Source organism: Dermacentor variabilis, chromosome 4 (genome assembly GCF_050947875.1).
Source record: "Dermacentor variabilis isolate Ectoservices chromosome 4, ASM5094787v1, whole genome shotgun sequence".
Lineage (NCBI taxonomy): Eukaryota > Metazoa > Arthropoda > Arachnida > Ixodida > Ixodidae > Dermacentor > Dermacentor variabilis.
This window is the reverse complement of record NC_134571.1, coordinates 135,757,956-135,830,044: the sequence shown is the minus strand read 5'-3', so window position 1 is coordinate 135,830,044 and position 72,089 is coordinate 135,757,956. Positions and strand designations below refer to the sequence as shown.

At 49.0% G+C, this 72,089-nt stretch overlaps 1 protein-coding gene and 1 pseudogene across 1 annotated transcript; both read right to left on the bottom strand.

Moving 5' to 3' along the window:
- Window positions 1–23,827: 23,827 nt before the first annotated feature.
- Window positions 23,828–36,850, bottom strand: LOC142578347 (uncharacterized; annotated as a pseudogene).
- Window positions 36,851–36,952: 102 nt separating this feature from the next.
- Window positions 36,953–38,146, bottom strand: LOC142578346 (zinc finger BED domain-containing protein 5-like). Its single transcript, XM_075687743.1, has one exon. The coding sequence runs from the start codon at window positions 38,144–38,146 to the stop codon at window positions 36,953–36,955; it is 1,194 nt and encodes a 397-aa protein (XP_075543858.1).
- Between the last annotated feature and the right edge of the window lie 33,943 nt (window positions 38,147–72,089).

The window sequence follows — 72,089 nt, the reverse complement described above, 5'->3', positions numbered from 1 at the left end:
GAACCACTTGGACTGTGTCAGTTCAATGGGGAGCGTGTTTGGCGGAAAGGAGCTGTTAGAGGCACAGCAGGAGGATCCGTTTTGTAAGAAAGTGTTTGAGGGGCTCCGGAAGCCCGGCGGCACGGCCGCGGCACACATGGACGCAGCTGGTATTGCTGCGGCTGCGCGGTGCTCCGAAACAGCTGGTATTGCTGTGAGTGCGTTGGATTCCTACCTGCTAGAGTCTGACAGCGTCCTGCTGAGATAAATTCCCGCGGAGAAGGATACACATGAGTCCTTAAAAGCAGTAATTCCACGCACACTGTGAGGAGCACTTTTACGCTACTTTCACGATACCTGCCTCACTGGGCATGCGAGTGGCCCTAAGACTTATTTGAAGCTGTGCCGCTTTGCTACCTGGCCTGGAATGAAGTGGGATGTGATGCGCTATGCCCGCTCTTGCAACGTGTGCCAACGCGTGAAGCCGCGTGGTGGACGACCACCCGGGCTCATGCAGCCGATCAATAGCCGAATACCGTGGCAAATTGCGGCATGTGACGTCATGGGACCTTACCCCAGGACACCGAGCGGGAACCGATTCCTTCTCGTAGTCACAGACCACTTCAGCAAGTGGGTGGAACTGTTCCCCCTGCGGAAGCTGACGGCACACGTAATCATGGGAAAGCTGATCGAGGTGTTTACACGATTCGGCTATCCTGAGCAGTTGATAACGGACAATGCGTCCTACTTCATTGCCAAACTCTTCGTGGACGCTTGTGCAGCTCTCAGCATTAAGCACAAGAGAACAACCACGTACCATGCTCAAGCGAATCCCACTGAGTGCGTGAACCGCAACATCAAGCACATGCTCGTTGCATTTGCGGGGACGCACAATGAGTGGGATGATTGTCTTCCTGAAATTGGATTTGCGATCAGGCTGACAGTGAATCGATCGACTGGGTATACACCCGCCACCCTCAACCTTAGGAGGGAGCTGTTGAATTCGGTAGAACTTACTCTACAGGAATGAAGCAGCACGGAACTGGTTGTTTCGTCTGCATGCGCCAATTATGCGACTGGGCTGCGCGCGAAGGTAACAGAGGCTTTACGAAAAGCGCGACGGAACCTGAGCACTGCATGTGCCGAGCAGAAAGCGCAGTGCGACCGCTCTCATCGGGAAGTTCACTACAAAGTGGGCGACCTGGTGTTGAGACGGAATCACGTCCTGAGCGACGCCAGTAAGAAATTATCATTTTCTCTGGCGCCGAAATGGACAGGACCGTACCGGGTGCGAGAGACCGTCTCTTCGCGCGTGTACAGGCTGACGGACTTGAAGTTAAGACTGATCAGCCAACCAGTGCATGTCTGCGATCTCAAACCCTACTACGACAGAGGGAACGAGTAGCCCGAGGAGAACGCTCTCCCGTGCTCGCAGGCAGCGGCATCGGTTGGCACTGCTCGATGTTTGAGCCCGGTGCGGCGTTATAACTTGCGATCTCGGCAGAACTAACTCTGTCCGGTTTGCGGAGCCTATATTATTGTGCGCGATACCGGACGGAACGCTCCTCCGATGTCTAGCATTCAGGCTTCCAGAGCGAGCACGCACTTTCTCTTTGGAAGAAGCGAGAGGGGCTAAAGAATTGTCGCAGCAGCAGACCGCCCGTCGGGAGCCGTGCAACAACGATCAAGCAAAAAGAAAGACGGTCTCCGCTACTGATGCGGACGAGCAGGTCGTAAGCAGCCAGCAACACATTCCACGCAACAGGTGACGAGAAAAGAAGATCCTCTGGCAGCCAACTGCGAGGTGAGAAGTGCAGCGAGCAACTTCCGGTCCGAAATGGTCGCAGCGGCGCAGAATTCGCCGAAGCGTGCCGCTCGACCCCGCGACCGAACTGCGGGCCCCGCAACCGAATGGCGGGTCTCACCATCGTGACGAGTGGCCTCCCGCTGTGCAACGGGTCGGAACCCTCCATTCGTAATGGCTCGGCGAGCCTTTGACTCTGCACCCTCCGAGGTCCTGTACACCAAAAAGGCGGGCCCGATGGGGGCGACTGGGCCTGACGATACCTAAACGAACCAGTGGCACATTCGCCGTCGTCTTGTCAAGACCCAAAAGATCTTCCGTGCTCGCCGAAAATGTCCCACCACGGTGATTCCCGCTGCAACAACGAGAAGAAGCACTGGTCGGACCCGCGTAACCGCTCCAGAGGGCCCGGCCGCTCCTGAGATATCCGTGCCCGGTGGCCGGGACAGCGAGGGGGTGATGAAAAACCACCACAATACCCCCTACCACGCTGTACCCAAAGGCCAACATCACTTGGCCGCACCAGGCGCTAAACGAGAAAATCGCTCGGTGGCTACGTGGACGTACCAGGCCGACACAAAGCCGCCCGTATCTTACTTTTCGGCGGGACGTGGAAGAAGCAGGAGCGGGCATACACATCGAAAAGGAATGACCAGCTCTTTGCGCCCTTCCAGGGCCGTACAATATCGGGATTGCATCGCCTGTCGAACGGCGCCTGCCTTCCCCCGGGTCCGGCCTCCGTGTTCTGCGAGTGTGGCGGGCTTGTCCACAAGAGCCACGAGAGATCTCCTCTACATCGACAGCAGATCGTGGCCATGGGAAACGGAGTGCCTTCAGGCAGCGCCCCCAAGCCACAGATAAACGCAACCACCGTGGACGTCATACGGCGGGCAAGGGCTGACCCGCAGTTTGCGCAGTGATTGCCGGAGGCAGCTGTGGTGACCATGCTGAAGGTCCCTGCGGCACCATCATCTACATCAAGCTCACCGCATCAAACACCATCGCCCGGCACCTCAACCTGGCCTGCAGAGGCCGGCACTCCCGCGACACTGGCGGCAGACGGCGGAGGCTGCTCGCTCATCAACATGGACTTCGCGACCTTGATGGCGGAGTAGCCGGCCCCTCTTAGAAAAGCCTCAGCTGACAGCGGCCTCTTTGCGGCTAAAGGGTTATCTTAAGGAGGGGGGATGTGGGATCGCACGCGCATCCCGATATCTCCGGAGCGGCCACGTTGTTATCACTCGATAATCATGTGCTCACTTGCGGGGCTAGCGGGGAGAGGGCACCTTAGCCGCTCCCGCTGCTCTTCGCGCCTGGCCGCGACGCTGCAGCCAAGGCACCCCGTTCCTTCCTTTCCCTTTCTTGGAACGGGGGAGACTCCCTCTCCGCCACTCGGGAAGAAGCGCTATTCCCCTGATGCATCTTTGTCTTTCGGCTGAGGAGCTTGCGACTGGTCGCATCTCAATTCAGCCGCTGAGACCACCGCACGCCGTCCCCCTGCTGCGCTCGGCCTTTGTGAGCGACTGACCGCCCCAGGGCCCGAGCGCGGATCCACTCTGGGTGAGCTGAACTCTTATCAGCCTCTTTTATGGTTCCAACATCGTGCAGCTTATTTCGCCCCAGACGTGCGGAACGCTGCGCCGCTGTGGTTTTGTTTTGTATTTGTATGTGTGGTTTGCTGTTGTTGTCCAGTTGGTATACTTGTACTCTAAGGTGAATAAACACCTTAGGTCGAGACTCACGCTGTCCCCCCTGGCCTGAACCCGCCGTGGTCGCAACTCACTGCAAACCGCCGGTTAGGGGTCACAGCTCTGACTGTTAGGGCTGCTGCGAAAGTGCTAGCGAGCGACTGCCCCTCCGCCGGTACTGTGCGATCCAGAGAAGGGTCAGGTGCGCACGCGCGAACTTGAGTAATACCCCTATAGTCTTCAGTATGTCTCCTTCGTGAAAATGAAAATCGAACACACGTGATTGCTTCGAGAGTTTTCTGTCAACAAAGGGAATGGCGTGATCCCATGCTGCACGGAGATCCGCGTCAAGAGTAGCTGCGAAAAAATGCCTTGCAGTCTTGTTGTTTCTGTAACCGCTCGTGCAGCCTGGCACACAGCACGTCGGCATGGCAGATACAGCACCTGAAACTCTGCATGCAAGCGCACATAGCACAAAGACAACAATCAGCAACCGCGTCGCGAAAGCACTCTACGACACGCACGCACAGTACGAGTGCAGCAACTGATCAGACCGGCTGAAGCCTGGTACGACTTCAGCGCCACTCAAAGCAGCCACTGGTGGCGGCGCCGCGAAACCGCTCTCAGTTTGGCAACTGAAGTTGGTTCCATTAACGTTGGTTTATATGTTGTGACGGTGAACGCGCAAAGGTGTTTCACTTCATGTTAGTTTCACTTAAATTTATGTTTGCTGTTTCAAGCTGTAACTTAGCACAACAACCATGCCAACTGTTGAGCAAGTAGAACTTTATCGCTTATGATATTGTACGTCTAGTAACTCACGCGAACAGATGTATCGTAAATAAATGTGCCATATTCCTTAAATATAAATGGACTTCTTGCACAGTCAAGAACACAAAAATAGCAGACAATTTATTGCAGCAAGATTGTAAGAGGCAGATACATGAAAACGGGAAGAAACAGCGAAATGCAAGTAATACGGGTGTCACACGGCGCACTTTTAAACGCAATCAACCCTTATCCAATTTTAGTTTCTTGGTCGCAATTGGTTCTTTTGCGCCAGCTGCGTGGTGGAGCCAATAGGAGTCGAGAATTTCAATCCGGATTGGAATTCATTGCGATCGAAAGTGGTTGTGTCGCACCGGTATAATGGAGAATAGTTGGAAATTAATTTCATGATAGCAATAACTTTGCACAAGGAAAACACATAGAAGACGTGTTGCAACTACTCAGATAATGAAAAAAAAGAAACTGCACATACACGCCAGCAATTATTTTCCTCAAAATAGGATTGTTTTAGAAGAAAAAAAAAAACATTTTTTTCTTTTACCTCTGGGAAGAGGGTGAATTAGGGTAACAAAATGATGTAAATGGTTGCGTGCCGAAATAAAATGGCTACGAAAATAATTGAGCATGCACCAACATCCTCATCTCAAATGTGTAAGCCAGGGTGTCTGCCATTAAACAGCTGCAATTAAGCACTTTGCATTAGGAGTCTTCACCTGCTTTCTTCGAAGCCTTGCAATGATCTTCGGCTACTTGTAATTTCACCCTTGAGTATGCATGATGTCCTTTGGCTGTACAGTGTATTTTGAGGAAATGGAGATTTCGGCAATATGTAGAATGACAGATAGAAGCTAAGCAACACTAGAGGCCTCAAAGCTATTGAATCTAGACGCTACGTTCCTTCATATAAGCAATACTGGAACCTGCAAAGCTTTATAATGGAGATGCTGCGTTCCTTGGTGTAATGCGTTTTTTTTCTGTTAAGGAAGCACTGTTATAAATGCAACGATCGCAGCAACGGTAGAAAACGGTTGCATCGCCTTGCTTTGCATAGGCAGTCTCTTGGAGCTTATGCTGCTCGCAATAAAGACTTTTCGGAAAGTGAGATGCATTGCATAATACTGGCAGCGCTTTATACCGCTGCGCGCTCTTGCTGCAATGGTAGGAAAGGGTTGCATCGCCTTGCTTTGCACAGGCAGTCTCCTGGGGTTTACGCTGCTCGCAATAAAGACTTTTCTGAAGCTGAGACGCGTTGCATAACACTCTGGGTGCTTTATATCGCCGCGCTCACGCTGCAACGGTAGAAGAGGTTTGCATCGCCTTGCTTTGCACAGACAGTCTCCTGCGGCTTACGCTGCTCGCAACAGACTTCTGGAACTGAGACGCGTTGCATAACACTTGGGGCGCTTTCTATCGGTACGCGCGATCGCTGCAACGGGGCAAAGTGTTTGCTGTGCCTTTATCTGCATAAAGAAATAAAGTGACGTTTCTGAGCCCTGCCGATTCACCATTGGAGTGGCTCTGAAAAGCGCCGTATGCGAAAAGAAAAACATTGAGACAAAGGAGGATTTGCGACATCAGGGGCATCCAAGCAGCTGCGCACGAGGTTGTCTTAGAAAGGGTAGCGGCGGGCAATTGCCTCCATCAGCCGAAGGAAGCAGTCTGTGATCACCGGTCGCCCATTCACCGACATCTACTGGATCCAAGCAAGGTGCGAGCGCAGTAGAGCCGGCGAGGCTTTGTTACCGTTTCGAATGAGTCGGCGCTTCGCCTTCTGCCACTCGCTCTCTGCGTGGCACGTTTGCCCCTGTTACAGGGTCCACAAAGTTGACGCTGTGATTGACGGTTTGTCAGTCCAGGTTCAATTGAGCTCCATTGGCGTCCGCAAGAGTGGGCATGCATTGATATGCAGCCCATTCGTCGCTGTGAACTGTGGCGCCTGGGAGGAAATTTTTGGCGATTAGGGGGCCGAGGGTAGCGGCGTCACTCTTGTCAACTTTGAAGTGCCTCAGCTCTTTTGTCTGAACGCACAGCATTCCAAAAATCCATGGACCCCGGTCCGCTATACCGCCGTAGTTGTTACGGCGCCTGGGAGGAACGTTGTCTCCAGCGAGGAGGCGACCTCGGTTCGATTTGCATTTGCCTCTCATTAGGCACTCGTCGATCTGAACAACCTAGCCCACACCTCTCATCGGCGGCTGTTCTAGAAGCTCAGCCAGCGGCACCTCCCTATCGTAATTTCTCCAGTCCACGTGGGTGGCATTGCTAATTTTAAATACATTCTCCACGAGCTTTTTAGTGCTCCTGAAGGAGAGCCCATTAGCTAAGGCATACGTCAACCAGATTATTTCTCTTCGTGAAAGTTTCACGTTGGGGCGTCCCAGTACGTCGGTAAGCAAAAAATGAGCCCTGCCCTTGCTGTGCATCCGAACCGCGTAGCTGTGAAAGCTGCTTCCTGTAGCAGTTGCATTTGAAGCTAGGTCTGGTACCTTTTCTACACCGGCAATGGTATGTGACGACTTCTCCCTCGCATCCCGGCTCGCTGGGATTGAACCCTAGATCCTTGCAGACGCCCCAGTACTCGGACATCGGCGGACAGCTTTGACGGGTTCCGGTTCTCTGAGGTCGAACTGTCAGCGTAGGTACCAGCCCGACTCCACGCAGAAAGGCCTCTTCCGCAGCAGGGTCCTTGAGGATGTCCGAAATCTCCAACACACTTGGGTCCATCCGTGGCGTCGTCATGGCGAAATCAAATGAGGAGACGAAATTGTTGCGGTATTTATAAGCCCCTACATGGATGCGGGGGAGGGCGACTCGGATGAAACAACACGTAAATAAGGAGATATCGAAGGCACCTGCTACGTTAACAAGAGTGAGGAGGGCTCGAGTACAGTGGTCATGGGTTGCATAGTCGTGATCATGAGGTAGGCAGTTCAAAACAATACCATATAAGGGAACGCCAATTAGATACCCTGGAGCGAGAAGTTAACCCAGGAGTTAACGAGAGTGAGGAGGGCTGGCATGAAGTGCTACCAAATAAGGATATCGAATGCAGCCGCTACGTGAAAGCGGCGCATGTCACATGGTGTGTCCGTCGATCCATGTGACCCGGGTTCTATTGGTGTTCCCTTACATATGAACAGTGATGTGAACGGTGTCCCTAGCAGTGTCCAAAACTTAATGTAAAATTCAACTGTCAAACCATGGGATCCTGGACTGCGATTATGCTTTATAGACTTCAATCGAAAATAGTGTGTCCTCATCTATGGCTGAGTCACATATTTGTGGCGGCTCAGCTGGTGAAGCAAAAGGAAAGACAGCTGGAAAGGCAACTGATTCGGCATACAAGGTCATGTAAAACTGCCTCGCCAGTGCAAGAACTCCATCTGGTGAATTGACTATGCTACCATCATTTGGATCTACTAGGGAAAAGAGAGTTGTGCTCCTCCTTGAAAGATGCCTACGTAAGACGTTTCTGCTGCACCATGCTTCCATTTCTGACAGCTCTGCTCGGGTTGTGGCCCTCAAGCCAACCCAGCATTGCTGCAGGAGAATCCGAAGTTTCTTTCGGAGTGAGGCAGCGCTGGAGCAACACCAGGCCCGCCGACAGCGGCCTTGAGAGCAGGAGGATCACGTCGGAGACAATTTTAATCTCACTCTCCTCGCGCGCTCGACGCTTGCCCCAAGACCTGAAGTACTCACGCAGTCTGACCTTCACATCATCCCATTCTGTGCCACATAGATTCTCTTTGTTCTGTAGCGATCGAAAGAGAATGGATTACACCTCTGCGTTTGCCTGCCTGCGTTTTAGGAAACGGGGATTTAGGCACCACGTTCTCTTCCCTTGCGAGACTATGTTAGAATCAGTAAACTGCAGAATTGGGAAGCTGTGGTTGCTAAGAGCAGAAGGAATCAACCAAGAAGAATGCATACTGGAAGCTAGTGACGACGAGATGTAAAAATGATCGATGCACCTCTGCAGGCTCCTTCCTGTTCAAGTCTTTCCTGACTGTCCAGGGCGAAGCACGCGCCAAGCATAGACCAATTCCAGCCCATCGAGCTCTCGCATTACAACATTTCCACGCATAACTGATGGAGTCCCTCTACAGGAGATGCGATCAACCTGTTCTAACACACAGCTAAAGTTGCCTACAAGAATTAGCTGAGAGGGACCTACCAAGTAAGGGTCTAAGTAGCGAAAAACTCTCTCTGATCTCTAAATTGGTTTGGAGCATAAACATTAACAATTCAAATGCCACAATCAAGATCCAGCAAGAAGATACAGCCCTCGGCGTCCCTGGCATGACGAAGAACAAGGCTGTCAAAATTCGGCGTCAAAGTGATGGCTGTACTCCGGCTGCCCGAGTCCCCCTAACTCCAGAAAGATCTGGTGCGAAAAATTCTGTCAAAGTCGCTGATCTAGCCTAACCTTTAAACATAAGTTTCTTGGAGTACGAGAATATCTACCTTTTTGGATTTAGCCAAGTTGACAACCTCTAACTGTTTGGAAGCTCCGGACAAACCATTACAATTGAAAGAAGCTATAGTAAGGGAAGTAGCCAGCATATTGGGGGAGAGAAAATTTAGCGGAAAGATAATTAAAGCGAAGGAAACAAGAAAAAGCTAGAGAAAATAAGAGCTGGCTAGTATTGAGCAATACTAGCCACTTAATATATATAAGCTAGAACTACTTATGAGAGTCTCCGAAATTGGAGACCCCTCATTAGTAGAATCATAGTATCTGTCTGACAGTTCAGAGCAGTTGCATCGAACCCCATTATAATGCACACAAGGAGTGAAATCCTCCATGTCCGAAGGTATGTCAGTGTCAGAGGCGGAATCTGTATGTTCCACGGCTGCACGCTTGGATTCGGGAGCGCCAGGCTCTGAGGTTTGGTGCATAATGCACGGGCTGAACTGTAAACGCTTGGCGTGTCTCGAAGGCATTTCGGCGAGATCCCATTCACTCTGCGAAAAAACAGAGCACTGCAGAATCGAGTGAATCTCTTCCGCTAGACTGTGTAACAAATTTGTGACATTGGACAACAGGGCTCCATCACTTTCTACAGCTTTGATAGCCTTTGCGATGGGTCCCAGCAAAGTATGGCATGATTTCAATGCGACTTTTCTCTTCTTCGTCCAGAAGGACCAGTCTAAGAGTCTTGTCAAACTTCAAGTTTTCCATTATAGCTATTTCCTTCAAGACCTTGTTTTTCAAAAGGCTTTCAAAGGAGAGACAGACACTGCAGCTCACACTTTTGCCGTACTTCGATTCCTGCCTGCCAAGTCATTTGTAACCAAGGAAAACGGTGATTTGGAAGCATATGTCGCCTTTGCCAACGTTTTATTGGTGGTCTTCTGCGCTTGAAGTGTCATTGTATCAATGAACTGAGTAACCCTTACAGTCACTGAGGCTGCGCTGCTTGCTGTGCTGCTTACTGCGCCATTATTTTCGCTTGAACTGAAACTGCTACATGAAGGGCTGCAAGAGCGGCTTCGTGGTGTCACTTCCTGTCTTGGGTATTTCGTGCACTGAGCAATGTGCTTGGAAAAGCGAGTCGCATTGGGAAAAGCATGGCTGCTGTTGCAGTACTTACAGACAGCAGGTCCCCGTTTCCTGTCAACGGTCTCCCGACCGTGAAGTGCATCCACACGTCGGGAATCGGCAGAATCTGCTTCCACACGGCTTTATATGTGGACTTACACCACAGGTTGCACAAGTGTACGAGGGAAAGTCGAAATTGAACCATAACGGGCACCAAAAATTGGAGGACGCTTAAGCTTCGCCTTCAAGAGTGGACCGTGATAGCATTATCGCACCCCATTCGCACCGCCCACTTATTCACTCGGCATGCTCTTGAGTCACACAAAGACATAGTTTTCATATACAGCACTTGTAAGTCCAGAACACAACTTTTTTATAATTATTTGTTCTAACAAGTGCTTCTCACAATCTACATTACTGCACTGTGTCGTGCGCACTATAACGTTTCTTGCTCCCCTGTTCCTTTAGCGTTCACACGCACTGAGTAGCTCGGTCACTCAGCACACACACACACGCACACCACACTAGCATCTTCACTCATCGTAGTGAAAGTCATTGTGGACTCCTTCAAATCGCTCTTCTGGCATTACACACCTAGATGAATGTCGTCCCCTGTCTTCATGAGCACTTTCATCACACTATGATTGCGATAGTGTCAACAGCATCCGTATCAGCATCATCTGCATTGGCATCCCCTCTGAATTCGTCAATTGGTACATCCTCTGGTCCGCATTTTATTTCTTGTTCTTGCTCCTCTTCGAATTTTTGCTTTTCTGCTGGCTTCTTCCGCCCGACCGCAAGAAGCAGTGCCTTATGGTCTGTGAAATGGCAACTGCAGTACTTGACCTCTTTAACACTGCCCTGGTTATGGAACGCGAGATCTATACACGTACTGCTGTTGGTCGAAATTGCGTTCATAGGAGTAGCCATCTGCAAACCAGCCCGCACGTGTAGCATACCTGGAAATGTCCTAGATATCCAAACGTTCCGATTGAAATCTCCAACAACCAACAACGTCTCCTTCCCAATCCAGGGCTGCAGCTCTCTCACGATAAGGTCTGCCGCTACCGTCTCACCGATTCCAGGTGTGATGTATATGCATGCAACTACCACACTGCCAGTTCGCACAGCACAAACTTCACTGTACTCGTAGGCCTGTTGGACCAGGAAAACGTCCTCCGCCTGCACCTCTCGTTTGACATAAATGGCCACACCGGCAGCGCGGTTGTTGGAGCGCTTTGCCGCGCTGATGCAGCGATACCCATCAATTTCGTAGGAAGACTTCCGCTCCATCCAGATCTTGGTGAAGCAGTACGGTAGTGTTTGCGAGAACAAAATCCTTGGCGACTTGCAGAGAGTGTGCACCCAGGGAGCGCACGTTGACACAGCCCACGGTGACAAAGTACTCTGCCAGCATCTTGTTGCACTCGGCAGTGATGGTCTGGAGATGATGGTTGCCGAGTCTCCTGAACTCGTGGGCAAGAGTGAGATCCGGGTTGTCCTTGAAATGATGGAACCTATGGTCGTTGTCCTTGTTCGTCAGGTACAACCCGTCGATGGTGGTAACCCTGCTGAGAGTGACGTACACGAGCTTCTCACTGTGCGACTTTGAGTAATCGACCACAACCTCATCGTAGGTGCCACCCTGAGATTTGTGAATGGTTATTGCGCTCGCCTGGACCACGGGGAATTGCTTGCACCTGACGGTTATGTGGCCCAGACCATTTCGTTTCAAGGGGCACCCGATGGTGATGAGCTCGATGGGAACCCAATTACTGCAAATTTCAGGATTGTTGGCTCGGTAGCGTCGTCCCTTCAGCAGGGCCGCTGCACCCACACCAGTGGGAAACTCTATCCATAAGCACAGGGGGTTGTTGTCTGTGTCCCTTTGCACATGCCTGAGGATCCCCACACTACCATTGACGAGGCTGCCCGATACGTCGATGTTCCGTGTGACCATGTAGGGCTTCTCAAGGCATAGCAGGATGTTAGGGGCCAAGTTGGCCCTCTCAACTTTGGACATGGTGGCGACTTTGGCGTGCGTGTACTCCTCGTCGGACCTGTGCCCACAAATGGTGTCTATAGCCGGGCAGTGTACTGCATATTCGGTACAGGCCTCGGCAGTCGCGATGTTAAGGGCATCAGCATCTTTGTGTAGAAGAGGCGCACTCCAGATGTGCACTTGTTGGCAGCTTCTTCACTGGTCACAAAGCAGCTTTCCAAGAGAGACACCTCGTCCACAGCGGGCCCTATCCTGTCCCCGATCTTGGTCAGTATGGTGGCAAACCTCTCGTCGCTCTGGCGCACGACATGTTTGAGTTGGAAGTAGGAGAGGTTGTGCCACGGCATACTTTCCATATCAAAGATACTTTCCATATCAAAGACACTCTGGTGCAATTTAGACCTCCTATACACCTCAGCTGCTCTGACCGGCGGAAGCTGCCTCAAGTCACCGCATAGAATGACATCGAATCCGCCAAAGGGTTCCATGTACTTGAGGGAGATTGTGCGAAGTCTCCGATCAATCAGCACGAGCGTGCCCGCCGACATCACACTGATTTCGTCGATTATGAACACTTCACGTCTTTGAAGATGCAACGGAAGGAATTAGCGTCAGTCGAGCTGAGACCCCTGTCCGGATTCTTCCCAGATACGACGAGTTTGAAGGCGGCATGCACTGTAACCCCACCGATTGCCACGGCTGTTTTGCCTGTGTCGCACAGGCAACGAAAGACTTGATGCTCACATCCCGGTTTCCACTTCTGAAATAGCGGTTGTAAACGTCCGTTATGGTGCGTAGCATGAACGTCTTGCCACAGCCGGCTGCTCCAGTAAAGAAGACTTGCAAGGGCTCTGAGTCAGGCGTGGTCAGGCGATGAATGACTTCGCGCACGATCTCAAATTGGCCCGCATTCATCATCCTCATTCGATGCAAGTAAACGTTGGTGGGCATGATGTCGATGAGCATCTGGATGGCTGGACATCTCGTAGCAGCCGCTTGAGCACTCTCGTGCTGAGCCTGTTGCACGGCTGTTCCTTCGCCGACCTCACTGAGGATGTCGGAGTCATCATTTACGTCCATGAGTAGATCGTTATCCTGCGCCCCACCTCTGTCTGTCTGTCTGTCGAAAGCCTCTTGCTGAGCAACTTCTTTGTTGATTATGTTTTTACAAAGCTCTTCCATTTCTGCAAGATCAATGTGAGGACTGCTGAAGTGAGCTTTGACAGCCAGGATTTCCGACACGCAGTTGTCGTAAATTTCGACGTACTTATTCTTGTCTAGGATAACCACCTCGCACCGAAACGGGTGGAAGAGAAGCACGTGCTTGCGCTTAATGTTGAGCACGCTGGACACTGAATAGGCGTGGTAGCGAAGAACCACAGGGTGTGCTCTCGGTCGGCTGTTGTTGTTGAACGACGTCAAGTGTTCGGGGTACATGAATGCAGCTTGATCTTCCAGGCGGTCCTCATACTTCTGTATGGTTGTCTTGCACCACACGTCCGTGCTGCTCTCATCCAACCCATCACGATCCATCAACTCCCGACTCTTGCGGATGCGAACTCGTTCCTCCGGCCACGAGGTGTTAGCTGTGACCACGACGCGACTCGCTTGCGACATGCCGAGGCCGAGCAGATACCAGGCCGCCTCCTGCGCCGATATCTCGACTGCTTTCAGCATTTTCACGCTGAGTTATTGGAGGGCGTGGGTGTAGGTGATGCGCGAGTGTGGAGATTCATCCACGACTGCATGGATGTCCTTGTGCAGGTTCGACATGCCTCGGTTTGCCTTGTTCACATATTCGACCACGTGCGTATGCCGCACACGCGTACACAGCTAGGACCATCTGTAGGTCCATATTAGAGTTCAGTACAGACGCTATCCACGGGTTGAAGAAATTGAAGTTAACTTGATCCCAATTCTGTTTCAACATTAGAGTCGGGCGGGAAATGCTGGCACGTACAATTCCAATGTACTCTTTGGCATCTGCGACATTATTGTGGCGGCGCATATCCTCGATTGATTCGTAGACTGTTGTTTCAAGAGCGTTGTGAATCTTGTTGTGAATCTTGTTGTACCTCTCCTTCAACTTTCTGTGGGACTTGTTTTCTTCTTCAGTAAGGGCAGGCGGGAGTGGGATGATCACTCGAGTTTCTTCCATCGGCCAGAAAGGCTAGTTAAACCGACATTTTGTTCTGCCCCTATTGGAAAACCCAGTGCCACTGGGACCCAGTGCACCGGATTATGGGCACAGTGCCGCGTGCTGGATGCTGGGGCGCTGGGCAGGCGCAGGATACTGGGAGGCGCTGGCTACTCGTGCGAAAAACAGCTCTAGCGCGTTAAATATGCGATGCCTGAACACTGTATATATTTTTTTGAATACAGAAAGCAACACAGAGCGTTTTAGTGCAATAAAAAAATTTTTAAAAGATGCTCCAACAAGGATTTGATCGTCGGACCTACAGATCTCAAGCCCGGCACTTTACCGCTACGCCACGCCAGCAGACGAATACAAGCGGATAATTTGCCATGTCAAAATCGAGAAGCAGTTTTAGTTTCGCAGAGCTACGTCTCGCACAGACATGGTAGATGCGCTATCGCCCAGCAACTAAAACTTACGCCTGTATTACAAAGAAAAATTTGCTGTCCGTATTCAGCAGCATGCTTGAAAGTGTCACAACATTGATTTTCACTTGCAATTGGTATTTTAACTTCGAAAGAATTACTAAATGAACCTGCGACCGGGGACGCTGTATGGGCTGCTACTGCCGATTTCAATAGCCGTTTCTTGCTCTTCACGCAATGGATATGCAACGTTTTCTCAGTTCAGTGATGCCTTTCAGTCAACACATCGGTCTAGTCATAAATCCAGGTCTCTGAATACCTCCTGTAAACATGCTGTGAATAGCATTTGGAGAGATATCTCTCTGCCTGACGCCTTTCATTATTAGGATTTTTTTGCTTTCTTTATGGAGGACTACGGTGGCTGTGGAGCCGCTATAGATATCTTTCAGTATTTTTACATATGGCTCGTCTACACCCTGATTCCGTAATGCCTCCATGACTGCTGAGGTTTCCACTGAATCAAACGCCTTCTCGTAATCAATGAAAGCTATATATAAGGGTTGGTTATATTCCGCACATTTCTCTATCACCTGATTAATAGTGTGAATATGGTCTATTGTTGAGTAGCCTTTACGGAATCCTGCCTGGTCCTTTAGTTGACGGAAGTGGAAGGCGTTCCTGATTTTATTTGCAATTACCTTAGTAAATACTTTGTAGGCACAAATACAGCCTAGCAAATTTGACACTTTTGAGCATGTATATCAACACCAACTGTTATCACGATTTCCAGATCCGTATAACATGCAACACAGACTGGTAATTCATGCTGATTTGCACGAAAAATATAAACGTATTTATTGCATGCTACAATACAGAGTACAAGATATACATAAATCACATGAAATCTAAACATGCACATTCACCAAATGCATTGGCAAGTACAAGAACATGAACATTTTCCACAAACGTAATTAAAAATATATGTATCGATCAAATCAGTTCTTAGTAGAGAAGAAACCATGTATAGGAGCACTGAAAGGCCTGAGTTGACCTCACAGTGTTTTGGGCCACAGGAAGTCATAAATTTTCACTATTAAGCTCCAATGAACAAAAATTCAAGTTTTGATGCCTTGAAAAAAAAAATGATATTGCAAAGGTCAATTAGGGAAGTAAATGAAATGCTGAGCAAACACACAAGAAACACACCTGTTATTTTGTACACCAATGTCATGGCAAACCATTATGAAAAGTTTGGAAAGTTGATGTAAGGAATAACTGGCCAACATTTTTGAGATTGAAACAATATTTTCTAAGCATAGGTGTGCTTTAAATAAGGTTTAAGCCAAAAGCATTATTGCGAATTTTATCTTTCCAACAAGATTACTTGAGTGCAAAAAATATGTAGAATTTTTAGTGCCTAAATAGTTTTTTCTTTTGTGAAACGAGAGTTCTCTGGGCTAAAAGTGCCGTGTAGTGGATTTTCTAATTACAATGCCGGTTTCTTTCAATCTTTGTTTTGTAACCCGAAAGTACTGGCCTGTTATACAGTATGTAGTTTAAAAATGCGTTTTCTTACTATAAAACAAAATACTGAATATGCCACATTTACTACTGTTTGAGTGCAAAGTGAAGTATCATTTGAGGCCTGATAAAGACAAACCACTGTTGATTAAACTATTTTGCTGAGCACAAAAGGTAGACGGTGTTTTAAAATACATTATAAATTTCTAAATTATTTGCACTTAGATGCGGTAATGCAAGATTAGGGCTTGCTGTAGCATATGAGAAGGCAAATGAGCCAATATGGTTTATTAAATCAGCCATACTCTGGTTACTAAAAACACGAGCACTGGCAGTCATTCATAAGTTCAAGTTAAATATCACACTGTTAGCATTTGCCAGCAAGAAATGGTTGTATCAAACAGTATAAATATACTGAACAGTGTATATTAATTGATTGAAAATTAGAAAAGATATGGTACACATTTCAGCTGCAAAAATGCAATTTATGCTGCAAGTGGTGTTTAACTTTCAAAAAGAAAAAAAAAATACTGTTCACGTTTAAGCACGAGGTGCAGGGACTCCATTCTTTGAGCATCTTGACCAATAAATGCAGCACATGGCTATGCTGGAATCTTGGATCCTGCATTATCAAAATAAGAAGGGATTCATGAGAGTTCAGTCTGTGCAGTTACACATGTACACTGCGGAAAATTTCATAAGGCAACAATCTTAATTATGGTACCGGGCACATTACACAGCTTAGGTAACTGGGCAAGACAAGTGAAAGGTAGGAGAAATTTGTTATGCAAATTTAGGAATTACATGTTACCATGAACACTAAACCACTATTTCATTGTGAATACATGGCACATACAGCAGCAAAAGCAAATAAATTTACAATAGCCTTTTCACCATAGAAAATAAGAAAGAATAAAATTTATAGACACTACCAACGACATATCCCAACAGCAGACATTTGTCCAGGAGCGTGTTGTGACCTTAGTATAAAATTGACATGAAATCTGCAATATATGTGTGCATCACACTTTATAAGCACTGCAGCTGACAACCTTATGGGATATGGCGCATTAAGACTGATATAGACAAGAGATGAAAAAATAATTGTTTACAGAACATTATTACAGTAGGAGACAAAGAGTACTGTTTCACAGAGTGTGCACACAAAATGAAAATGAGGAAACCCCCACTGGCATTTTCATCTGCCCTGTAATACATGCATCCAGCCCAACGATCTCCAATGCAGTTTATTAGGCCCTTTCTGTATCCTAAAATTTATTGTTTTTATTATTTACTAATTTAGCAAGAACTGACAATTTGGCACACATTCCTGGAAAATTCAGCATGTGTTGGGTCAACTATTTCCCTTAGAGCACGCCCCGTTCTTTCAATGGGTTAGCTTGGCAATGCGCTGACAAGTAGTATTCCCTTATTTAAACTTATGATCCTACCTCGTGCTCCCAATTTCTACTTCATGCTCTAAATTGTGACGTCCCTCCTACGCAGTTGATGTTGGTGTGCGACTATTTACATGGTCCTTTCTGGCGCCTCTCAAATATAGCCTGAAATTTCTTGTCTCCTAAAACAATCATCTTTACCGCCCAAAACATATTGCACAGCTACCCCTCACTGGGGGGGGGGGGGCATTGTGTATAAGTGTTCACATATTCTATGAACCGCAAAGCCACAACCATTTCTCAGCCTGTGTTGCCACTACCCGCATGAGTCGCAATGGTGGTAAATTGGCTCCGCCCTCTCTCGCTTAAAAGTACATTTTGCCACGTGGAAAGTGACTACAAGCATTGCTTTCGATTGAATGAGTGCTCGTGCGATTGTTTTTTTTTTTTCTCATCTTGTGATGGCTAGGCTCAACATGGTCAAGTTGTCTGAAAACTGTCTAGCCCCAACCAATACTTCGTGTAGTTTCAAAACTATGAAACATTCATTTTTCAAGACCTGTCCCAAATTAAGCACGAGACACATTTTCATGATGCAGATGAGGAATGGTTGCGCTTAGAGACAATGATAGGCCTGCTTTTGCTGCAAAACTGTGCGAAATGAAATATGCTTGCACTTTTCATGAGCAGCTAGCTCAGCACAAGAAATAGGCGCATTGCCTACGGAAACTTTTTTTACCGCCCACAAGAGGTCCTGGTTTCTCGTAATTTTTTCAGGTCCCTTGCACTCTAAATTGCATTCCGGCGCATTTTGATTTTGATATTGTATTCAAAATAAAAACAGCTCAAATTTTAAGGTCTTGAGATTTATATGGGAATAAATGAAATGTAGAAGAGTGTAATGCAATGAGCAAATAACAAGCTCATTGGAGACAGTAAACAAGTATTCCTTTCCTGCAAATAAATTGGTAGCAGGAAGGTTATATAAAATTAGCACTGAATGCACAATGAAGAATATGATGCTGCAGATCCCCATCCGTGAATATTCTTGCATAAAGAAAATTCTCATTATGAAAGGCCATCAAGAAAATGCAAGTGTGTACTTTGGATCAGCAGTCATGCCTGCAGTATGCACTGTACCATCGCCAATATTTAAAACCACTCACGACTGCACATGATATGAAGCTTGGGCCTCCAAGGAGCCCCAGAGTTTTAAATTATAACTTGACTTATTATATTACACTACACACCTATATCTACTTACTGTGTTGTCTTCCCAACTGCTTCCAAGAAGACATCAACCATCTGTCCAAAGGCGAACGCAAGTGGCTCGCTCTTGATGGAGGGCACCAAGGCTGGGCATTGGTAAACTGCTGCTATCATCTGCATGACCAGCGAGAAACGACGCTTTAAGTTCAAGATAAACAAATGCTATTAGAACAAAAGCAAGATCATTGGCAATGAGTCTCGTTTGGTTTGCACGAGAAAAGCCAAAATATGGACTTTGTGCTGCTTACTGAAAAAGAAGCAAGCCTCCTTCCAGATGTTGCAGTCATGCATTAAGATTGTCCAACAGCTGCATGTTCTTATGCTCATATGCTGCTGTCGCCACTGTACCAGCATGCTTTGGATAGTTTATTATTTCAAGTTAAATTGATTAATGTGTTTTCTGGGCAAACAGCACCAGCAACGAAGTAGCTTACTTTACACACATACTCCCTTTTGAGGAGTGAATTCACACACACACACAAGCCTCTACACATGAGCAGCTTCCCCCGCTTGACACACATTCACTTTTTTATCCTTTGACACTCCTACTGCTAAGGCATAAAGACGCCTTTGTGTGACCAACCCCAAACTCCTGAACTTACACTTCCAGCTTAAACACTTTCTAGAGAGCCAGGGCAAGCCTTCTAGCTTCCACAGTGCTCCAAACTGTAGTTACGAATTTCAATAGGGCTATAGGCGACAGCTCTAGAAGGGCATGCAAACTACCCAGAGACCTAAAGTTTGTATGATACCTCTAAAGCACAACAAAAATTTCCAAAATTCATTAAAGCTCCTGAAGCCAACTGCTATATACGTAGAACGTCTCGAAGAACCTACCATTCACCATTTCAGCGTTTGTCTACATCAACGGAAATGTAGGCTAATGGGAAATCCACACTTTTAAGATCAGAATTAGTGTACTGGAGAAACACACTACCAGATTTCTTACTCATTTATTTATGCTCTGGATGTAACATTCCTTTCAAAATAACCATCAAGGATATGGATTCATAAGGGCAGAGGGGAAAAGGAGGAAGCGTATACCTGACGCCTTCCCACTGGTCCTCCTAAGAAACGGTGCCTCATACAGCAGTCGTCCAGGGTGGCTTGAAACCAAACTCGGCTTTCAGGTGGGAACACTCGCTGCACCAAATTTGAATAGTTTTATTGCGAGTAAAACTCCACCGACCTTATGCAATACATACACGCGCACACAAAATGCACTTGCACGCACACACAAATATACGCACTCTCAAAGCGCAGACGCAAAAGCGCTCGCACACACATTGATAAACACAAACAAGCACACATACATACAGGCAGACACGCCAACACGTGCACGCACACCCAGCAACCCCCACAGAAACAAACATGCTCACAAAACACGTTCGCACGAGACACACGCAAACACGCCGACCCATACAAGCCGGCATGTACGCGCGCGCACGCACACACACACAAAGCGAGCCGAGCGCGCGTGCACGCACGTGCACACGCACGCACACAAAGCGAGCTGAGTGCACACAAATCGAGCCGAGCGGGAGCGCGCACACACGCACAAAGCGAGCCAAAAACATGCTGAAGGCGTCCGGCAAGCAGCAACAGCAGCACGCGACCGCATCAGGGAGAACCAATAGTGCGCCGGTTCTTTCGAAAGGTGGCAAAGCCAGTCGTTCTTTTTCTACGCGACGCAAAAGTGCTCGACCACATTTCAATTAAGTTCGAACGACCGTATTACAAGAAGCCGCGCTGAACGCACAATATAATCACATCTGTGAACGGTGAAGTGCTGATAAACAAAGCGTAACAATGCAGGCGCACCACGCCCGATGTAGATTTAACGAACATTAGTCACATTGGGCGCGATCGAGCTAGTTAACTTGCCCCACTAGGAGTGCAGCTACTCTTGCTCTTACATTAGTGAATTATGCTACGAGATCACAGTGGGATACTTCTAGAGCATACAAAAACACGTAACTCACCAAACAAATACCAAATAAACGGGCACGTGCTTGAAAATTTCCATTATGGCAGTTCTACCGACCGGGCACGTTGCAACTTCTCGTTTCAGCCTCTGTGGATCCCTCTTCTAGTGCGTACGAACGCTTTGCTTTGAAGTGGGGCATGAGTAATACACAAAGCACGGGCCACATCTTTTTGTACAGCGCGCACAAAACTAATCACACGTTTAAAATTATTTCGCACAGCGCCAGACGCGAATACAGGCGAAAACGAGACAATGCATTTCATGTACACTCTAAGAAAAGTTTGCGCCCTTTGGAGTGTATCTCTGCCACACAACGATAATCGTCATCTGCCTTGATGCGTTTCCTTTCTTGAAAACGCCGCACCCACTACTTTCCTGTCGGGAATGCTGTGTCATGCTGATAACGCGCATGTCGTTCGTCACTGGAAAGTACCGGGCTCGCAGCGTTAAAGAAAGGAAACGTGTCAAGGCAGATGACGATTATCGTTGTGTGGCAGATATACACCCCAAAGGGTGCAAACTTTTTTTAGAGTGTAGCAAGAGCAGCGAATGCATGGAGGAAGGAAACTGAGGAGAGGACCTACCCCCTCCGCGCGCTAGGAGAAAAGTGTGGAGGAAATGACGTAGTAGGTTCTCCTCTTTTTTTGCTCATTTTTTATTTCTTTGCCGTAATGGCCCCGCCTTTCAGGCCACAATGGCGGCTTTGTTTCGGTTCTGTGCGCTCACACGTGTTGCTCGGTAGGTTTCGTACCGTGGCAAAGGCGCCGTGCGAGCAGGTTTGCATTGGTCTCCGTGTTTTGTTGCACTGCGTTATCTGCACCGTGCTCTCCCGGATATTGCTGTGGCCCGGTGGGACAGGAGGAACTTTTAAAAGTTTGTGAAATGCATGTGCATGCAACGCTGTACGCAATGCACCGCGCCACGGCTATGGCAACGACGAAAGAATATTCGCGGGAAATATTGCCCTCTTTGGTCCAATCATGCTATAACGTGCCATTGCAGGCCGGAACCGATGTTTCCGAATCTGTACAATGAACGCCTTGCAGGTCAGTGATTCCTGCTTTTGACAGCACATATGGTGCATTTGCGGCACGTAGACATACGTTATGAATACGTAGTTCGTATTCAGTAGCAACTTGCTTTTGTGCATATTAAAGCACATGTTGCTTAACTGTTGCTTGTTCCTCGCAGTACTCGCGACAGCACGAAGCCTTTTAAGCAGAGCGCGTTCGAGGTTCTTGGCACACCTGCACAGGTGTACCTCAATACGCGTGCTGATAGAGCGTTACGCCGAATATGTGCATTTTGCTGCCCTCGGCACCGTGCGCCTGCCAGCCGACGCGTCATCCTGGAAGATGGGAAGGAAGCGGCTGCTTTGACTTAAGGAACGAATCCTCCCTACGGCAGGCGTATCTTATCTGTGCGCTCGAGAAGAGCAGGGAAACAAAGGTTAGCAGATGCGCTGCAAGGGTCGGCAAGACTCCACAGAACGTACGCCTGCGAACACATCAAACGGCTGTTCCATGGTCGCACGTCGGCCGGTTCTGCGGGCGTACTGCTCTGCACCTTGCGCAGGCTATCGCAAAACTTTGGTTACGTGATGCTTCACTTACCGTGGTAAAAAGGCACCTCAGGCCGCAGTCAATGAATTTAAAACACGAAGTCAGAAATGACATTTTGCCTCCTCGCCGGCGCGCTGTCGTAATGATGCGCGGCCACCCGAACTGTGTTCAATAAAGCACGACGGTTCCTCAAGCGAGAATGTGTTTGTGCCCATAAACTCCAGATGGATCGCAAATGGGTCAGTGTGTCATACGTGCATCTCCAGTGCGTTCTTGCAGTGCAGTGAGAATGCGTACATTTTTTTCGTATCGCCAGACGTCTAGCTTGCAAGATCGTCTGAGCGCCCCAGGAAGTCCAAGCAGAGAAAAGCAAGTAGAAGTCAGAGACAAAGTGACCTTTTTTAAAATCGCGCAAGAACTGGGCAGCGGTCAGTATCCGCGGTTGATGAGAGTAGCCCATTTGGTTGGCCTGATAAAGCATGTTTATTTTCATAAAAGCCGGTAAAAGCAGCCAATTCGACCTCGCGGCCCAATTTGCGAAGTTCATTATGAACTTCTTTCATCACTTCGGCAACCATAATGCATTGAGACATCGCGATTACATGATTTTGTTTAGTATTGCTGCGGAGCGCGCGCGTGCGTAGCAGCCCGATTGCTTGCAGCGCGGCGTGGTTTCGCGGGAAAGGTAAACAAGAGAGGAGAGCTGGCCCGAGAGGCGGAGCAACGCCATGAGCGCGTTCCTGCGTGAGCGAATGCAATGATGGTGCAGCTTCCACCTTCCCATACTGCTATAGTGGCTGGAAAACTTTCTAGTGTCAGGACCGGCGGAGGAGAAGTGTAATATTTCCCGATCTTGTGGGTAGGAGGCGCTGCCGCTGGCTGGCGCGCTCAACTCTGGCGCTTGTGTGCGCGATCCTACAGCTTACAGTACCGAAACTCGCTGAAAGTGTGCCTTCGCCTTTTATTTCGCTTGTGGCACGCTTTTTTTTTTCGCAGCATGGCCCTGCCCACCACGCGAGCTTTGTGCAAGATCCAGCGCTGGTTTTGGCAGAGAAGTACGCGAACATTGTTTGCTGTATCCGCAGTTGTGGCTCTCCTAATGAAGTCAGAGGTTTTTATTTGTTCGTAGTAGCTTACAGGCGATTAATATTCTTCCTCTGCCATACCAAGAAATCAGTACCATGCATTCTGAATCTCTATTCTTGGAGTGCCCCAAAATGAAAAAACAAACAAGAAACCATGAAATTATGCCGTTTTACGTGCCAAAACAAAGATCTGATTATGAGGCACACCATAGCGGAAGATTCCGGAATAATTTTGGACTACCTGGGGTTCTTTAACGTGCACCTTAATCTCAGTACACTGGTGTTTTCGCCCCCATCGTAATGCAGTTGCCATGCCCAGGATTCCCAAAATGAAAGCTGCTTCTGCATAGCCGGAGTGCTAATTACGCAGGAGCCTACACTGAAAACAATGTAAGCTGATACAGGTAAACTGAAACTGGGCCAAGCGCCATGGAACCGCATTTGCAAACTGTATACCACGGAGTCCTCTTCTTTTGGCGAAGGTAGCACCGAAGCTTCTAGCAGGGCTGGTCGAGTGTACTAGAGCTACATTGCAACAGGAACATTAAACAATAGGCCAAAACTCAGCATATACAATATCTTTATTGTATATGTACAAACATAACAGACTATCCACAATAAACTCGACAATGCCTCACCCTCACTGGCACCGCCTCATCTTTAGAAGCTTTTGCTTTTCTCTCTGCAAGTTTCTATATTTGTTAGCTTTCGCGAGGAAATGCAGCCTTGTAAGGGCATAAAACTTAATGTTGGCTGTCACTTCGCGGCCATGGTCTGAGCAGCCAACCACGTTAAGTTCATTTCCTTGAACAAAGCTTAGAAAACAGGTGCTCTTGGCATGTAGCTTGTTCCTGCTAAAAAAAACAGTAAATGCATTTTGAAGTTCTGTCACAAGTATTTCAAGTGGCTTGGATGGGTAAATCGAGCCACCATGGTCAAACTCTTTAGTTAAGGAAACATTATCGTTTGACGTGACTTGACCAGGAAGAATGCAGAGTGAAGACTCACACTCAGGACATGAAATTCTCTTCAGTGACTTCTGCACGACATATCCAGCTATATGATAAATTAATCGGCTGTCACTCTTTTTTTCTGCGTAGTCCTTGTGGTCAAGCAAGGAGCTGTGTTTTTTCACCACAACTGCAGCATCTCCTAAGTTCCCTTCATCTAACAGCTTGTCAACCAGTGCTGTTATTTGAGCAGCTTTTTCTTGACATGCATCAGATGGCTCCAAGAGTGCGTTGATAAGTTCAGGCTGTGAATTTCCACCTCTGGGTGGTCTCGCTAAGCTGTAGAAGCTGAGGTTGCTAATAATGATCAAAAACTGCTCTGGAGTAGGATGATCATTGCATCCAAATGATTGACGCACAATCTCAAAAATGTTCTTATACTTAAGCGTGGCAGTCACATAATCCAGAAGAGACAATGTACTTTTCAGTGTTACACGGAGCCCAAGGGCAGTCCCTGGACTCAAAAAACCCCCACCATGCTTTGCTGCATACTCCTCCCACTCACTTAAAAATATAATAAAATCTTCAAGAAAGTTCGCACTTTTAGGCTCGGATTGAAGACCTTTCACTGGTGTTCGCGATGACATGATGAAAATTAACTTTTCCATAAGCCTTACGAAGTGCTCTGTTGGCTCAAATGTACGAAACTTTTTCTCCAGGTCACTCTTATAGAAGAAGAGTCCTTTGAGCACCTCCTCGCTGAAAAGCTGCAATGCTAGGTTGACCCGCATTTTTTCGAATGCATTTGGCTGTACATGTGCTCTAGTAATATGTGGCATGACCTTCACTGTAACGGTGTCGCTATCATTCTTCGAAGCCTCCTGGATAGGACCTACATGGACATGACCTTGTGGTATCTTTAATCCTTTTGAAACAAAGCTATTTTGCACACATTTTACGAGATGAGGAAAGTCAGAAATGATGTGAAGGTGTCTTGCTGCGTCAATGGGATGGGAAGACTTGCATGTGATTTCCACTGATGATGCCGCAACGAGCGAGAAAATTCTGTAAACGAAAGCAGGCAAGCAAAATATAAATAGTTTTATGAAGATTTATGGAATGAGGCAACCTACCCTTTATCCCAAGCAGCTTCCAAAGACTTCTGTTCCATGGTGCACCATCGCCCGTCCAATAATCAACACGAAGACCACATTTTTCAGCCGTTATCATAGCTTCAAGTAGTAGCTTGGACAGGAGAGGTGCCTTCACGTTGCCTCTAGAAAAAAAGACGCCAAGTATTTGGGTCCATTCTCCTGAAAAAAAAAAAAGCAGAAATATTGCAGTGTTAAGGACAGAGGAAGGCTTTTTGTTTCGTAGATGCAGAATTAAAAAGTGCGCGAAGACCAAATCATTGCTACTCTTAAGCCACACCTGACATTGATATTGTACGATTAGAAGAAACCACTCGCCTTGGAAAGGCTGAAACAAGATGACGAGTCCATGGTCGCTCAGAGAAGTCTTGTTTTGTGGTTCTGTAAAAGGGCCGAGGTCTATGAAGCCACTCATTTCTCCTGACGCTCTCACTGCAATATTCTCAGAGAGCTTCAGTTCATCAAAAACAAGTCCTCCATGTAACTAAACTCATCCATGTCCTTTGTTTTTTGCTCCAGGGCTGCAAACACCTTAGTGTTGAAACCAAATGTGCTTTTAAATCCTTGCATGTGCTTCTCTAAGCATGACTTACTTGGTAGTGCCATGATTTGATGCCTTCTAATATGCTCGTAGAGCTGTGGGCTCTTCATTCGCATCAGGATACATTCCAAAACCCACAGCTTGTCGTAAGCCATACCACGGCTTGACTTTCTGGACGCGGCTTCAAAGCAGGCTCTTACAGGTAAGCGCTGTTTTGGCGGCAGTCCACTAATTTTCTGCTCGAAAGCCGTGCTGGCCACAGATTCATTCAAAACTTGCAGTTTTTCTACAGTTTCTTGAACATTTTCGAGCGTTCTCTTTGTCCAGAGCAGCTGAACAGACTTCCTGGCAGCTCGCTGCCTGAATGTTAGTTTGGGCTTCTGCTTCCGCCGGCGCATCTGATTCGCTATAAGCTTCCTAGTGTACTTACAACGCAAACACAGTTTTCCTACAGCTGTTGTGCCAGAGCACGCGTGCGAATAGTACACTGCACCAAACTTAGTGCACTGGCCAGACTTAAGGGGTTGAATATCACACTCAGGGCACAGCAGCAGTGCGTCAGCTTTCTTTAACGCCGCGAGAGCGTCACTTTCGGTGGCCATGAAAAATTCATGAACCTTGATGTTGCGGCATCACTAAACAAAGAAAGCCTTACTAAACAAAGAAATAGAACAATATGCACAACAGCTCCAATAACGACAATGGGAGGAACTATGTACGGAGATGGATTAGCAACTCAGCACGGGCAAGACATGGAGGTTACTCAAATATCTCCTTAACCCAGACGAAACAAAAACGGTGCACAGGCAAAACAAGCACAAGGTCCTATACGCGTATAAAGGAACAGAGCAAGAATTCTTGAGAGGTCGAACTCGCATTCATATCGCAGGCATCGCTATGTATTCATTCCAAATACAAGGGGGAACAGAACTCCCAACCTCGATGAAGAGTTTAGCGATGCAGAAATAACAGCAGTCCTGCACAAACTCAACACCAAAGCAGACCATGCCCAGACGCCCTTACAAACAAGACACTCAGAAACCTGGACGACGCGTCCATTGGCAAACTAACAGAATACATAGAGTGCCGGAAACAAGGAAAGCTACCGCAGCAGTGGAAGACAGCACAACTCATCTTAATACCAAGGCCTGGCAAACAGCTACAACTCGGGAATCTAAGACCCATATATTTAACTTCCTGCATGGGCAAACTAATGGAGCATGCCTTCCTAGCGAGGCTCACCAACTACATAGAAGACAATGATTTACTCCCAAACATGATGATAGGATTCCGACGAAACCTGTCTACACAAGTTGCCATGCTGCAACTAAAGCACCAAGTAATAGACGAACCAGGGAGATCGACTCGAGCCATCCTCAGGCTAGATCTCAAGAAGGAATTCGACAAAGTGGCACACCAAACCATACTGCACCAAATCAGCAACCTTGGCTTGGGCGAGCGGACGTACAACTATATACGAAACTTCTTAACGGATAGAGAAGGCAAAAATCACGATAGGAGATCTGATGTCCCAGAAAGTGCCTATTGGCAGTGCAGGCACACCGCAGGGACCGGTTATATCACCTATGCTCTTTAACCTGGCTCTGATTGGTCTTCCTAGCAAATTACAAAGAATCAAAGAACTTAACCACACAATCTATGCAGATGACATGATGCTACGGATTAGCGATGGCAGTGATAGATCGATTGAACAGAGACTACAAGAAGCAGTTGAAACAGTTGAAAAATATCTAGAAGGCACCGGTCTAACATGCTCGGCCAAAAAATTTGAACTGTTGCTGTACAGACCAACGCTAAAGGGGATACCTCCCAAGAACCACAGCACACAAACCTACAAAGACATACAACTCATGACCCAAGATGGGCGACCCATACCCAAAGTCAAGAAGATAGGGGTGTTGGGATTAATCATAGAAGCCAAGGACACCAATGGGGAAACCACTCGCAAAATTGAAGCCCAAGTTTCTCAGATGGTGCGATTGATCAAGAGAATCACCAACAGGCACGAGGGAATGAAAGAAACAAGCACCATGAGAATCATCCAGGTGTTCGTCATAAGTCAGATCATGTATGTGGTGGCATACCACAGATGGTGCGCTGCAGGAAAGCAGAAACTAGACGGCCCGATTAGGAAGATATATAAACAAGCGATTGGACTCATGCTAAGCACAAGCACGGAGAAACTCCTTGAGCTGGGTCTGCACAACACGCTAGAGGAGCTAATAAAAGCGCAATGTATAGTGCAATATGAATGCCTCCAAAACGACGGCGGGCAGATGCATCCTAGATAAATTAGGGATCCGCTACCATAAACAACACGGAGACAAACTGGACACACCCAAAGAAATGAGGGCCAAACTCACGGTACCCATCTTGCCCAAGAATATGCCACGAGGGCACGAGAAAAATCAGGGCAAAGAACATGGCAAAGAACTACGGAAGAAACGAGGATGCGGTCTTTGTGGACGCTGCACGTTACAAACACAAACGCAGCTTTGTCGCAGCAGTACTTAACCACAACAGATAATGCTACACAATCTTGACTATAAACACAACACGCATCGAAACAGTGGAGGAAGCGGCTATAGCGTTAGCCATAGCAGAAACCAACACATCCTATATAATCAGAGATTTCCAGACGGCAGTATGCAACTTCGCGAATGGCCGGATCTCAGCTGAGGCGCTAAACATCCTGAGAAAAGGCAAAACAACAAGGGAAGACAGATGCGTCCAAATCCTGCGGATGCCAGCCCACACCACCGACTCAACGGGAGAGGACAACCCTAATGCGGCAGCACACAACGTAGTTCAAGGACTCGCTTTCCGAGCTGCGAAAAACATAGACCCCTCGACAGGGCCCTCCGAAATATGGGAATGGGAAGACAGAATGAGCAGGTTCAACATCACCAACCATTACAAGATGCAAAGATGCACTTATCCGCCACCCTATCCACAACTCAGTAGATTGCAAGCTGTCCAGTGGCGACAACTACAAACCAAATCATAGAAGAGTCCAATGCTAATGCACGCTATTTATCCAGACATATACTCAACAGATAGATGCAAATTGTGTAGCACCAGAGCCATGCTAGAACACATGCTACGGGAATGCTAGGCACTAATACAGGACAATGAGAGCGAAGCCTCCATCAACAGCCTCCGCGCATGATGGCAGGCCATGCTGCTCAGCTCAAACCTGGAAGACCAACTCTGGGCAGTCCAGCGGGCCGAGAAAGCCGCCGAGAGGCAAGAACTCTTGGCCGTAACCTCGGCAGGCGCCCTATAGATTTACCTATTCCATTGCAATTGTGCCAATCGAATCAGTCGAATCATTCAAACACCTCGGTGTCACTCTATCTTGTGATCTGTACTGGCGCTTGCACACCACTAACATCATCTGAGCTGCTAATAAATCACTGCGATTTCTTAGGAGACATCTATGTCATACTCCACGACAAGTAAAAAAATGTTTGCCTAGGAATCATTTGTAAGATCAAAACTTGAGTATGCATCTCCCATCTGGAACCCGCATCAAGCTTATATCATGAATGCACTCGAGTCGCTACAAAATTGTGCTACTAGATTTATTTACTCATCATAATCATTGTTGCAAGTGGAATCTGGCTTGGCAACGCTTTCTTTCTGTCAACAGGTCACCACCCTCTCTCTCTTCCGTTAATTTTTTTACAGCTCCCTTAATCACCCACTGCACATTGTGCCCCCTGCTTACATAATTCATCGCACTGGTCATTCGTGACATTTTAGGGCCTGATGGCAAACAAACCTTCCAACAACGCATTGCTTCTGTATGAGTGCTTTCCCAAGAACACTGAACTATTGAAAAAAAAAACTGCTGAAGGTTGTTTGTCATAGTGACAGGTAGGAGGGCCCATTGCAAGAAAAACATCCTTTGTTGTTGCTTAAAAGATACATCTGCCTCTGACTAAACTGCCAAAAACACTGGATGATAGATTACAAGTGAAAGTCAGAATGTGATATAGGCTTCCGCCACAAAAGCATAAACAAAGGTTGCATTACTCTTTCTTTTTGCATTACTCCAAAATTTTTTCTTGCTTCACTTCTGATAATTTGGAATATTTCGTTTAGCATATGGAAAGCAGTAGCCAGACTTTAAGAGGTGTTGGTTGCAAAATATTTCATTAATTTCAAATGTAGCAAATCGTGAATTTTCAAATACGATCAGTTTTATTTCCATTCATTTTCAAAACTTCAGATATCCACACCATCAGGCTGGCTTATGAAAATATATACGTTCACTATCGCACCACTGCATAAACAGAGTGGGAGATTGCTCACATGCATAGATAAAGAAGCGATAGGTTTGCTTTTGTGTCACCAAGAAAAAGCAGATGTGCAAGAATAAACAATTGTTAGTTTGTTCTGTCATCTCTACTTGTTAATGTGAAGTATTGTGAACTAGCTTAGTTTGGAGCCTTGCTATCTGTCACTTTTCCTTAAACCTCTTATAGCCTGAATTTTCCCCTTTGAATCATAATTATCCGAATTTTAGTTACAAGTAATGCTGTGCAGGGATAGAACATCACAATGGTGTCTCGTGCCATTTGCTACCCAGGTGTGATATTTGTAGACTTATTAAATAACACTGAAACAGGCATGTAGCATAAGATAATGCCTTTGCATTCACATATTTTTGCACTGAACCAACAGAACACTATTGCCACTCTGCCATCACAGCAGATGGTAATTCGTTGAGTTAAACTCGTGAATCTGAATGCAAGGTTTTCTAACCTGAAAAGTATTGATGTTGCCTGAAAGCGTATTCTTCTGTTGCCAGGATACGCTTTACGTCACCTTTTGCCATGGCCTTTGTGCATACGTGTCGTGTACAGAGAATTACTGTGGCAGTTAACCCTGCTAACCATAATAGCCACCCTAATTGTTATCAACTATAGCAACATGGCAGTGCCCTTACAGCACCGACTACCCGTTTCGGTCTGAATTCGCACTTTTTAGTGGCTTTCCGTCCTGTCAGCAAGAAACAAATGGTGGAAGCAGTCATTGCTGTCTCATCTCAAGCTGAGGTCAAAGCATTAGTTATGTTTTTCATAGTTGTTGAGATCGGCAGTTTATTTTCGCGCTGCTAAGACTACAGACACGGCGTCGAGCCGTAAAACTGGTTTGATTTCTAGTTAGCAGATGGTGCCATACCATTAACACTGGCGATATGTTGATGATGTGGAAACTATAAAGACCAAACTGTTCACTGCATCATTAATTTACTTCCCACTCTAGCATGGCCTGTGATGAAGGTAGCGAGGAAACGCCTAGTAGACGCTGTGCCGCATGTGAACATTTATGAGGGCGTTCACCCTCATTACTTTTGCCCTACATCCCCCAACCATGCCTGTATGGACAGGGTGGCAAGCGGACGCTGAGCAGACGATGTGTAGCAGATGAGCACGTCTCAAGGGGCGTTCGACCTTCTGATTGGTTAATTCGTGTACCTTCCACACTGCTGCAAAAAACTACTGAGATAGAGTATAGGTACCACCTCACCTCCAAAGCAGCCAGTTCACCACGCACAGACATGCAGACAGACCAAGAGGGTACCAAAAGCATCAGAGCAAGAAGAAACCAACAGTAGGATAGGGAGTCTCTCACAACTTACTTCATTCTCATAATAATATGTGCAATATAAAGCTCTGCTGAGCATGCAAAGAGGGTACCGGTGGGGTGCGGAGTCTCATGTGACCCCGTGGCTGAAGCAGACATGAAGGGTGGTCCTGATAAGGACCGTTTTGTGTTGCTTGCGAGACCGAGGCTGCTGAACTGGTAGAACCGTTGGAAGACGTGGACGAAGTGGTCAACAGAGGTTGATCAAGGGAAGTCTCAGGAGCCAGTGTTTCAACAAAGGGACTTCTCTTTGCCAGGGAAACAATTGCTTTCTTTGACAGTGTTTATGTACCTTTCTCTCTAACAACCCTTACGGGGGAGGAGAATAAAGAGAGGCGCACAGAGTAGCGTAAAGCACATCGAAAAATTACAGCGTGCCTTACTGTTCTCTATGGGCCCCTTTTTATTCTCCCCCATAGGAGTTGTTCGAGAGGAAAGTACATAAATGATCTCAAGGAAAGCAGTTGTTTCCCCGGTAAAGACAAGTTCCCTTGTTGAAACACTGGCTCCAAAGACATCCCTCATTCAACTTTTGCTGATCAACCAGAAGTTTGGTTTAAATTTGGTGACCATGATTTTATCATTTCTAGCCAAGCTTGCTGCTGAGGGAGAAAGAACTCTCGCTCCTCCCTCCTTTCTTTGAGCTGCTGGAGACGCTCTCCTTTTTTCTCCTCTTGTGCCTCCTCCCACTCGCGCCTCTTCCGCAGAAACTGCTCTTTTTCAAAGGAGAGTCTTCTTCAAGACGAATACGCCTATCTTCAAGAGCAAGGCGGCTCCTCTCAAGGTCCATTTCTCTACATCTCGTCCCTTTCTCCACCTGCAGCCTTTTTTTAAAAAACTCCAAATGAGGGTCTGCATGCCGTTTTCCTGTAACCAAAACAGATATGTAGATTATGGTTACGTGCCAAGGGGGGCAATTAAAATGTTCTGCACATCAGCAGTCACCAAGAGTGGGTGCCGCAAAACCTCTCTACACAAGATCGTCACCACCACTTGCACTCATCAAATGAGCTGCACAGCCTGTGTGAAAGTGACCGAAAAGTTTCTTGCTTGCCTTGTGACTGGATATGAGATATGGCCTTTACAAGTGGGACATATATGTTAGTCATTGCATGCGAAATGTCCCAGACATGCCGCTTGGTCTCAGACTTTCTTGTAGAAATTCATGCCTATTCATGCCATACGACTACTTTGAATGGGTGCACAGCTGAAATCAGTGCGAAACATGATGGCAACCCAAAAAGGACACACAGCGCTCATCTTGTGTCTTTTTTTTGTGTTACTGTCATTTGCCGCTCTAATATCAATTATGTACGTATGCCTGTGTCCGAAAACATCACTGTGGGCCAGGACCCATGATTTTGCGTACAAATGTGTATGCTTTAAAAGCAATAATACATTTTTGATTAACGATATCTCTCGGAGAAGCTATCATGCTTGTCTGTCCACTTCCCCAGCGTATGTATAGTTGCGGTACAGGCAGTATACACCTGACCAAGACATGGTTGTTAACCTAGGTAGTCAAATCTTGGGTGTTTCTGCGGACTTTTGGTAACTATTTAAAAGTCATCGATGGCAGATAGCACAATTATAATCATTGGGCTGGATTGGCCAAACAGGCGGACACTATTGGGACTAGAAATCAGAATGCATTATTGAATAATTCAAATAATACACAAAGTTTTTCACCGATTATCACACATACTGCAATTTGCAAATTCAAGCCTGATAGTTCACAAGGTAGATCCAATTGTAACAAATGATCATGATAACAGCAGTTTTGAGACACAAATTCGCAAACGTTGCAAAGAAATGCATTAGTGGTGCAGTTACTTTGGTGCTTTAATGCACAAAATGGAGTTTCATTTAAAATGTAAGTGGAATGACAGTTTTACAGCAAGTTTGATGGTGCATATCTTAAAAATGATGTTATCCACAGAATGCCAGTATCACAAGCTAAAATTTGTAAATTGCAACATGAGATGCAAGGCTATTAGTTAAAATCTTCATTTGTGATGTGTAGATCAAGCACTTCGATTTCTTGTGCAAGTAGTGTCTGCCCCTTCGAGTAGATCAGCTCAAGGGCTAGAATTGTGCTATTTGTCACAGGCGCAAAATTACTGGTAGTACTAAACCAGGTGAGACAAGCCCAAATGTTACTTAGGGCTAAATTCACTTTTTGCAGATTACAACGAAAGTTTGATAAAAAGGCATAGAAAAACACCTGAATGTATCACACAGTGTACAGAACAGCTGAATCAAAACAAAAACCCTTGCACATAAAAGATACTGCTACAGCCGGTCAAAATTCCACTCCCATACAAAGCAAATTGTAGGACACTCAGCGCCGCCAAAAAAGATGCTCCACCCCAGCATGTCGTGTCCTTGCGGCCAACAGCTGTTGGCTGGTGCACACCATCTCATGAAGGTCTATCAATGGTTTACTAAAACGTACGACTTTGCCGGTGCGTGCCAGTTGGAGTCGTGGTGCTTGCAGGGGTGGTACCCGAGAGGCGGACAGGGGTGGGGTTATGGATAGGGCCTGGGGTGAGGTTATAGATAGGGCCTGGGCTGGGGTTGTGAATAGGGCCTGGGCTGGGTCCAGGGGTAGCGTCAGGTGTGGGTCCAGGGGTAGTGCCAGGTGTGGGGCTAGTGGCAGGGCTAGTGGTGGGGCCTCGGATGGGGCAAAAAGAGGTTTTAGAGGTTGCCCTCCACGGTGACATACTTACCGAGGCACTGGCATGTAGCTATGGCCAGCACCTCGTAGTCACCGTGAAGAGGCTCTGCCTCGGACACCACTGCTACGTCATTGCCATTTGCAGACCGTGAAAGAGACGGTACATATATATGTAATGAATAGGGTGTACAGCAAATCAAACATATAAAATGTGACCTAAAGACACAAGCAGGCAACGTGAATGCACATATGCCTTCGTTTGTTTTTGGCGCTACTTAATCATTTCCAATGGCAAACCAACTAGCCCAAGCTTCCATCCATACTGACCATATGAAGCCTTTACCACAATCTTTTCTTTTTCGTCAATGGGAGCATGGAGGATGAGCTGTCACTAGCTCTATAATCAGGCGAAAACATTGGCTCGACCTTGTTCACTAATTAAGGAAAAGACCGCTGCAATAGTGGCAGTACAATCTTTGTTTTACATGGAGCACGACGGAAAGGTAGGCTAATACATTCATAATGTATGTAGTACCGCGACACTTGTGCACAGCACGGCCGTTTCATCACAATATTTTAGCCTTAACAAATACAGGCCTTTAACTGCCAGCATATAAGCTAAACAACCGTTAGATACTATACTAGAAATACTAGGGTTACTAATAAAAGCATTATTTCTTGGTGATTAACGAAAAACTTACAAAGGTTGTCGTCGTCACAAGAGGTGGCCCCATCATCAGACTCGGTGCGTACTTTTGAGGCAGCAAGGTCCTGGGCAGCCGACGCTATGCTTTTATCCATGGCCGGCCGCCGGGACTGTCCCTGCTGCTGCTGTTGCCGCCGTGTCACCGCAACTTTGCGCACAGCGGAGTGCTTGAGTTTGTAGCCACTCTCTTGTGCGAGTTCATACACCTCCGCCAGAAGTTGTTCTTTCTCGTCGTAGTCCTCCTCGGTTCCGGACCTAAAAGAACATTCCACAGGTAAGGTTGCAACTTGGCAACACAAACTCGAAGAACAATTGCTGGAAGCAGCGGAGCGAACAGCACACTTACTTTCTTAGGTTCGCTCAGTCACGTGCGGCGAACTGCGCGAGAAGCAGGTCTATGCGGTCCCGCAAGCCCCGGGCTGAAAAATTCTTTTGAATCACCAGCAGGAGGTTATTTGCGATCACCGCCCACTGCGACACCTCCTCGAATGGGTTGATCGCCCTGACTTCGCGCAGAACTTGGACGTCCACGTCAGCTGTGCAGTTGGCGCAGTCATGTTCTCCGTCTGTCTGGCGAGATGCACATGCAGTGATGCCAACTCAGGTCAACGTTTTATCCCTAAAATGAACCCCCCGAAATCCCTAGATTAAAGAAAAATCCCTAGCTTTTCTTTGTTTACTTGTTAATGTGGCAATTTCAGCTTTAACAAAGTCTCAGCGCAGTTCACTCTTTGTTCCATTTGTTATACATTTTATCAGTGATAAATAAATGTGTATTAGCCGCATCTGTAGCTTTTTTCTTAATTTTTTTTGTAGAGTTATCATGCATAGAGGGTCGACAGATGGCACCATCAGATAGAGGGGGAGTTAGCTACGACACTCTGCTGACTCCCTCTGTATCTGAAGTGAACTTCGAGCAGACGACTCCCGTTTCACCGCACCGCCTTCAGCAGGCTCATCTTCACGCGCAAAGAACCCATGCAGCCCTTTAAAAAAAGAATGGTCCCAAGTTGAAAGAGCTGGACATTGTCTGCGAAGCCCCGTAATCACATCAAGGTATTTTATTCAGACAACATTAACAGTCTTTTTATGATGCGCACAGAAAAACGAACATGTTGGACTTTGTTAAAGTCCCCTTCTCGCCTCAAATAGAACACTCAGAAGCGGTGAAATGGCGTACCTCACCGCACAGTTCTTTATTTATCAAAGTCTCAATCAAAGATTGTCAAACTGTAGTTGGAGCGATTAAGAAATGACATCACGAGAAAGTGACATCGCCAAATATGTAATCTTGCTAGTTATAGAGCAGTGATTAAGATGTAGAGTTGGTAATTACAAAATCAGAAAATGGTTCCTTAAAACTGAGAATATATATGTTGTTCTGGTTGCGCAGCACGTTGCAACGAAGTGGTCTAGCATACGTGGAAAATGCTTTTCTTTAAAAAAAATCGCTGCACAGTAGCACTTCCTTCAATAACATAAAAACACGTACGACGCAAATGATACTGTATGCAAAGATAACGTAAACGCGCGTGCAGTGTCGATGTTGACGCGTTAAGATAGGTTTCTTAACACTTTAGAATTATTATATGGCACACAAACAAGGAATTAAGACGCGCACACAATCTTAAACTCTTAATCATCGTACATATCTTTGTTCATCCTCTTCAAATGAGAAGGAGTGATCTTGAAGCTGTAACAGCAGCTGTCCATCAATGTTCTTTTTGCGTGCAGCAAACCGCACAACGCGTCTGTCGACAATCTGTTTCTTTGCTTTGTTTTCAGCAGGTTGACTTGCGAAAATACGCGTTTGACAGCAGCGCTGGAGTGTGGTAGGCACAAAAGGTTCTTCATAAAACTTGACAGCAGGGGGTACTCTTGTGATCCGTCTCCTTTTTTCATTTGAGACACTTTGTGCCAGAACAGGCTCGCAGTCAAGTCAACGTGGTCGCTCAGCTCCATGTTGCGAAGAAGTCTCCATTCCCTGTCCAGTTCGTTCACTTCATTTTCTTTCACGATCAGGGGAAAGGAAACCGCAAGCGACGCGATTGATGGTACTGTCTTTCACAGGACAACATTCGCGTCTATGACTCGAAGGTTTTTCACCTGTTCACTTTTTAGGGGGAACCGCAGGTAGATCTGGTGAGCTGCTTCAATAAAAAAGTCTAAACACCGCAGCCGAAAGTTGTGAACCTGATTATCGTTTAAGCCGTGCGTGTTACCGGCTAGTGCGGCAGTTGGCTTTGCTCCGAGGTAAATTTCTTCCAATGGCAGGAACTTGGCTGGGTCTTTGTACCGCACATCGGACAATGGCGTGGCCTCCAGGTAGTCTCGCTTGATGTAGCATTCCAGTATGCATTTCAGCATGGCCGAAACCTTTTCATGGAGCAAGTGAATTCTGGTTTCTTCCGACTGCATTTCCTTATTTAAGTTAGTGAAAAAAGGCAGGACGTACTCAAGAAACTCGAGGTAGAGTTTCGTTGACGGGTCAGTCAGTTTTTCCAGAATGGCTTCTGCAGCAAGCAGGCGGTCGTCAGTGGCTGCTTTTTTGAAAAACAATATCAGGGCAGGCATCTGCTCAAGCAAGCGTGTCACAACTACTTGGAGAGACAGCCACCTTGTTTGGCTTGGGTGCAAGAGCTCGTGCGGTTTCACCTCTGCCAGCTTCTGGAATTCTTGGAAGGCAGATGTCTGCTTCGGTGACAAAAAGTAATTGAAAACATCGCGTGCCAGATCTTCAACTCCTCTTGGAAGTGTTTTACACGCATACGAGGCGCACAGATGGAACGAATCGCAAACGCACTTCATAATGAAGAGGCCTGGAATTTCTTCTTGTAGCAGCGACGCGACGGAATGATGTGCACCCATCATTACGTTCGCTCCGTCGGCCGCAAAACCAATCAAATTTTTGTCGTACGGAATTTCCGCAGCACTGAACACCACCTTTAAACTAGTGTAGAGAGAGCTGGCAGTCGCATCACTGACTGGTACTAAGTCCAAAAAAGCATCCATTATGCCGCCGTCGGCGTTCATTACTCGGGCGACAAGTGACAGATGCTTCACCGTAGCCTTGTCAGTGGATTCGTCCACCAGAAGGGAGAACTTCTGTGTGCGCAAAAGCTCACAGAGCTCTTCGCGACTCTCCTCTCCAAGCACATTCTTTATGATTGCAGCACACTTTGTCCGGCGGCAACTTAAGTTCTTTGCAATCTGCGAGTCGTCACACGACGCCTTGACAACATCAACTAAATGCCCCATGGCATTAAAAGGTAGATTGTGTTCCGTGACAAACGCGGCAAGTCTGATTTCAGCTTCTTTGACTGATTTGTCTACTTGAGTTTGCCCACTTATTGAAGGCATGGATGTCAGCGTGCGGGTCGATTGCAAGCTTGCAGCGCTTTTCTTGTGCTTGGAGCTTGCAAGGTGGCGGTCGATTTCTGATTTTCCACCTTTACAATCAGATCTGCATGCTTTGCAGGAAAAGTACAAGGGCCCTTTTTTACTGGCTGACAACCACCCTCTGTACTTCGGATCCGCTTCCCATTTGGTCAAATATTTTTGGTTGTACGCTTTCGCTTTCTTTTTGCTTGGCTCACCATCATCAAAGTCTCCTGGTCCAGAAGTTGCCATCTGACATGCAGCACGTTTGAACGGTGAAGGTACGCGGTGAGCGTAAACGTAGCGCGTTGATGCTGACACTACAAGTAAAAATTCAACTTTTTCTTTCGTAGAGCAGCAGTCACTTGTAGCGCAGGAGATCACACGCACGATTAAACAGTTTGAAAGTCATATGGTTTCGTTTCACCTCACGGTGCAGCAGCCGATTATTTCGCGTTGCAGAACTGCTGTCGCCATCTATCGGCTTGGTAGAACACCAAAAATAGATGAGCAGTAACTAGCATTTTTCATAGTATTTTCTGTTTAGAAGGCAATATAATCAGATACGCCTGCCTTGAGGCCGCTTAAAGTAACAATTATACGGCCTCTTAAGATCCCTACATTTCACAAAAAGACGCTAGATCCCTAAAGCAAAGAAAAAATCTCTAGATCTAGGGATAAATCCCTAGGGTTGGCATCACTGTGCACATGGAGCGTGGCTTGACTCGGCAGGTCTCGCTTCTCGTAAGTTCTCGTACACCGCGAGAGTCACGTGTGTAACGTGACCTCTTAGGGGCAGCGATGTTTTCGGCCGCTCCAACAACCCAAGGACGCAAGTAGACGTAGCGGTCTGCGCATGCGCAGTAACGTCACCCCTAGTTCTTGCGTACGCAAGCCGCTTGCATCCCCAACACTAAAACTCTCTACTGTCTCTCAATAGAGGACACTTACACCGCGCTGCACAGGGGGATAACGGAATGGAAAGAGGGGTCAGAGAGGGAGAGATGCGGCGGCGGCCGAAGTGGGAGGGGCGTGCGTGGGGAAAGTTTATGGCCTCGGCGAATGTGACGTGTGTGTAGTGATTTCGAAGGAGATGGAGAGAAGTGCAGTGCCGTAACTGTCTCTCAGAGGAGGGCACCTCAACAGTACTGCACAGGGTAAGGAGAATGGGGAGAAAAAGATCAGACAGAGAAGGAAAAGAAGGCGAAAAAAATACAAAAAAAGAAGGTTGAAGAAGCGATGCGGGGCTTACAGCCGCGCTCTCAAGTGTGTAGCACAACAAAGTCAAGCAGGGCAGGAAGCACTCTCTTGACAATGGAGGGGTGGGCTGCAGGAAAGAGAAGTGCTCCTTCCGAGTAGCAGGGCAGTCCCGCACGACGATAAGATGCACAGAGGGCAGTGCGCTCAACATCGAAGGCCGGGCAGCGCAGGAGGAGGTGCTCGAGCGTCTCTTCGCCGCATTCACCGTTTAATTCACCGCACACTGGGCTGCCTCTTCCGTGCAGCCTGTGAAGTCTGGCGGCCCTGTTGTAGTAGCCGACGCGCATCCGAAGGAGAAACGAGCGATCCCAGCGGGAGACCCGCGCGGGGCAGGAGGCGACGGGGCGTACCTGCCGCTACTCGCGGGTACGGGTGTTGCGCGCGGAGGATGCGCAGTATCGCCGTCTTGGCCACGTCGAAACGGGTGACGGAGCTGGCGCGGGGGAAGCGAGAGATAGAGATTCTTGGTTTGGCAAGGAAGATTCTTGGTTTGGGAAGGAAAAACATGGGGCAAAGTGCAGCGCAGTAACTGTCTCTCAGATGAGGACACCTCAACCGCGCTGCACAAGAGGGAGAGGGAATTGAAAGAAGGGTGAAAGAGACGCGGCGGCCAAAACGGCGTGCGCGGGCAAGTTCGTGACCTTCGCTTATGTGGCGCGGTGATGCGCCTAGTCATGATGAAGCAGCCTGCGCGGCAAGAGCCGCGTCACACCTTTGACGTACGTTGCCGTCGATCGCTGGGCACTGGACAAGGAGGGCACGGAGTGCAGCCGCGAGAGCGGCTATCAAAGCGTCCCTGGAGTCGCTGCTCGGCGCGGTTATGAAGGATCGAGTGATGGCGCAGCCGCAGCTGTCTGGATGTAGCGGCCGCGCAGCGCGTAAGATCGGCCCTGCGACGTGCGAGATGTGGACGGAGTGGCCGTATGCGGCTCGGCCGATGAGGCGCCGGCCAGCTCTAACGCTTTCCTGTGCGAAAGGGGCCGCTCGGACGATGACAGCAACACGGGCTGCCTTTCTCTCGCGCTGCCACTCAGGGCAGCTCGGCTCAGTCGTCGAGTGACGACCGCCGCAATTAATGCACCGTGGCTTCTCTGCGGGGCAGTCTCCAGTGGCATGCGACTCACCGCAGCGGAGGCAGCGGGCGTCGCGGAAACAGGTGGCGCCGACATGGCCGAAAACGCCGCTTGCTTGCTTGAAAGCTTTTATTCAAAACAGGAAGAGAGGTAGAGCCCTTATGGGGCTCCGCAATGGGCGGAGTCTCTATTCCGGGACCCCATTGGTTCGAGCCGCCAGCTTAGCCCTCTGGACCAAGGCCTTTTGGGCCTGAAGGTCCGAGCAACCGAGCAGCGTCGCCTCCCACTCCTCTCGGGTTGGGTTAGGGTTGAGGGGAAGAGCTGAGTTTAGCTGACAAGCCCAAACCATATGGTAGGTGTCAGCCACCTCACCACAGTATTGGCACTTGCCAGTGAAGGAACAATCGAAATGTTTCAAGATTGCCGGGCACAATAAAGTGTTAGTGAAAAGTCGAAGCAAGATCCGTTCATTAGCCTTGCCAAGCCCTTTTGCAGGAGTTGGGTATTGGCGATGCCTATCTTTGTAAAAGGTCGTGATATCTTTGAATGTTACAAGATAAATGCCTTCGGATTCCAGGTACTCACGGTCTAACTGGGACGCACGGTATATGAGTGCTCGGGCCGCTGTGTTCGCGGCTTCATTCCCTGCTAGGCCCTGGTGGCTCGGGAGTCCAGACCAGACAATGGGGGGTAGGATCGATTCCCCCGTTGCTGTAGTTCGCCAATACTCGTTCCGCTAGTGGGGTGATCCAACCAGCTTCATAATTTCGACAAGCCCCGCGCGAGTCGGTTATGATATATTGAGACCGGGGGTCAGAGGCAGCCAGGGCAATAGCTACTTCCTCTGCATGTGTTGAGCCCGAGGCTTTGAAAGTGAGCCCATCTACTTGCTTTTCCTCGTGAATGACCGCTGCCGTATACCACCCCCCGCGGCATGAACCGGCCACATCCACGTAGAAGACTCCGCGTTTGTTGCCGTAGTGGCGTTGCAAGGCGTCCGCCTTCGCCTGGCGACGACCACTGTGGTCTTCCCTATCCATTTTTGTAGGGAGGGGTCGAACTCTGATGGCACGTCTCCAGAGTTCGGGCACTCGGATCCGCTCCTGAATGTGAAAGGTGTGTTTCAAGTGGAGCCGGTCCAACAAATGCCGTCCCGAGTTTGTCTGAGCTAGACGTGTGTACTGGCGGTAAGGTGGGCTTCCTTGAGCTCCTGAAAGGTGTTCACTACTCCCGAAGCGAGAAAGCTCGCGTTCGAAGTTGTGACAAGGAGGTCAAGGGCCCTCTTCATCACTTTGCGGAGGATGACTTCGAGTTTGGCTTCATTATGTTTCCGCAGATAGAGATACGGGACCGAATATAGAATTCGGCTTGTTACGAAAGCACGAGCTAGCCGCACAGCGTCCCTGCTTCGTAATCCCCCTCTCTTGTTGGACAAACGCCGGACCATTCGGCCCACTTGGTCCCCAACCATGCGGAGCTTTTCTAGTGTTGTGTCGACTCTTTGATTGTGGATAAAGAGCCCGAGAATTCGGAGCTCCTTGGCCTCGTGTATGGGACCACTAGCCAAAAAGAGATGTATTTGTGTAGTGTCCTTAGGTTTTGGTCTAAGGTGCAGAAATTCTTATTTGTTTTTCTTTATTTACAAATCCTGCTGTCTCAGTTTCTGAGACATAGCAGGAGTGAGTACAGAGTAATAAAAAAATACATTTACAAATACTTTCAACAAAATTCACCAGAATACAAGAAAACATTAACAGAATGCATAATTACGCAATTCATTTTCAAAATGCTCAGTACCGAGTCTGCGCAGAGACCCATCAAGCTTATTTCATAAATCCACCGTCCGTGGAAAGAAGGAAAACTTAAAAGAATCAAGATTCGACCTGAAGGGCACAATGTTCAGGGGATCAGATCGTCGAGTACAGCGTGCAGAAGCTGCAACAAAAGAAATCGGCGCCAGAACACTCAAGCCGGTGTGAACTATCTTATGAAGAAGGATAACGCGATCAGAAGTACGCCGATGTTCGAGAGATTGCAGCGTTAAAACGTGCGCATGCGAAGTAGGCGAGAATTGACGGTCATAGCGACAAAAAATGAACCTGATTGCTTTTTTTTTTGACAGATTCTAACATAGCTATGTCGTGCTTGAGGTGAGGTGACCAAACAACCGATGCATATTCTAGTATGGGCCTGACCAAAGTTTTATATGCAGTCAATTTGCATTCTCTTGTTGAGTTGCTTAACGTGCGTTGGAGATACCAAAGTTTTCGACGAGGCTTATTGCAGATTATTTCGACATGCTTGCGCCATTTTAAATTTGATGTTAGAGTTACACCGAGGTACTTAAACTCCGTAACATGTATTAGAGTGACTCCGTCATTAGTATAAGTAAAAGAAAGGGGCTGTTTCTTGTTTGAAAACGTCATAGCTACAGTCTTCTTTAAGTTAATAGACATTTGCCAGGTTTCACTCCAGTTACAAAACAATGAAAAAACGTTATTTAGCGCAACCTGATCATGAGCATCAGAGATGGTGTTGTAGATAACGCAATCGTCTGCATACATTCTAAGTTTAACTTGAGTATCGCCAGTGATTTCTGCTACGTCATTTATGAAAATAAGGAACAAAAGCGGCCCCAGCACCGAGCCTTGCGGCACCCCAGATGTAATCTGTACCTCTGACGACTTCGAACGGTTAAATGTAACAAATTGAGAGCGCGACCGTAAGTAATCAGCTATCCAATCAACCAGCTTGCTGTCACCAAAAAATGTACGAAGTTTAACTAAAAGCTTAGTTAGCATGGCAAACCAAATCGAAGGCTTTAGAATAGTCAATAAATATGGCATCAAGCTGTCCTCGGCTGTTAAGGGAAGAAGCAATGTTGTGTGTAAATTCAAGCAACTGCGTAACAGTAGAATAGCCAGCACGAAAACCGTGCGGCGATCGGGAAAGAATATTGTTTGCATTTAGATATTCCACAATGTGCTTGTGAATAATGTGCTCCAAGAGTTTAGAGCTGGTGGAAAGTAAAGATATTGGCCTATAATTTGGTATTATTTGTTTGTTTCGGGGCTTGAATACGGGCACGACGTTAGCCAATTTCCACAGCCGGGGAACTGTTGTAGAGCCTATTGATTTTTTAAATATTATAGTCAGATAGTTTGCGCACCATTCAGAGTACCTCTTTAGGAACATATTTGGAATGCCGTCTGGGCCTCGACTTTTCGTTACATCAAGTTTTAATATGAGGTTATGTACTCCGGAGGAGGTAACATCAAGATTTGGAAGAGAGGGCAGATTGCGGCACGCAGAAAATGGGGGATTGGTGCCATTATCGGTAGAAAAAACAAATTTGAAGAAGTTGTTGAAGGCATTGGCTATAGTTTCAGATTGGGAGCAGGATTGGTCATTAAGAATAAAGGAAGAAGGTACAGAAGATGCAGGACTAATCGATTTCCAGAACCTAGATGGATATTTTTTCATAAATGTAGCCAATGTATTATTAAAGTAAAAGCTCTTAGCCTCTTGCATTTTCGCTGTTAATTTAGACTTCAACGTGTTGAATAAAGAAGTATTGTTCTTACACTCGGAATGGCTTTGCTTACGTAGCCGCTTAATGCGACGAGTGAGCTGAATTATTTCTCTATTATACCAAGGGTGTCTTTGGTTCCGTTTAATACATCTTTGGGGAACGTACTTTGACAGGCATTCATGGACAATGTCACAAAATTAAAGGAGCAGCGTGTCTACATTGCAAAGTTCACTACAGCATTGAAAGTCATCAAAAGTTCAGGCTAAAGTGTCAAGTACGGAAGTATCGTCAGCTTCAGAAAAGTCAAAAACGGTTGTGAATTCAGGTCTTAGTCGAGGGCACACTAAGTTCAAAGCAATTTCAACAGCTTTATGATCAGATAAGCCTTCGGCGACTTCACATTTAACTCCGTGCGATAAGAGTGGTTGGTTGGAGTGGTCGGAGTGGTCTAATATTGAGTTTTCGCGCGTTACAAAATCCACAAGTTGAGTTAACCCAAATGAAATAACTAAGTCGGTCAGGGAAGCGCAAAGCGCTCTATCACGGCCAGTTGGGGTAAGTGTGCTCCAGTTAATGCATGGGAGATTGAAATCCCCAGCTAACAATAATTTGCAACCACACAACTTGTTACTAATAAGGTACTCATTGACAGCAGGAAAAATATCGTCGGAGTTCGGAGGGCGATAAATAACACCAACAACTATTGCAATACCTCTACTGTATACTTTGCACCAAATAGCCTCAATGCCAGGAAGTTCAGGTAATAAAGAAAATTGAAGACTTGTTTTAATGAGAATTGCCACACCACCACAACGGCCAACACGCCTGTCCTTCCGAAGAAGTGCATAACCAGAAGGCAAGATTTCGGTATCAATAACAGATTCATTTAACCAAGTCTCAGTGAGACAGACAATTGTTGGGCTGTGGCTTTCCACCAAACAATTGAGAGCTTCAACTTTGTTGAGTACACTCCTCGCATTTACATTGAGGACAGTTATATTCTGATCGCAGCGTCAGTCAACACGAGCCAAAGCAGTATTAGCCGAAGCTGTATTCTTACCAGTCGCTTTTGCAGAAGCCGATTTAACAATGACATTCTTATCAGTGTCCCACATGTAACGAACACCGTCAATCGTGAGTGTGTCGTGTTTAAGTCTAAATTTACCAGCATTCTTGCGCATATCTTGCGAGTTCTGCCAGAGCGCTCTACGTACCATCCTTACCCGTGCAGAGTAATCCTCGTTTATATATATTGAAAGGGGGTTTATTGCAGCTCGTACGAGGGATCGCAAGTCGCTCTTGATCGCGAGTCCTAGCCGTTCGCATCAGCAGCCCGAGCTCGGGTCTCGCGCCGCAGCGGTGGCAGTTCGCACAGCGCCACATGCATGTTACCCACTACAATTGCCCCCACAGCGAAGAGTAGCCATCCTGGCGACCTAAGGTGATGACACGATAAGGGGGTCGTGGTACGGCTTCAGGCGACTGACGTGAACCGTCTCGCGGCCACGGCGGCGTTTGTCCGAAGATGGCGTCACCGGTTCGACCACATAATTCACCGGCGATGTACACGCGACGATCCGGTACGGACCCTGATATTTCGGAGCAAGCTTTGGGCTAAGACCAGGGGATTGGAAGGGCAGCTGAAGCCAGACGTGAGAGTCCACGGCGAAGGACTGTGTGGGCTGCCCGTTGTCGCGTCGATCTTTGTGGATACCTTGGGTATCCGACGTAAACGAGCGAGCCAGTTGGCGGCACTCTTCAGCATGGCGAGCAACTTCGGAAAGAGGGGTGAATTCAGAGGCATCCGGATGATATGGTAGCACGGTGTCGAGGGTAGTGGATGGTTCACGTCCATAAAGAAGGAAAAATGGGGAGAAGCCTGTGGTAGCCTGAACGGCGGTGTTATACGCGTACGTCACAAAAGGGAGGACATCGTCCCAATTGGAATGATCAGACGCAACATACATGGTGAGCATGTCACCCAGAGTGCGGTTGAACCGTTCCGTGAGACCGTTAGTCTGTGGGCGATACGCCGTAGAGGTGCGGTGAATAGTGCGGCAAGCGGCGAGTAGCTCATTAATAACTTCGGATAAGAAGACACGGCCTCGGTCGCTGAGCAGTTCTCGCGGTGCGCCATGCCGTAAGATGAAATGCCGTAACATGAATGCGGCGACGTCGCGAGCAGCAGCCGAAGCAAGTGCAGCAGTTTCGGCATATCTTGTGAGGTGGTCTACTGCAACAATTATCCAACGATTTACTTTAGCAGTGGATGGAAGAGGCCCATAGAGGTCAATGCCAATCCGATCAAAAGGACGTGCAGGACACGGCAAAGGTTGCAGAGGGCCAGTCGTATGAGGAGATGTCTTGCGTCGCTGACAGGCTACACATGACCGAATGTATTTGCGGACATAAGAATACATGCCGCGCCAGTAGTAGCGCTGACGGAGCCGCTCGTAGGTTTTCAGGACGCCAGCATGAGCTTGTTGGGGGTCGGCGTGGAAATACATGCATATGTCGGAGCGCAAATGGCGAGGGATGACTAGCAGCCATCTGCGACCATCCGGCTGATAGTTTCGGCGGTACAAGATGGCGTCCCGTAGCACGAAATGGGTGGCTTGGCGACGAAGGGCTCGAGGGCATGTAGCCGTCGAAGAACTGTGAAGAATGTCAATGAGAGACACAATCCACGGATCTTTCCTCTGTTCAGACGGCATGTCAGTAACAGCAAGTGTAGCAACCGGGCACTCTACGGGGGAGGGTGGCGTTTCGTCGGATCTCAAGGGCGATCGGGAGAGTGCATCGGCATCAGAATGTTGGAGCCCGGATCGATAGATGACGCGAATGTCAAATTCTTGGAGCCGAAGAGCCCAACGTCCAAGACGGCCTGACGGGTCCTTCAGTGACGCAAGCCAGCAGAGCGCGTGGTGGTCTGTCACAACATCGAACGGATGGCCATACAAGTAAGGGCGAAATTTGTGTAACGCCCAAACTATAGCCAAGCATTCTTTTTCTGTGACAGAATAATTGGTTTCTGCCTTCGTGAGGGCCCGACTCGCATATGCAACCACATATTCCGGAAAGCCAGGCTTGCGTTGCGCAACGACGGCTCCAAGACCAACGCCACTGGCGTCCGTATGAACTTCGGTCGGTGCAGTCGGGTCATAGTGGCGTAGAACAGGTGGTGAGGTAAGCAGACGACGCAAAGTGGTGAAGGCTTGGTCACATGCCGGAGTCCAATCGCGAAGGTCACCTGGGCCAGCCAGGAGCTTCGTCAGAGGAGCGATGATGCAGGCAAAATTGCGTACAAAGCGTCGAAAATACGAGCAAAGGCCGATAAAACTTCGGAGCTCTTTCAGTGTAGTCGGCCGCGGAAATTCTGCGACAGCACGAAGTTTGTCAGGGTCGGGAAGGACGCCGTCTTTGGAAACGACATGGCCAAGTATGGTCAGCTGGCGGGCGCCGAAGCGGCACTTTTTCAAGTTAAGTTGAAGGCCGGCGGTGGCAAGACGAGTAAGGACGTCGCGTAGACGAGAGAGGTGAGAGGTGAAATCAGGGGAGAAAACTACCACGTCGTCTAAATAACACGCACGTCTTCCATTTGAGGCCTCGCAGAATATTGTCCATCATTCTTTCGAATGTCGCTGGCGCATTGCAGAGGCCGAATGGCATTACCGTAAACTCATACAGGCCATCAGGCGTAATGAAAGCTGTTTTCGAGCGGTCGGATTCATCCACTGGCACTTGCCAATAGCCCGATCGCAAGTCCAAAGAAGAAAAGAATTCAGCACCATGTAGACAATCCAGGGCGTCATCTATGCACGGTAGAGGATAGACATCCTTTCGTGTAATCTTGTTGAGGCGACGATAGTCCACACAGAAACGAATCGAGCCATCTTTTTTCTTAACGAGTACTACGGGCGATGACCAAGGGCTGCAGGATGGCTTGATAACACCACGGTCAAGCATGTCTTCAACTTGCTCGGTGATGACACGACGCTCGGTGGATGACACGCGGTGCGGACGCTGGCGTAATGGTGCGTGGTGTCCCGTATCAATGTGGTGAGAGACGGTACTTGTGCGGCCTAACGATGCTTGGTTCCAGTCAAAAGACGCGTGAAACTCATTTAAAAGAGTAATTAGCCGCTCACGTTGTGTCGGCTCGAGGTCATCGGCAATGGAGCGACAAAAAACATCCGGTGGGACTCGGTTAGATGGCACATGGGGCGTCAGTGCTGTTACGTTGGCAGTATCGACGTCGTCGGCCATGGGGAAGTGCACAATAGCGTCAGCGTCCACAGACTCGATGGTGCCAATAGTCTCGCCACAGTGCAAAGCCAAAGTGCACGAATTTGGGTTAGAAATCAGTATTTCTGCAGCACCATGGTGAACCGTGAGGAGGGCGAAAGGCAACAATATAGGCTGGCGGCGAATGAAGACGGCAGCGGGTGTAAACATGACCGTCGCTTCGGCAAGCGATGCGCATGAAAGAGGGACAAATACAGCACTGTGAGGAGGAAGGTCAGTATCTGAAGCTACACAGATCCTGCTAAGATCGTGAACTTGAAAGTCGCGAGATGGCAAATCGCACAGAACGGAGAACTGAACCTCAGCACGTGCACAGTCGATGACGGCATGATGGCGCGACAGAAAATCCCAACCGAGAATGACATCGTGGGAGCAACAAGTTAACACAAAGAAATCAATGGAATACAAAATGTCTCGAATCAGCACTCTGGCAGTGCACATAGCGACTGGCTGTACTTGTTGCGCACTGGCTGTTCTAAGCAATGGAACCGAAGGCTTCATGGTCACTTTCCGCAATGCACGACAAAGCTTCTCACTAATCACGGACACAGCAGCACCTGTATCGACGAGCGCAAGGGATTTGATGCCATCAACGCACACTTCAATGACGTTAGCGGGGGAAAAACGATGACTTTGATGTTCCGACGATGACGCAGTTCGTGCCTCAGGAACTGCGGAAATCAGTTTTCCGCCTCAGTAGTACTGGCACTGGGTCTACGACGCATGGGTGAGAGTGAGCGCCGACGAGGGGAAGGCGAGCGACGAGTGCCGTAGAGCTGTGACTGCGGTGCCGGTATGTCATCAGCAGCGTAGACTTCCGGTGGTGGTCGTGAAGGCATACGGAAAGGTCGGAAGTCGGAGCTGGGTCGTCGCGGGGTGCCCACGAAGGCCGGCAAGCGCCGGCGGCAGAAGCGCACTACATGACCCGGGGTACCGCAGGCATAGCATATTGGGCGGTTGTCAGCAGTGCGCCAAGGATTTGGACCCTGCTGCTGTGCACTGAAAAAGGGATCCGCCGGCTGGCGAGGCGAAGGCGGAGGAGAGAACACCGGCGGGCGAGGCGCTGAAGGCGGAGGAGAGAACCCCTGTAGACGAGGCGCCCGTGCAACGGCTTCAGCATACGTCAGAGGCGCGGCCACGGGAGCCGGCTGACACGGAGGTGGAAGAGCTTCGGTCACTTGCTCTTGAATTATCTGTCGGAGCGCTGGAGCCAAACATTGAGAAGGCTTCTCCGTGGTCGGCAAAATCGAGAGCTGTCGTGCGACCTCCTCGCGCACAAATTCTTTTATTTGCGTCAGCAAAGTTGTGTGGTTGTCGCCAATAATTAATGCTGCTAACGAATCTTCCGTAGGCGGTGGGCGCCGAGCTAAGATGCGTTGTTTCCGTAGCTCGTCAAAACTTTGGCACAAATTGATAACTTCGGCCACGGTACGCGGATCCTTCGCTAACAACATCTGAAAGGCGTCCTCATCAATGCCATTCATAATGTGTTTGATCTTGTCCTGTTCTGACATTGACGGATTCACGCGCTTACACAGGTCAATGACATCTTCGATGTAACTTGTGAAAGTTTCACCGTGATGTTGCGCACGCCCCCGTAAGCGTTGCTCTGCGCGAAGCTTGCGCACAGCGGGGCGCCCGAACACTTCAGCGAAACTTGTTTTGAATGTGCTCCATGTTCCGAAATCGTGTTCGTGGTTTCGGAACCAGAGGTTCGCGACGCCGGTTAAGTAAAACGACACGTTGTGCAACTTGGTGACGTCGTCCCACTTGTTATGCTGGCTCACCCGTTCGTAAGATGACAACCAATCCTCCACGTCATGATCATCGGTGCCGCTAAAGATGGCAGGATCACGCTGGCGCAACACACCGGAAACGATGACCGCCGGAGGCTGTGGTGCATCTTCCTGGGTGGTTTCGTCAGGCATGGTCGTAGCAGTCGGTAGCGTCCGGCTTCGGAGTTCCAGTTTCCGAGGTCTACCCCGCACCTCCACCAAATGAAAGGGGGTTTATTGCAGGTCGTACGAGGGATCGCAAGTCGCTCTTGATCGCGAGTCCTAGCCGTTCGCATCAGCAGCCCGAGCTCGGGTCTCGCGCCGCAGCGGTGGCAGTTCGCACAGCGCCACATGCATGTTACCCACTACAATATATATTAGTTCCCTTAACTTTCCGGGCGTTGTTCAAGATAGCAACCTTTGTCCTGAAATCCTGTAATTTAATGATTACCGGCCGAGGGTTATCCTTTCTTTCAGCTCCAAGCCTGTGGCAACGCTCTATGTCGTCGCATTTTACACCGAGTTTAACTGATACGAGTACCAGTACAGATTTAAGCAGATCATCAGCCGACTCGGAAGGCTTTTCACGCAAGCCATGAATAACCAAATTCCTTTTACGGAGTCTATTTTCTAACTCATCGTTCTGACGATCTAGCTTGCCTACTAGTTTTTGAAGCGCACCGACGGTGTGCTCCAGTTCGCTTACACGTGGCGCTATGTTTGACATAGTCGCCGCCATTTCCTCAACATTCTTTAGACGACTATCAAATGACGCAACCGTTTCAGATAGGCTAGCAATATCTTGGCTAATGCGGGCCTGCCAAGATATAGCCTGTAGAGGGGTACAGGTGGGAGTCTTGATGAGAGAGCTAAGACGACTCACCTCCTCTCGCAGGGCCTGGAGCTCCCGGTCACGGGGGTCCTCCTGTGTGGGCGAGGGGGTTGAAGCCTTGCTGGGAACGTTCAGTCTTTTGTCTGCTACTCTGTCCGCCCAGGAAAGCTGTGGAGGCTGTTGGTCCTGGCGGCGACGAGACGATGAGCGAGACGTGCTGGAGCGACGGACGCTGGAGCGGTCCGCGTCTCGTTCCGGTGTGCGGGAGATGTGCTGTTGTCGTGACGCGGGCGGTGAGCGGCGTCCCCTCGCTTTGCAGCCTTTAGTACCGGTCATGTGGGCGCCTCCACAGAGTATGCAGGCTGGGGTGCATGTCGGGGTGTCCTCTCGGGGGTGCGGGATACCGCATCTTGAACAGTTGTGCGTACGCTGAAGGGTACACACATCCGCGCGATGCCCTGGTTTTCTACAGTTTGTGCAAGCGTCCAGGTGTCCTCTGTACAGACTGCAGCTGTGGAGCCCGCCTCCGTAGGAGATCGTTCGGGGCACCGGACCCGTCCGGAAGGTGATAAGGATCGAACGGGTCTGTCCCATGCGGCGTGCATCAATGATGGGGATGCTAGGGTTGCCCGTGATGAGGTCGTCCAGAATCTGTGCTGGGGTTTCTTCCCAGTAGGCGTTAGTAATTACTCCTCTTGCTGCACCATCCGGGGGTGCGATGTAGGCGGTGACGGCGTAGACTTGGGTTCGGATGGAGAGTTGTTGGATGGCGACCAGGCGTAGCGCGTCGGCTTTATGCGGGGTACTCATCGTGCAGGTATTGTTGAGGGGGTGGATAATCAAGCTGGTGGCGTCTGGTGCTTGGAGGTCCTTGGCTGCAGTTAGCAGGGCCAGGCGAAGCTGGCGCGGTTGAAGGTCGGTTAAGGCAAGTCCCCCGGTTGAACGAAACACTATCTTGTAGGCATCCTCAGGCAAACGCGGCTGGCGTTGCGACCTTTGCGCCGCGAGACGCGTCGCGCGCAGCTGGGACGCTTGGTCTACGGAGAGAGAGAGAGAGTAAACGTTTATTTTAAGAGACTATTTGGTTATAGTGGGTGGAGCCCCTCCTCCAGGGCCCCACTGGTTACAGCGGCTCGCCGGGCCTGGTCAAGGGTCGCCAGTTGGCTTCCCAATTCCACTTCCGCGAGTCGCGCCTCCCACGACCAGTTATGTGGAGTGTTGTCTAGCAGCGGCGAGGTGGCAGCCGCCGGACGTGACGCGCACTGGAATGTTATGTGTTCCAATGTCGGTGTTCCTTCGCACCACGGGCATGTGTTGCTGTATTTGTCTGGGTACATTTTGTGTAGCCTGTATAAATGTGGGAAAGTGTTTGTTTGCAGGCGGCGCCAGTCCCGTGCTTGCCTCCTGTCTAGGTCTGGGTGAGGAAGGGCTTTGGTTCGCCTACTGAGCCGTTGTAACTCGAGGATTTCTCTTGGCGCACCGGGTGCCGAGGTGTTCTCCCGGGCGGTGTGGCCCGCGGCTCGGCCTGTCATGCCTCGAGCCAAGCGGTCCGCCCGTTCGTTCCCCGCTATCCCTGTGTGCGCCGGGCACCAGGTCACGCAATGATCCATGGTGAGGTTCGTTCCTAGGATGCGGAAGACGCAGCCCGGTAAAGCCCCCCCCAAGGAAGAGGCGGCAGGCGTCCTGCGAGTCTGTCAGCACGTAGGCCGATTGGCCCTTAGCTTCCGCGGCGCGTATAGCAAGGGCTATGGCCACAGCTTCGGCCGTTGCAACCGATTTCGTGTGTATAGATGCTGCTACGGTTGTTCGTCCTTGGCTAGTCACGACTGCTGCAAATGTATTGAGGGTGCCTGGATTCTTGGGATACGAACTCGCGTCTGTAAAGTAAGTATCCGGGTCGCTTCGCCGCCTTAGTAAGGTGGCTGCCCGCGCGCGTCTCCGTGCCGCATGATGGACTGGGTGCATGTGACGGGGGATCGGCGCCACGTCGATCCGCTCTCGGATTTCAGATGGCAGTAGGATTGTTTCATCGCCACAATATTGTGGTGTCAGTGGATAGTTAAGTCTTTGTAAAACCGAGCGCCCCTGAGGTGTCGTGTTTAGCCGTTCACGCTGCGCCATTAGAGTGGCCGCTGCATATTCTTCGAAAGTGTTCATCATTCCTAATTCGGTCAGTCGGATCGTGCTTGTGCTTTCAGGCAGGCCGAGTGCTGCTTTACAGGCAATTCTTATGAGCTTATCCGCATGTTCGATGTCGTGACGCCGCGTGGTTTGGAAAGGCAGGGCGTACGTTAGACGACTAATGACGAAGGCGTTTACTAGTTGCATGGTGTCTGCTTCGCTCATGCCTTCTCGGCTGCGTGCAACTCTGCTAATAAGCCCAGTTACGCTCCGAACAGAGCGTCTGAGATTGGAGAGCGCTATGCTAACGCTGCCCGTTTCTTGAATGCACATTCCCAGTACGCGCAGGTGGGATGCCCTCTTGATGGGCTCTCCCTCTAAGGTGAGCTGCAGATCCGGAGCCCTCGTCGCTTGGGTATGTCTAGGTCTAATATGAATATACTCCGATTTCGCTGGAGCGCACCTCATGCCTGCTCGCCTCATATAGTTTTCAATGGTGCTGATGGCCTGTTGAAGCGTGTCTTGTCGGTTTCCGTAGGACCCTTTACAGGCCCAGAGTGTAATGTCGTCTGCATATATGGCGCAGCCAAGGTCCCGGTTCTTCTGTAAGTCCAGGGCCATTCTACGTAAGCCGACGTTAAAAAGAAGTGGTGACAATATGGATCCTTGAGGAGTGCCCTTATCTGGTAAGCAATACAGAACAGAACGTGCTGAACCTAGTCCTATTTTCGCGGAGCGGCTGCTCAGGAAGTCTTGAACGTAATGAAATACTCTTTCTCCACACCCGACATCTCGTAGTCCGTCTAGTATTGCAGTGTGTGAGATGTTATCAAATGCCTTATGGACGTCGAGTGCTAGCAGGATTCTGTCCATGCTGCCCGGAGGAGGATCGAGCACCTCATCTCTTCATAGAAGAAAGACGTCCTGTGCACAGATTCGCCTGCGGAAACCGAACATGGATTCAGGGAAGAGTGAGTTTCGTTCGATGTGGGCTTCGAGTCGGGTTAGAATTACTCGTTCAAAGAGCTTGCCCATGCAAGACGTGAGCGATATGGGCCTGAGATGGTTGAGCTCGCGCGGCTTGCCCGGTTTTGGTATAAGCACGATGTCTGCCTGCTTCCATTCTCGCGGTAGTCTTCCATCCGGTCGCCAGACCTGTTCATTGAAGAAATCGACTAAGTGCTGTAGGGCTACGTCACTAAGGTTGCGCAGCATTGCGTTGGTGATTTGGTCGGGTCCAGGAGCCGTGTTCTTCTTGAAGGTTTGTGCTGCTGCGTACAGCTCCGAGAAGGTGATGGGGGCGTCCAAGCTCAAGTTATCCTGTCCTTTGTATTCTCTCATAACGCTTGAAGATGTCTGGGCAGCGCCGGTGTAGGTGCGTTTTAGGTGCTCGAGTAGTTCTTGTTCTGAGCCCTTTTATTCTCCTAGCAGCCGCCGCATGATGTTAGACGTCTCGGTGCGCGTGCTAGTTGGGTCTAACATGCACCGAAGAATGGCCCAGGTCTTCTTGGTGCTGAGGGTGCCTCTGAGAGAGTCGCAGAAGCTGCGCCAATTTTGATTATTCAGATCCTTCGCATAGGTGTTAGCTTCGTTTGCCAGCAGGGCTATTCGGCGCCGAAGTTTGCGATTACGCCGCTGCCGCTTCCAGCGTTTCGTGAGGCTTCTGTGGGCCTCCCAGAGGTGGGCGAGATGGCTGTCTACTGCCGGTGCTTCCGTTGTGGTCTTGATCTCTCTCGTGGTGGCAGCATGGGCCTCCTTGAGGAAAGCTGTCCAACCTGCGGCCGTGGCTGGAAATGAGGAAGCAGCCTGGTGTCGTTCTCTGTACCTTTTCCAATCAGTGAGCCTGGCCACCCCTAGGGGCTGTCGAACTTTAGCTGTGTTAACATTGACACACAATAGATAGTGATCACTACCTAGCGTTTCGTCCAGGTTACACCAGGTGACCCCCGTCTCGTTGTTGACAAACGTAAGGTCTGGCGTGGTGTCCCGGGCAACGCTGTTTCCTATCCTTGTAGGAGTGCCTGGCTGCGTAATCAGTACAAGTTCGTGGGACTGAGTTTCTCGGAGTAGATTGAAGCCCTTGGCGGTGTCACGTTGATAACCCCATGCGGAGTGCCAAGCGTTAAAGTCTCCGAGAAAGATTAGTCGGTCTTTCGTTGAGAGCAAGGTAGATACGTGACTTAAAATTAATGAAAAATCGGCCTTCTTATCCCTAGGTGGGCTATATACGTTGGTTATCAGGCACTTTGGACGACCCTTCTTAACTGGCCAAATGGTGAGTATTTGGTGGTGGATTTCTACGCCAGGTGCTATGGCGACAGTGATTGTGAGGTCCTTGCGGGCCAATGCTGCCACTTCAGGGTAGTTCGAATCGCTGTAAAAACGGTAGCCCCCAATAGGTATCCGCATTTTCCCCACTTCCTGAAGACAAATAATGTCAGGTGGGACGAGCGCCGCCTTGATATATTGTGTAAGTGCAGCATGTTTGTTATGTAGTGATCGGCAGTTCCACTGCCAAATTACGAGATTCTCTTGGCGTGTAGGTGTGGAGTTAGCCAGAGTATGGGCTCTCGAAATGTTCTGTGTCTGTGGTTACGGTGACCTTTGGATCTCGGTTCTCCGGGCTAAGGCTGCTACGACGTTTTCGCGTTTTTTTGGCTCCTTTGAGCGAGTCGTCGACATACCGCTTAAGATTGTGAAGCTCTGCAAAAAATAATTGCATTTGTGCGCACATATTATCTAGTTTCCCTTCCAGATGAGTGATGGGTGTAGGCATCTGTGCTATAGGCTGCGTTTGTGATAGTGGTTTGGTCTGTGTTGGATTCGTCTGTGTGTTGGACAGTTGTGCGGGTGCGTTTGTCTTATGGGTTCCTCCGTGCGTCATCATGCTTGCCATTTGTCGTTTAAGTGTTTCAAGTTGATTTTTCATGCTATCCAAGCTTGCCTTAAGTTGCCTGTTTTCGGCAACTATTTTCTTGTATTCTTCGTTTTGTGTGATAGGTTTGGTTGTGGAGGACGCGACCGCTGCCCAGCTTACCTGTGGATTTGTCAGAACGCAGGCCGCCTTCGGTGCTTCTCTGGATGATCGTTGCGTCTGTCTTGCTTCTCCTCCCTGGACGCGCTCTCGTGCTCGAGAGCGGGATCTGCTCCGGTGAGGTGACGCTGATCTGGACCCAGCGTCCAGTCGGTGTGGAGATGGCGATCTCGTCCTTCCCTGTCGGTCGCGTTGGTCGCTCCTATGGCCGTTTGTGTAGTCCGATTCCTCATCCTCTGAGACGAACCAGCGAGATTTTTTCTGCCCTTCATTGCACTTGTCAGTGCTCTTTCTGACTTGAGGTTTTTTCGGTTGCTTGAGGCGTCGTTGGCAGCTGCGGTCCCCGGTGACGTGGGCACCCTCACACGAGGCACACTTTGGTTCACACGGGTGTCCGTCCACTGGGTTTCTGAGTCCACAAATTCGGCACACTCGCAGGTCAGGCTGTGGACAGACGTCTGTCCGATGACCTTTTCCATGGCACGTTTTGCACACCTGAACAGTAGCACGGTAAGGATGACACAGGAGTTCGCCTCCGTTGTAGTACACCACCCGAGGTAGTGACGGGCCACAGAAAGTAAGGGCGGCACTCTTTGTTTCTCCGATCATTCTTGCTTGGATAAGTTCGACGCCTTGAGTCCGTATACGTATGTTTGCTATGATGGTCTCCGGTGGCGTTCGGGGTGGAAGTCCGTGTATAACTCCTCGGATAGCTTCCTCTCCGGTGGCAGCGTATACGTTAACGTCATGCGAACGTCCGTTGATAGTGAGGGAGTGGACTCGGCGTGCCTGCTCCGCGACCTCCTGACTCGATGTCGAAAGTATGGCGATATTGGAGCCGGGCTTTATACGGAGCAAAAATTGCTCACCTCTTATTTGGTAGTCGCAGGCCATGACGATCGCTTCGGCGAGGGCCGGCGTGCTGATAGTCTTCAAAGGCAGTCCCTGGTGTGGTCGGATAACTATCTTGAAGTCATCCTTAGGAAGAGGAGGAAGTTTGGGTATACCTCTTCGTCGTTTCCTTAGTTTCGCCGGGTTAGTGCTGCCCGTTGAGTCCGTTTGTCGCTTGCGCTCTCGAGCCTGCTGCTTCTTTTGCCGTAGTGTCAGGACTGTCTGCCAGTCGTCGTCCGTCCGCTGGCGTTCCCCGGCGTTGTGGCGAGCAGAGCCTGTTATGCCGTCTTCTGTTCTGTCTACATTTGTTACATCCATGTTCTCTGCTGGTGTTGTCTCACCTTGCATTCTCGTCGTCGTTTGAAGTTCGCTAAGCGTTCCCGTGGCCATGCCCAGGCAGAACGGTTGCTGCCGTTCGCGTTCCTCACGCGTCGGAGCAGCACCGGCTGCTGCGCTGAGCTGGCGTCGGGGTTATCGACGCTGCCCCGTAGTCCGGCTTTGTAGGATCGCTGGGCTTCACGAGCGTCACCGAGGGCCAAGTGGGTAGCACACCCGTGTTCCTTGTATCCTCACGAGTCGACTGGTATCTCGGTACCGTGGGCGGAAGCACTAGTCTACCAAAAAACACATCGAAACGCAGAGCGCGATGCAAGCAGTACTGCGCTGCTCGGCGCCCCCTTGCGGCCTCCCTGGTCTACGGAATCCGCAGGTCGCGAGCCGGTGGCGGCGTTCGCCTGGTCCTGGATTTTCGGTGTTCCTTTCTGACGGGTGGGTAGGCTCAGGATATGATTCCAGTCCCTGGGATCATAGTCCTTTGGGTCGATGGTCTCTCCGATCACTTGGGCCTCCATACTTGACGAACGGTGTAGTGAAAAGATGGGCACTGCGTGGGTGGAAATCCGAACGAAATCGCCGTGTTTGTACAGAGCCGATGCGAAGCTCGTTCGCACTCGCTGGCCCCCTGGCGGCCTCCCTCGGTCGGTGGGAAACGGCGAGAAAGCCGCTTCCCATATGACTCCTGGGGCAGGGGTGGGCGCTCTCGGCCGGCTCTCGTTGGACGAGGGGCTGTCAGCTGGGTCGTCGTCATCGACGGTAGCAGCCACCGCCGCCGTGTGCGAGCCCTTCCCCGCCGCAGGTGGGGTGGGCTCGATGTTGGTGAGCGGGGGCGACGAGCAGGCCACCGGCGACGACAGTGACTTGAGAATCCAGCCGGACAGGACTTGCCTCGGGCGAGGTGGTCGCGTCCGTGCGGGAGGACGTAGTGTCGGCACCAATCATGCTTGCGGTTGGCAAGAAGAAGGTGCCGGCACTCTCGTCGGTGTCGCCGGTCGACGGGCAGCTAGCACTGTCGTCGGTGGAGGCAGCCGAAGTGGGGGCCTCCGCGGTGGTGTCCGTTGAAGCGGACGGCGCGGCGTGGTGGTCGCTGGCAGTCGTTTTCGGCGCATCAAAGGGAAATGCGCGGAAGGGAGTATCCAGCGCAGATGGGGCGCGCGTGGACGTTGTCGCGCTCACTTGAGGAGGCGGGCATGATGGCGCGGAGCTTGTCGAGTCAGCCGACAGTGCACGTAGCGTACGTGCCTTCAGCCCGCGCTTCCATCGCAACGCAGGAGGCGATCTGCGGGTGCGTGGTTGCTGTCCACGTGGCTGGTGCTGCCGGGCTCGTCAGTGCTCCGAGACGTCGTTGAAGCCAGGAACTGACTTCTTCGGCCTCTTCCGATGCTGCTTCTTCGGAGGGTCACCCATGAGATGGGGCCTCCGTGCAGTAGCGTGGCTCAGGAAATCGTGCCAGCTGCCGTGCGAGCCCTGAAAAGGGCTGCGCTCATAAGCGCGGTCGAAGGCGGAGACGTGCGCGCGCGAGAGGTGGCGGGCGAGCCGTAGTCGTCGAAGGGGGAAGCGAGCCGAGAGAGCTTGCTTCGCGGGGGCGTCGGCCACTTCATTTCCGGGCAGGCCGATGTGAGCGGGGACCCACTGCAATGCCAAGTCACAACCCTGATTGACGAGATGGCGCAGTTTCGATCCCACCCGCTGCACAAGCGGAAGATCAGCATAGTCCTTCCTCAGTCAGCATGCATAGAGCCGCCCGCGAGTATTTCGAGCTTATGGCCATTTCGTCAATAATTACTGAACACATCTTTGCTTGCTCTTTTAGCTGCTTGACTTCTTGCATGAGACGCTCTTTGATCAGCGGTGTGACTCCACTTTTATTGTTAGACTTCCCAACATACCGGAGCAAAGTATTTTTTTTTACGGGAGCAAAGTATTTTTTGAGGGTAGCTTCAGAAGGCCTCGGTTACGTATGTAATGGTAGGTCTTTGGCGATAGGTAGTATAGGACTACACACTCCTTCACAAAAATCCGGTGACCAAGAAGGACGCTGCCTTGAAGCGTTTGCTAGCTGCTCAACTATACAGTCTTCAAGACAAAACTTTGCTGTGCCCACTTTTTGCAAGCACTTCCTCAATGCGGATTGCATTGTATTGGACTTAAAATCGTTTGAGTTTTTTCTTCAACCTTTGATTTTGTGTGTGAAGTTTTGGAATTGCTTTATTTTTCCTGAAAAGCTGCACCCTCAACCAGTTTATTTCTCTTACATCTGTATGTTTATGGGGGACAATATCGTCACTTGTTTGAGTAGCACATTCAACTATTGAAGTAGCTGGAAGATGATTTTCAAGGTCTTGAGGGTTAGGCTGAAGAACAAAATTCAGTGTTTGGCTGTTTACAGCAGGTAAGAGCAGATGGCTGCTTTCTTCATGGCCTTCGGTTGTTTTCCCATTTTTCTCTCTAATGCAGTTCATTGGACTGAGAACATCATTTGTTTTAGGAACTGCGCAAGGTGGTTGCTCCCGCTCCAACTTTCGCCGTTTTTTTTTTTTTTTTTGCTATCTGCGGCTGCATATAGCTCGGGTATCCAGGAAAAACAATGGGTACAGCAGTCCGCTTCAGACGCCGGATCTTTGCGGATTCAGAACGGTAGTCATTGCCCAAGAAGTGCAAAGAGCAGACGACACTGCTGGCGGACTTATCATTCGAAGTAAAATCTTTCCTCGATATAGCTTTCAGCCGTGCGTGCCGGAGAGTTTCATCAGCTGGGAATTCGTGGAAGCTTAAGCCAAGCGTTTTTTTTTTTGTGTGTGTGTGTGCTGGATTTGCAGCATGGAACGCACCAACGTGGCATGTTCCTGAAAATACAGGAACATGAGGTCTATGAGGTCAAAGTGCCTTATTATCAAAATGATGTTGTCTGAATGGAAGTGACTCGAACAACGCGATAATACATACCACATGGCTGATAGCAGCAGAGCCCTTTCAGCAGCAACACTTGAGGACTGGGAAGCCTACTCCCAACACCACTCAAGTGCCCTTGAAGGTACACAATGTAAAGAAAAAAGGCATGCGTGGAAGGGCCTCGAGCATATAATTTGTCCAGCACGAGGCTAAAGAAAATGGACCTCAAAAGACAGATCGAGAAGACAGTCAGGGGCCACGTTGAAAGAAAAGCCCCCAAACAAAAAGAAAGGAAGACGAGCGTTGCAGGGGCAGCGCTTAGGCACAGCGGCAGCTCACTCGCCAGAATATTTAAGGAATATTTAAAGAATATTTAAAGAATATTTCAAGACACGTGCAATGCGGCACATCAAGTCATGCATCAACGCAGCCTTAGCTGCGTCTCGATCGTATTATGCTACAAGAAACAACGTGCACTGTGCAAACCTGATTTAAGGATATACAGAGACGTACTATCATCGTCAGATGAAATGCGAACCGCGCAAAGCGTGGCCTCTGACCCAACTTATGCCTCAGCCTGTCGACAGGAAGCATAGGCGCGCCCATCCGGTTTGCGATACTTTTGCTTCTGTTTTATTTGACGTTCGTTGTCGCGTTTCGCCACTGGAGCGCCACAATCATTCTTTCTGCGTATGGAAACTCGCGCAGCGCGGTTTCGCTGGCAGCAGTGGCTCGGGCCCGCGTGGATGAAGCGAGCGCTTTGATTTTGCTTCCGTCATCGCCATATTATCACCGTCCTTCTGCGATGCGAAGAATAAACATGGGCTGGTTCGTGGGAATTAAGACAGGAGGTTCATTACGCTTACGACAGCGTTCAACGTTGCTACCTTCCGCAGTATTTGTCCTTGAAAAGTGAAACGTGCGCGGACTACATAAAGGAAACTGGACATCACTCCTTGACTTTTTACCACCTGCAATCCTTTCACCCATTCTCAACTTATGTATCATGGCACAGTTGTCGAATAAAAAAAAGTTGGTATTTTCTCCGTACGCCATTGAAAAAAGAAAACACTTTATTCAGGGTAACTATATGGATGCGCAAAACCTCGGCATCAGACATACAAGGGACACTCAGGGAGGCGCCCCGTCAAGGGGTCGGGGGGCGTGCATCCGGTGAGGAGTAGGCAGCTATCTGACAAGGAGTCAGTACTTCGTGAAATCGCCTCTAGCGGCGACCACCGCTGCCATTCGCCAAGGGATACTCTCATACAGCCGGGCCGCAAAGTTCGAAGTCCGTAAGCGCTCCCACTCCTTTTGCATAGGGGCCCACAGAGCATCCTGGGAGCCAGCCTGGAGTGGCCGCCGCGAAAGGGCCTTCTTCATAGCACCCCACACATTCTCCAGTATGTTCATGTCAGCGCCTTGCGGAGGCCACTCCAGCAACATGATTCCCAGTTGTTCCAGCAGACAGGTAACTGACTTGGTCGTGTGTATTGGGCTGCGGTCCTGTTGAAAATAGTACAGCCTGTCGGGAAATGGGCCGTCCAGGGCGTAGGGCACCACGACATTCTGGATCACGTCGCGGTAAGCTCCGGCATCAAACTTTCCGTGCAGGCGAACCCACGGTCCAAGGCCGTCCTTACACACCGCTCCCCATACACTGACGGAGCAGCGGCCGCTGCTTGCAACGCGATGGGAATTCTTGGGCTCGAACCTGAACAGAAAAAAAGAACCGACGATTGCGTGGCTATGATATAATTTTGCGATCACCAGAGACGGCGAAAATGCCTAAACGAAAACGTAGCACTAAGAGTATACACATAATTGCGAAGTGTCGATAGGTCCCAGAATATAACAAAAACTTCTTTCTGCTTAGCATTTTTAAACATTACGGCTATTGCATAGAAGCAATTCTACCTCAAATGTGGCAGAGTCTACACGCTCACATGTCAGAAAATACACACCTGGCGTTTGTAGCTCTCCAAATTCGCTGACGCTGGCACCAACGTGTTGAAAAAGTTGACTCGTCAGAGAACATCACGCAGCGCCAATCCTCCACCGTCCATGATGAGTGGCCTTGCGCAAATGCAAGTCTTGCATTTCTGTTTGCCTCTGAGACCGCAGGCTTCTGCGAAGTCTTGCATTTCTGTTTGCCTCTGAGACCGCAGGCTTCTGCGACGCTACTCGGCTTCGCAGAGTAGCCTCGTGCAGGCGACGTCTAATAGTCGACGTGCTGGCACCCAACTGAAAAGTATCCTTTATCTCACGAGCAGTAATATTGGGTGTGTCTGCTGAAGAGGCGACAATGAGCTCGTCTTCCTTGCTGGTCACCCGCTGTCTGTGCCCACGGGGCAAGTTACTGAGCCTTCCCTCAACACGGTATGCCTTGCAAATTCTGTTAATTGTCGACAGTGGTCGACCCAGTTCCTTTGCAATGGCACGTTGCTGCACACCGTGGAGGTAAAGGGAGACGATTCGCTGTCTATCTTCCGTCTAGACGCTTGGCATTGTCGCTTTCAAATGAGTCGAAGGTTCTGTTCCCACTTTATTACAGTCTTCCCGGCGGCAATACAGATATGCTCGCTAAAGGAACAGGATTGGTTGCTGGGCGGGCGAGCTGGTTTCCTTCAGTCATCATGTGATTGATAGCGCTTGCAGACGAAGGCAAGAAATCGAGAACGGCGCACACAGCATAATGTATGTCGCTCTCGACTTCGTGCACTCGTCTGCAAGCATTGTGGATTTGATAATAACTCACTACCAGAAAGAAGGGATTCAGAACTCCGACCTTAACCCGGTCAGATTTTTTTATTGTTTGCTTTGCAGCAAGACGCTGATAATACGACGATGACGGAAGCAAAATCAAAGCGCTCGCTTCATCCACGCGGCCCCAGCCGCTGCTGCCAGTGGAATCGCGCCGCGCAAGTTTCCACACGTAGAAAGAATGATTGTGGCGCTCCAGTGGCGAAACGCGACAACGAACGTCAAATAAAACAGAAGCAAAAGTATCGCAAACCGGATGGGCGCGCCTATAGCATAGAGTTTCTCACTACATTACCTAGAGGGAAATCTGGCGCTGCTGCGCTGTGGTATGCGTGGGAATGCCGGTATGTTGTGCATTCGGATTGGCATCGTTCTCGTAGAGACAGGACACCTTGAAGACGCGCTTGGCAAGTACCGTTCCGTCTGTCACAATGATTCATTTTCTACTAGAACAGCACGTGAAAAGCTGTTTTAGCTTTATTATTACGCGAAAACATGTTTTGTTTAACTATGAGAACTTGTTATTGTGTGTACGACTACATGTTACGTAAAAAGTATCAGCGGGCCGCTAAAGTTGGAGGACAGACGACAAGGTTCGCGCTCGCTTTGAAACAGTTGGTCGTCTGTTCTTGCTTTTCTTCGCTTGGTCATGCATTGTGGGTGAGTAAAGATGTAATATGCGTGAATGGAAACATTTTATGAAGATATTACTTTGAGAACGCGTTATTTGCGTAGCCATATCCACGTTTCAGACGAAGCCTCTTACAACACCAGCCAACACGAGCCTTGCAGACACATATACCGTCATTCCCATGACGGCACGGTGCCCCCTTAAGAAACTCCCATAGACGGTGGCGCCAGATTTCCCTCTAGGTGTTATAGTGAGAAACTCTATGGCCTATAGTTCGTGACAGGCTGATGCATAAGCTGGGTCAGAGGCCGCGCTTTCCGCGTTTCGCGTTTCATTTGACCTGATTGGCATCGAGCTCCACCACTGGAAATGCTGGCGCCACCGTCGGCGTGACGTGCTGTTAGGGATCACGTGGACATAGCGGCCGCGTCGGTTGCTTTCCTTCCCCCGTGGGAGCGCCGAAGCTAGCTGAAAACGAGAGTTTAAATTCCCTCGTACGCTGCGGTCCTCATTTAGTGGCGAGATTTTCCCGCTTCGAGTGTCTCCTTTACAACGCTTGAAAGCACTAGAATAGGTAGTGGCTTCCTTTGAAGGCGCGCACCATGGTAGGCTACTGCTCGGTGCTGCAGTGCCGGACGTACGCAACGCAGCCCGGTATCAGCCTTATTCACACGTAGCCGCAAAACAAGAAGCTGCGTGAATCTTGGCTCGCGAAACATTAAACCGGCAAACAGCAATCGGCTACTACTCGGGTATGCAGCAAGCACGGACGCGAGGAAGATTTCTGGTGCGGCGCCGTGTCTGCTATGTTCGGAAAACGCGCACTGAGACGCTCGCCCGAGTCCGCTGCCCGACTAATGTCATGACAGTTTGGTCTATGAACTTGTCGATGCTATAGATACTGGCAAGTTTACTGAAGTGGAGAGCGAGCGGTAAGAAAAGCACATTAAAAAAAGCATGGCATAACATGTTTGTGTTATGAATTAATGCACTGGATTAAAAGAAAGAGGCAGCGGGAAATCGCACACTGATCGAGAACACCGATAAACATACAGTGCGATGCAACTTGAGGAATAATATTGAAACGTCCAAGAATTTAGAAGACAAGAAAGATTGAATCGTCGTGACGGCACATCACGACTAGTCCCCGTAGGCGTCGAAGTCTCTACAATGAAATTATTTTTGAACAGCTCTGTCAGCGCCCACGCAACAATGGTTGCTTGTATACTTTCAAATGCTCATATTCTGCGGCCTAAAGCTCATGGCTCCGTGCGGAAACGCTCAGGCGGCGGAAGCGAAACAGTGCGCGGACAAGCATGCAGACGCGCAGTAGGTCGCTGCGAATCCGTGCTATCACTGCGTTGAAACTTCATTCTATTACGCTCCATTTAGTTATATAAACACTATAAGAACATATTTCACATAGTTTGCTCTCAGCGTTTACCTACCTTTCACGCAAGAAGCCGGTTCGGGAGACCATCGCGGCGACCGCGCGCAGTAGCGTTCACTGTACGTATTCGGTAAAGAGATAGCGTCTGTAAACGATTCTGTGCTTTCAGTTTGCCCAAGATTATTATTTAAACAGTAAAAAACTTCTCTCGTTTCGAAAGTACTGACAGAAATGTCCGGGAGAGCTCGCACGTGGTGTTTTCGTTGAGCGCTGACAGCAAAACCTTTGAGGAGCGCGCCGCGTGATCACTCATACTACGCCAGTGAGTCGCTTCCGATAGATGGCGACTCCGTAACTCCTCGCCGCCAATACTAGTACCTTGGTTTCCTTGCGGTTTCCTCTGGCTGTCAACACATTTTAGAGCGAAGCTGATGCCAGATTGTACACGTGCACTCTCCGATGTATTCGCTTCTCCAAGCATGTGCCATGCCGCCGCGCTGTCGGCAGGAGTTAGAGTCACTGGAAAAAATTTCAGAGTACCGCATTCGTTTTCCCCGCGCCGCCGACGCGTTCCTTGGCCCAACCGCACCACGTGACTTTGGGGTGCCATATACCTTCCAAGCGCGAGCGGGCCGGCTGAGAGCGCAGGCAGCGCAGATTCCCTGCGTTTTTTTGTGTTCTGATTGTCGCGCTCGCGTTTGACTGGAAGGAAATCATGCCTGGCTGCTGTGCCTTTGGATGCAGCAACCGAAACGAGTCTGGGAAGACTGTTTATTCGATTCCGACCGGGAAAAATGACCGAGAGCGTCGTTCTGCGTGGTTACACAGAATCGGCCGGGAGAACTTCAAGCCTACAAAAAACACCCGCGTGTGCGAGGTATAAGTACACCTTGCTTGTGCTTTTTGGCACTGTTTTAGAAGATATTTAAGCGAAGTGCACGCCGTGTTAGCGATGCTACGAAAATAGGAGTTCATTGCAGGGATCGTTCGCGTCTTGCACGCTTGACGCGGGTGTACGCGTTTGTTGCTCAACACACGCGGTTATTCCGTGGTCGTGGCACGCGAAGGTACACTTGTCGCGCGAGAATTCCGCGTCCTTACGTGCACCAGCTGGTACTCGCATTATTTCTCCGCGCACGTGAGCGCGCTGTCGCCTCGAGTCACTATACCCATATGGCACTTGTTTTTCGCAGACCGTGACGATCGCATTCAATAAAAACATGGTCACTGCATGTCGTGCGTCCCCATAACGGCCGCTTTCTGCGCAGTTGTGTTGGCGCTGGTAGAAAAATAGAAATAGGTTAAATGTTAGCAATCCTTGAAGCTGCGTGTTTGCGGCCACATGCACGTTTACATCTCAATTGAGCTATTTTAATTGTCTCACTGCGTAAACTTCTAAACCTTTATAACGTATTCTTCGTCACTTTAGTTGGGTCTTTCAACTTATTATTACAGCTACCTTCCATGTCTTTCTTGTTTCACATGTCTGAAACAGGGCTTCATTCAAAAAAACCCTGGAAGCCTGCTTGGGCAGCCCAGCGTTTGGGTGACAGCATCACACTTCTAACCATACAACAAACATTTGCTGGACCACTTTTGTGCTGAAGACTTTGAGAAGCCTAGAATGGATGGGCATTCCACTTATCCTTTGCTCATTTATACATACGCATTTTGAGGTTGAAACCAACGGCCGGCTGATATTCACAACACATGCTTCAAATTTTGAGCATGTAAGCCGAGCACATGCAATGAACTGAAGTCAGCATACATATTATGTTTTATGTTGAAATGCTACGGTGCATACCCAAATAATGTTGTGCTTGATGCATAATACAAAACAACAGAGCACCCATTAGCTTTAGTTTCACTCTATCACTATGCATGTTACATAAACCGCTCTAAAAGCACAAGAATTTTATACATCGCCCATGTACCTTAGAAAAAAAGTGCTGCGTCACCAGCGGGCGTTCCTCCTTTTTTTTTTTACACAGGCAGCAAATCTTGGAAGGCTAAGAAAACAGTCATGAATAAGTTGAGAAAAGTAGCCGCTCATGGGGGGGAGGGGGGAACGCACTGGACAGCCGCGTTCATAAATAGCAATGTAGCAAACTCTCGCTCATTATCAGTGTACAGAAGTACATATACGTTGCTGTAATCACGTAAATGGCTCATATTGGCATTCCACAAGATTTAGCACGCAAAATGCTTATCGAAGTTGGTTTTTACACCTGCTGTCCACAGATCGTCTTACGATCACGGCCAAACACCGGTGCGCACACGGCAGTCGCAGTGTGTCGCGAGTATACGGCGGACGAAGTCGTCCGGCAGAGTCGAGAACGCGCGGTATCCGATTACAAACTAAATAAATGTATCCGGTTTAGCTTTTGAAATTATACAGTGAACGTACGTACACGTGACACTCTCAGGTGTTAGTTAGTTAGGCAGAAAATTGAGTGCCTGCAGGCGACGCGCCAAAGTTCTGTTAGTTGGAAACGGGTTCATAGCCGGACGTTCCGCATCAAAATTTAATTTGAAGTGCTTGCTTTACACTTTGCGGAGAGCAAGTACTTCCTTCGTTGCTGTTGCGCGACAGTGCCTGTATTTGGTCTTCGTTAGGGAACTTGATCTCCTTTAAGAATTTTTCGATGCTACCTTCGAGCTTCTTTTTTATCGAAGACCTTGGATTGTTGAGTTTGCCTGGGTATGCAGTTCTTGAAGTTCGCAGTATTTCCGTGTCAGGTCTACGAGCTGATTACTTAATTATGCGCAAGAGGTACAAGCAGACTGCAGGTCAGAGACCCCAGCATTCATTCCACTGGCTGAGACTTGCAGACCTGCTTCGTCTGCTAGCAGTGCACTTGAGCTGGCATCGTGTGGGCTGCAATTTTGTCCTTGAGGCAGCTCAAAGCTGCCTGGTGACGACGTTGGGTCCATCGTAGCTGCATGATCAGTGGCTATGTCGTGTTGATCTTCAGGTACGGCCGAGAGGACAGCAGGTCCGGTCCTAGCTTTGGTGCCTTTCTGTGACGAGGCGAAGCTGCGAAAACAAAAGATATCATCAAAATGCATCCCATAAACAGATTTAGGCAACAGCGGTACACGCCACAACGGCTTTCTTAATGTATTTTTAATTTTCTGTCCAAAGTTACATTAGTTACGCATTTAAAACGCCTCTACAGCGACAAAATGTCATTTTCGGTCAGGCTCACTAACTTTTTCGTGCACGGCGTCCTTGTTTCTATATACTTAAGTGATGTAGCAACAGCGTAAGAACGAACCCCCCCCCCCCCCTCCTACCTAGAGGTGAAAATGCAACACGCTGGAAAATGGAACTTACGTCTGACGGAAAACACTGTCGGCACCGCATTTGGCTTTAGTTTTTTTCCATCCGTCTGCTCTGTTTTGCTCGAAGCTGTCCTCTTCGAAATGAGCCTGCGGGTTCATGGAAAGCCGTAAAATTTTATTTCCTTTGCAAGATATTGTAGCGAAGTGATGCAGCCGTTCAATATCTGACGCATCAGCTCACCAGGGAGACTGAGATGAATGGGGATGAGCTCTGGCAGGGGCAAGTCCAAATCCGCAGATACGACGACGAGAGGTAACATTTCAACAGCCAGGTTTATTCACTTGGTATTTTACCTTAAGTTTACACTGTACAAAAATATCTACAAACAGAACGATGTCATACCCGTCGTCGTCGGCCTGCCTGACCGGCCTGGTCTCCCATGGTGAAGTTGCGCCGTCCGCTGCTGTCTACTTGCTCACACTCCAAAACTACTGATGAGTGGTTTTAAAAGCGAAAATAGAAGGGATAAGTACAGCGCCGTTACTGCCTCTCATGCGAGGGCGCCTCCACAGCGCTGTACGGGCGAGGGGAAAGGGATAGAAAGAGTAGCGGAGAAAACAGGGTATAGAGAGTGAGAGCCGAGCGGTAAGGCACGTCAAGGAAGGCGCGGCGGCTACAGCCGCTCGTACGGCGCCGTCCAAGTATTCGAGCAGCGCCGTGAAGGCGCGCGCGATTACGGATGAATGGGCCGCTGGGAAGAGAAGCGCCTCGATGCTGTCGCACGGCAGGCCGAGGCCACAGAACACCTATACAAACTTAGAGAAGGAAAACTGTACCTTCCACAGTGCTACGGAAATAAGCGTAGCGGTGGCGTCGTGAACTAAAGTATGCGACCACAGGTGGCGCTGTACAACCGGAAACGGAAACGGGGTTTTGCACAGGATGGCCGCTTTACCAGGTGTTCTGTGGCTTTACTGGGTTTCTGGCTGCTGCGCCTCGATCGTGCTCCCGCCAGTTTAGTTGCTATGTGGCAAACCTAGCGCCTAAATTTATATGTAGGCGCTACATTTGCCACACAGCAACCAAACTGGCGGGAGCACGATCGAGGCGCAGCAGAATACATGTAGCGCTGAGTCATATCGAGTTAAGGCACACTCTGAACTGACTTTTAAGGGCATCCCGAGCGGTTTTTCGTTTATTACGCCGCCGTTGCCCCGAGTTGTGCCGCCGCGCTCCAGCTGTTGCATTTCGTGTAGGGCTACTGACATAATGCGGTTTCCAGGTGGCACGATGGCCTCGACTGGAATAAACGCACACGACACCAAAGATTGAGCAAGCCTGAAAATATTTTATTTTCATTTTACAAGTACAATAAAAAGCACACGTCTACGCATCCACACAAACGCGGTTACATAGTCAAGAACATAGACAAGAAATGGCTCATTAATAAGGGTACCACAAACGCACAAGAAAGAAGACCTAAGCTACAAAACGTACGGCCGGCTGCTAAGTATAATAATTTCCCTGTCACCGCGTGTCACTTTTATACAGCATCTTTACAGCACTACCAGGCCGGGTAGTTTGGCGGAAAGAACGCAACAGCTTACGGCCGTCAGCTGCCTCTTCCTTACGGGTGTCATAATTATCCTAATCTCCGCATCAACGTCGTGCAACTCCGCATACAGGTATCTGTATCTGAACCATATGTGCCAGCTTATTACATGTGTAGTGAAATTATCATAACCACTGCGTCTTATCAAACGTATTGGTTTTGCAAATGCGCATTACAGCTGACGGAACAACATACTGTAAGTGAAGCACAAGAGAACAAGGAAAAAAAGAGGGTACAACACTTGAAGAAGAAATGAAGAATTAGTAGGCGTACAGCAAACAAGCGATGACGGAGAACACACAATGATGCATCGGGTGTTCTGTGACATCGATTTGCGTAGTTACGGTGTTATGGAGATCAACGGCATAAAAACGTACCTTCAAGCGTACTTCCTCAACCTCCGCCGCATTCATTATGATAATCAACGCCTAAACAAAATGAGGCACTATTTTTTGCCAAGCGTAGACCTCTTTACAGCAAGTCTATGTAATGACTCGCAGACGAAACCAGCATGCTTTCGAAAATGTTTTACCGCCGTAGTATTCGAACGCCAACGGCCAGGAAACACATCGATGCCAATAGGCTGTCGGCTGTCGGTGGTTATTCAAGTACAAAAACCTTGACGCTATGACTAAAAAGCAGCTTCAACAATCAAATTTAAAAAAAATCAACTGCCTATTTGCCTGAGGTAAAGAAACATCCTTAGACACCTCGACTGTTTATGTCAATGATTTGTGTAAAGTAAAAAATTCAGCATGTTCAGCGCCCCTAGCAGAAAAAGCACAAATTAAAGTATTCGACCAAATTACAGTAACTCCACTTGCGCGCTCACGCTGAAACACGCCTCGATTGATTTTTCGCCCTCTGTGGCCATTTGTTGAACTTGAGAGTGTGCGGGGCCTGCCGAGGCGGCGGTAAGCTCTCGTGAGCGCGCCACGCTGTGCCGCGTACGCCGGGCACCGCAAAAGTACTATGCGCATCCTTTCTTACCTGCGAGCATGTCGGTTTACTAGCTGGGAGCCGCCGCTGATCGGTTGGCTGGGGCGCGCCGGCAGGGGCCGTCGCTGCAGTGGCACGCTGCTGACTCATCGGCGTTTAGCGGCGCGTGTCGCTCGCTTGCCCATACACTTGCACACGCCTATGATAACGCTTGTCGGTTATCTTCGCCATTTTTCCGGCCATGATAAAGCAATGAAGAGACGATTACAAAGCCGCAAACAGCGCATTTAGAGCGCCAGTTGTGCGCTGCTGCCTCTCTACATCTGAACGGTCAGACAAGGCGCTAAAAACCTGAGCGAGCAATGAGCGTCATCCGTATCCGTAAACGACGAGGAAAATAAAACCGGGTAATGTTGTGGAGTGGGGAAAAAGCAATTAGAAGGACGCTTAAGCCTCGCCTTAAGATTCGATGCAATAGTGCCTTCTCCTTTTTTCTGTCTCATTTATTTATTACAAAGCACCAATTACCATATCTAGGTTACACTTTATGACATACTACAGTCACACATACTGACATGCGCACGATTTGTTTCAGTACAATGAAGCCCCGTAACACCACCTTTCAATTCCGTGCATTATTTTTGACTTTAAATACTTTAGTTACCATAACACAAGTGCCCATCTCCAAAACATGTTACGAAGTCATAAACACCACAATGCGTTCTTAGGCGCCCTCTAACGCGTTTGAACAAAAGGCCCTTTGTGCATGACGTATTGCTTGATGCGACCTGGTTAAGTGGGACTTGAAGCCTTTCAGCTTTGGTGTGGTACTTCTATGCAATAAAGAACAATAAGCGTTTGTGGCTTTTGCGTTGAGCGCCTGCCTGGCGCACAGAAGTCCGAGTTCGACCACCGATGCCAGGTATTTTTTTGTACCGAAAGGTATACATTTGGCCACGAACTCGCAGTTTCGCGGTGCTCACAGTCCCACCGTGCCACGTGACCAACCACGTGACTGGTTACGGAAACAACTGCGTGACGAACCACGTGACCAGCCACGGCGCCACCTATGCCTTAACTTTCGCTACGTATATCCTGGCATAGCCAAGCTAAGCCACTGCCATTTTTTTCCAGCTTCCTTTGAAACTTCT

Excerpts from the sequence above, each read along its gene's own strand:
- LOC142578346 (XM_075687743.1), bottom strand. The coding sequence starts at position 38,146 with ATGGGGCATTTAGTTGATGTTGTCAAGGCGTCGTGTGACGACTCGCAG.